The sequence below is a fragment of the Capricornis sumatraensis genome, chromosome 14, assembly GCF_032405125.1.
Source record: "Capricornis sumatraensis isolate serow.1 chromosome 14, serow.2, whole genome shotgun sequence".
NCBI lineage: Eukaryota > Metazoa > Chordata > Mammalia > Artiodactyla > Bovidae > Capricornis > Capricornis sumatraensis.
The window spans coordinates 30,177,494-30,249,582 of record NC_091082.1 but is presented as its reverse complement, the minus strand read 5'-3'; the positions used below and the strand labels follow the sequence as shown (position 1 = coordinate 30,249,582).

Here is a 72,089-nt window from a genome sequence, read left to right as displayed (position 1 = left end):
TTTGATTTTAAACCTGCCACTCTCATCTCACGGAGAGCCAGGTGTGGGAAACAGATCCTCCTGCCTAAGTCTATAAAGCAAACCTCATCACTGAGTGTGTCAGAACCCAGAGATTTATTATAAAGTGATATATTTTCAAAGAGCAGCTCAAAGAGTCTTTTAACACGGAATTTGTCAGAGACCTCGCCGACATCAAACAGATGCTTTTCGCTTGGAGCAGTTGACTCTTAAACTTCAATGTTTCATACGTTAAGTGATTGGAAACTTGGGAACCATGAAGTAATACTTTTCTCTGATTTGGAAAATTTGACTCTTTAACAATGAAACTTTAGATGCATATTAAGAAATACTTTGAGAAATGGTAGAGTGTTTTCTTTATAGACAGACTATCATTTGGTCCAGTAATATCACTTTTTCAAAGATTAAAAAAAATCTCTGAAACTGATTTCATGTTAACAAGTTTTTTTTAACCCTCTCAACCCTTTTCCCCTTGACTCACTAACATTTCTTGTGATTTCTCCTAAAAATCAAATAAGCGCTACATGCCTGAGGCTTTCATAAAAGACTTCTAACGTGGGTCATTTGATTTTTGGCCTTAAGAAATAAATCATATGCCAGGAGCTGGATTACTATGATGCCCTACTCTTGAATAAACATGGTGCCTCTCCTCAGCTGAGGCTCCTGCTAGTGTTTAAATTTTTGCATACATTTTAACCCAGATGCCGTGAGCTGGTTATATTGAGTTTTCCTGGTAACCAATCATGCTATAAACCATAGAAAGCATGCAAACTGGAAGAAGCAAAGCCTAGCTTTTGTTTATGGCCCTACTCAACTTTTGGTCCAACTGACTCTAACAACATCTTCTGAACTGGATTGTAAGGGAGAGGGCTATTGCTTTTGGATTTAAGAAGCAGGCAGTGCCTGACATTCCTAATGCACGGGAGGAACAGCTGGGCCACCCATCATGATCTTAAACCTGCACCATAAATAACAGAGCACAAATGAGAACTTTCCCTAGTAAAGAGACATACGAATTTCACTTGACAGATGTTTCTTTATAAGATTTTTACATTGCACTTTTCTATGTAAAAATAAACCAATACTTCTTTAGTTTGGAATCTATTCCTCATTCTTCAGGGGCAAAACCTGAACTAAAAGGAATTAATACTAACCACCCAGACAGAAGAAGACAGATACTGTAAGATATCACTTATAGGTAGAATCTAAGAAGTACAACAAACCAGTGAATATAACAAAAAAGAAGCAGATTCACAGATACAGAGAACAAACTAGAAGTTACCAGTGGAGAGAGGGAAGAGGGCAGAGCAATATAGGGCAGTAAGAGGCACACACAATTGTCCACTGATAAAGGAGCACAATTTGAGTTAAGTTTTACTGGGGGCAAATGATGGCAGCCTTTCAGATAGCTCTGAGAACCTACTCCCAGGAGATGGAGGGTTGGTCAATATATATGTGATTTTGGTGAAGGAGGAGTACATGAAATCTAGCACATATTTTTTTGCAGAGGTCTCTGCTAATCTCGTGAAGTGTTCTGCTAGTCATGAGGAGCAGATGTCCATGAAGGATTTTAGTGCTTTTTGAGATGTGAAGAGATACAAAAATTGGGCTCATAAAGTCTTCTCCTGAAAATATCTAATGATTTGAAAACCTGCACTGCCTGTTTTTCCCAGAATACAGGGTGCCTCATTCTTGACCTCCATCCTGAGCTTCTTTCAGGGGGTGTTGAAGGTCAGCAGCTGCAGCAGCACATGATTTAATCCTTATAGAGGTAGATGGCAAGTGGCGATATGTCACTGACACTGTTAGGTATAAAATAAGCTCCAAGGATATGTTGTACAACAGGGGGAATATAGCCACTATTTTATAGTAACTATAAAAAGAATATGGGCTGTCCGGGTGGCTCAGTAGTAAAGAATCTGCCTGTCACTGCAGGAGACCCAGGTTCAATCCCTGAGTCAGGAAGATCCCCTGGAGAAGGAAATGGCAACACACTCCAGTTTTCTTCCTGGGAAACTCATGGACAGAGGAGCCCAGCGGGCTACTGTCCCTGGGGTCACAAAGAGACAGACACAACTTAGCACCTAAAACAACATAAATGGAATATAACCTTTAAAAACTGTGAATAACTATATCTTACACCTGCTGCTGCTGCTGCTTGGTCACTTCAGTTGTGCTCGACTCTGTGTGACCCTATGGACTGCAGCCTGCCAGGCTCCTCTGTCCATGGGGTTCTCTAGGCAAGGGTACTAGAGTGGGTTGCCATGACCTCCTCCAGGAGATCTTCTCAACCCAGGGATCGAATTCAGGTCTCCTGTATTGCAGGCAGATTCTTTACCACTAGCCACCAGGGGAGTCCACATAATACAGCTATCACTTATATAATGTACAGTAACTGTATTTTAATAAAAATATTCACTATCATGTGACATATTATCTCAAAAATCTGCTTTTCCTTAACAAGCCATTACCAATATTAGCAAAAACAATTATTGAATAATCAATCTTATATCTGACATAGTTTTAGGTGTTTTTTTTAATATGTCTCATTTAATACACAGGGTAGTCCTGCCAGAGAGAAAGCAGGCTCAGAGAAAATGATTTCCTGTGCTGACATTCAGGACATGATGGACCTAGGGTTCTAAACTTAAGTTTTTGGATTTTCTATTAACCCTAAACACTAATCCTTTATTTTTATGGAAAATGAAAATTAAATATACTGATAAACTAGGCATTTGTTTGTCATAAAGGGAGGGAGTTCTAGAGTCTGGCAATCCAAGCTGCGGCAACCACACAGGATGCATTGGTGTAGAGTTCTCTGCAGGAGAATCCTTTTGTTCTTGTCACTTTAGCAAAGTTATATTCTACCTCCAGCTCACACCTGTCAAATCTTTGGATCACACAAAGCCTTGCCTAACCTACTGATTCTTTCCTTAGATTACTTGACCAAAGAAATAGAAATGGAGAATAAGTAATTAACAGTTGATCAGATCTCTCCCCAAGCTTTAGCTTCAGGAATCTTGTCAGCAAACAGTGTGAACAAGGGATCTAAAGAAAGATCCCTCCAAACTGGGGCAACAATGCAGGATGCGTGGGGAGATGTGCTGATGTTCAGGAAGCAGTAAATAATATCCTTTGCCTCCCTTTTCATGTTCAGATACATTTGAGAAATCAGACCCAGATGGAGATGAAAAGGTCAACTGTATTGTTGATAAAGACAATTGGGTAACATGACTTTAGGTCAACTGATGAAAGGGTCTTCCTTATTCATTTCAAGTCTGAACCTTGGGCCAGCCTACAGGAAAATTTGGACCTAGAGAATAGGATTCTTGCCTCTCATTCACTTCTCATTGCAGCCTTTGGATAGTTCTACTTAATTGAGAGTAGGGACCACAGGCTCTATCTGCCAATTCTCTCTCAAGGATAAGTAAGAGATGAGGCAAGCAGCCAGGCCTGCTATTGTAGTGAAAGTTTTAGAGAATGGGTTGCTGGTAATCAGTTGTGTCTAACTCTTTGCCACTCCATGAACTGAAGGAGATCAGCCCTGGGATTTCTTTGGAAGGAATGATGCTAAAGCTGAAACTCCAGTACTTTGGCCACCTCATGTGAAGAGTTGACTCATTGGAAAAGACTCTGATGCTGGGAGGGATTGGGGGCAGGAGGAGAAGGGGACGACAGAGGATGAGATGGCTGGATGGCATCACTGGCTCGATGGACGTGAGTCTGAGTGAACTCCGGGAGTTGGTGATGGACAGGGAGGCCTGGTGTGCTGCGATTCATGGGGTCGCAAAGAGTCAGACACGACTGAGCGACTGAAATGAACTGAACTGAGCTATAGCCTGTTAGGCTCCTCTGTTCATGGGATTTCCCAGGCAAGAATACTGGAGTGGGTTGCCTTTTCTTCCTCCAGGGGGTCTTCCCGACCCACGATCAAACTCAAGTCTGGCATCTCCTGCAACAGCAGGTTGATTCTTTACCACTGCACCACGTGGGGAGCCTAAAGAACAAGGATGCAGGGGGAAAAACAGTTTTCTACTAACATTCTTCAGCAACTTCACTTCTTACTCATCAAACCTAAAATAAACCAGAGGTATGGCTTGCTGCTCACCCTCACCCCCAGCTGCCTGGAACTCCGCACCGTGCACACACAGAGGAGAGTCCCTCATGGTAGTCCAGTTTCTAACCTCACCAAGCCCTAATTCCTCTTTTGTTTATCCACCTCAGCCCAGAGTGTGCAGTTTAGATTCTGTCATGATAAGGTGCTGAAATGGGTCAAACTTTATGCTAATCAAATCAACTCTAAGCCTGGTTCTATCCTAGGACACAAATTCCTTACTCTTTCCTATTTCACATTGACACAGGTAGAACAACACAGCTTACAAGAACAAACGCACAATCCAGAAACTCCAGTTATAAGTAATGATTCACTGTAGAGATACCTCCAATTTGATTAAAATCATTGTCAAATTCAGTGAAAAATTAAGGTAAAAATTCCCTTGCTCTGAGTTAAAATGTAGTAACATGCGAGTTCACAGTCATCAAAATCTGAAAACTGTCCTTCCCAAATTTATCATTCTCTACTCCATGCCTCAGCAGAGCTGATTCTTTCAGCTGTGGCTCTGAATGGCTGAAGCTCCTTTAGGACTCCAGAAGCTGAGCAGCCTAAAATATCCTGAGATGCTGATTTTCTCTACTGGATGTCTTCAAATGCTTCCAAGTTGTAACTTGATCTGTCCTTTTCACCCTGTAATTCTGCAACTGTAATGTGATATTAAAGATAAGCTCTCTTTAAACATCTGAATCTAAATGAATGAATGAATGAAATGAAGTTCTATTTTTTTAGTCTATTTCTAAAGTACAATTCACTCCTTTAATCATGTTGCTGATCTTATGGTCCAGAAAGACATATAAGATATACATCCGTGTGTAAATGTCTTCCAGGAGTGATTCTTTCACAACTGCATCATGGAAACCACACAAACATATAACTGCCAGTGTAGTATGCTACAGAATCTAGTTTTTATTTTTCCATATTTTTTTAACTAGGACCTCCATATTTCAGACTATGTTAATTGTCTTTTCCCCTTTGGAGTCATTGTTTGACAAATATCTAATAATAGTGGAAATGTTGTGGTCCTTTTTTTTTGTCCCAGTTAATGGGTCATTTTCAAATCCATTGATCAGTGTCTAATGAGTAGGGAAAATTCCAGTAGTCACTTCAAAGTGAGCAAATAAACAGACTCAATTATAAAGACTGTTTTAAATGTCTGTAGAGAAAATGCTGTAACTTAACTTCATTCCAGGCCTAAGTATGAAGAGTTAAAATATTATGATGCATTCTAGAGGCATACTTGAGGAACTGCCAAGATTTCCATTATAATCCTTCCTTGTCAGGAGTTTATATTCTGTCACATTATAGTATGGCTATAAATTGGAATATAATGCCTAAATCTCACTTTTAAGTTTAGACCTTATCATTTTAAAAGTATTATATATGCTAACACAAGTAAACACACATCCACATACACACACACACATATTGTGAATCACACATATATTTTGGGGACAAAATTCTTTCTCTGTATCCCAGGATAATGCTTTTCTTTCCTTTTTCCTTTTTTTTTTACACACCTCAGGGCATGTGGAACTTCCCTGACCATGGATCACACCCATGCCCCCTGGTGAAAAGCACAGAGTCTTCACCGTTGGACCTCCAGGGAAGCCCCAGTGCTCCTTTAATAAAGGGAATTCCACTGCCATCGTGACCAACTCCCCAAGTTAGCTTCACATTTCTGATTTCCCCAGATACTTCTGGACCTCTTTCTATTCAATCTTTTACTCACATTAATTCAGCAAACATAAACTGAGCAATTACTATGTGCCAGGAAGTAGGTTCTATGCTGGAAATAGCAGACCAAGCAGGTCACAGAGACAATACACAGTAACAACATGCGTGGTCTTCATTCCTATAGCCCATATTCAAATCTCAGTACTCCCATTTATTTTCTAATTACTTAATCTGTAAACATTTTTACCTAGTCTATTACCTGGACCTAACCTGTGCACTATCACAGTGCCTACACATAGCAAACTCTGAATGAGTGCTAGCTATTATTATCTGACAGTCTTTTTGGCTGGGCCAAGCCCAGAGAAGTTAAGACAGAAAAATAAAAAAGATCATTAAAGAAATTTCTCTTGATGTACAGATATCCTGGGACAATCCTTGTCTGTATGTCATCTACAGAGATTTGAACATCTCCAGGTCACTCTACCCAAGATAATGTCTGCCATATTCTTCTCTTCTTTCTCTTCTCTGGTTAGTTTCTGGTTGAATTCATACAGAAAATGGTCAAAACATTTACCTAAATAGTGGTAGCAAGATTAGATGTTTATTTTCATACTTGGTCTTATTTCATATTAAGCTTATTGTTTAAATGGCTAAATGAAAAATCTATAAAGACTATAAGATTTATATTGTTCTTTGTGCTGATATAGGTAAAATAAAGCCTTATTTTACTTTATGGTCTCCCATTTGATTTTCTATGATAGTCTGAACACTATATAACAGATGGTATGCACAAAGTCTGTGACAATTCAAGATTTTCTCAAAGGCTAAACAAATGCTCTGTATTTAGGTTATTACAATTTGTTCATGGAAGCAATTCTTCCTTAGCATGGCTTATGAAGTATTTTTGGGTTTTACTCAGGCAAATGAAATGGTACTCTGAGGAAATGATTATTATGAAGGGTTCATCATAGAACCGTATACACTGAGATCCATAAAGTTTTTAGAAGTCATCTCGCCCACACCTACATCTCTCATTCTGACCTTGTGGAAACTAAGACAGAGAGATGTGATTGCTTTGCACAAAACCGTACAGTAAATGGCAAGTTCAGAAGCCAGGTCTTCAAATTATTTTCATCTACTTATTCATTGATTTTTCATTCACTCATTATTTCATTTATTCAATACATATATGTTGGACAATTGTTATTTGCCAGGGACTCTCTGGTAGATGCTGGGGCACACACACATACGTAGTTGCTCAGTTGTATCTGACTCTTTGGAACCTTGTAGACTGTAGCACACCAGGCTCCTCTGTCCATGGAATTCTCCAGGCAACAGTACTAGAGTGGGTGGCCATTTCTTGCATCACAGGGAGATTCTTTACCACCGAGCCACAAGGGAAGCACAGATGCTGAGGATAAGGTGGTAAATGAGATAGCTCTGCCCTAGTAGCGCATACACTGGGAAGGGAGTGGCCAAGCAGGTGGGCAGACTATTATACAAGGAGTTATAATACAGGGAAAACCAAAGAGCCGTAATATAGGGAGTCAGGAGGAAAACCAGGGGAGGTCCAGCTCAGCCTTGATGCTCCCAGAAAGCTTCCTGCAGAAAGAGAAGTCTAAATTGAAAACTGAAGAAAAGAACAGAAGAAAACCAGACAGAAGACAGAAAACCGAGATATGAATAGTAGAAAGTATGATCAAACTGGACCCAGCAGTAAGATAACTGATATAACTCTTTATTCAAAATGAAGACATCACTGCTGCTCTGACATAATGCCACATGTTGTGATTACTAATACTGCCTCTGTCATGAGGCTTAATATCATATTACCCAATAAAATGTGTTGACAAAATCTTTGTTAACCATTGGAAATGTCTCCCTACCACTTTTATCCTCCCACACAAGAGGTTCTGAACCTTTGTTAAGGGCCATTGGTTAGTCAATGTGAAAGTGAAAAATGAAAATTTTAGTCGCTTAGTCATGTCTGACTCTGTGACCCCATGGATTGTAGCCTGCCAGGCTCCTCTGTCTGTGGAATTCTCTGGGCAAGATACTGGAGTGGATTGCCATTTCCTTCTCCCAACCCAGGGATCGAACCCTGGTCTCCTGCTTTGCAGGTGGATTCTTTACTGTCTGAGCCACCAGGGAAGCCCGGTTTGGTCAATATGATGCAGCAAATAATGTTACCTGAAAAAAAAGAGGTAATTTTCTGTTGTACTGAAAAGAAAGTAGAAAACATTTAAACAATGAAATTTGAAGAATATGGAATCCATATTTTATTCTGCTGATGACTGAGTTAGTGCAATAGTGTACTCAAAGATTTCTCAACCTCAGTATGTAGTAGGGGATTTTCAACAAGTGTGCATATTCGTTTGTGCTGATCTGACTTTTTATGTTGTTCTAGGCTTTAATTTCCTTGATTATCAAAGTACTTAGTTAACAGCTTTAGTTTCTTGTTGGCATTTTCTCTGAACCCATACAGTCTTAAGGTGTTAAAATTTAAAATTTTTTTTTCTTACATTCAACTGGCATCTAACTGACCTTAAATTTCATAAAAAGTTCGAATGGATTATTTGACTGAAATAAAGTTCATTATTTTAGTACTTTACACTTTCACAGAAGATTAGGGATGCTCTGGGCTACAGAAAAAAAGGATCTTTATTAGGATTATATGAAAGAATGGACTGTTTTAATAGAGATACATAAAGTGATACATTTTTGTTTATTAGCAGACTTTTATTGATGGGTGTTTGATAGAGGTTTTAGGTGAATGAATGAAACTATACGTGAATGTATGAAATTAACATGAAGTCTGATGCCGACAACTAAAACCATGAAGGTTTTTGTACGGTAACTTCATACATAATCGAGGCACCATTACTTTGAGATAACTGAATGCTATAATTGCTAATACTGTCTATTCCATGAATCTTAGTATGCCATTATCCAATAAAACGTGTTAAACAAAATTGTTGTCACTGCTGAAAACCTTGTCCCACCCTTTTTGTTCCCCACAGGAAACCATGTCTTCTCACTTGTAACACCCCCAGACAGTAAGAGCTGTCCCCTGCCTGAAAGGATCTTATGCTCCTAAATGGATGGAATCCAAACATGTTAGTGGATGACTTCAATCATCCCACATGGGACTCATATCATGCACATTTTCCTTTTTTTAATTTTTAATGTCCATATGTTTGTTTGGCTAGAAATCACATTTTATTACATGCTCCTATTATTCCACTGTATAACAATTTTATTTATAGGCCATTCACATGAGGACTAATTTCTTTGATAGAAAGACCGTGATTACTTAGTTAAGCTAACTATAATGAAAACAATATTGTTGGAACTCTGAACATATGTCAAATCTTGCCCTTGGTCTTTTCCCTAAAAATGGAACTTCACAATGTCAACCTATTTTCTTGGCTCCCTACACTAATGTGCCCAAGGTAGACAACAACTTTATGAAATGATGGCGATTTGTATACAATTCATATAAAACAAGCACGGTGTACTTAATCTTCATACTGGCTTTGAGAAGTCTTCCTGATGCCAAGACTATGCTAGAATTCAGAGGCTCACATACATAATGAATATGTCTTAGAAAACCATGTGGGAAGTAGCAATTTTATTTTTGAATACACTCTGTATGTGTACACATACTTCGTAGAAGGGGCAAGCTCGATTTCTGTGCTACTCTGCAAACATTTTTGGTCAAGTCATACACTTGAAGGCTGAATGTAAAAGAGATCGTCTGAAATACTAAAAGAGCATTGATGTCAAGTCAGTTTCTGGCCTATTTTCCCACCCTGATCCTTAGGTAATTAGATTATGCTCTGTAAACAAAGGCTGGGTTTGACAACCTCACTTTCTCCTGCAACATGGTCTGGTAGTAATCAAAGATGCCTCAGTATTAACCTTAGAAAGTGTATGTTCTCCGTGAAAGAAGTTTTCTGTTTCAAGAATGTCGCCTTTATGTTTCAGATGTTTACATTTTTGCTTACAGATGTGGCCGTGAGCAAGTACACCAGTTACTCTGTGATTTAAAGGTGTGGCTGTTTCAACCTCTGTAAAGTGTCTTGTCATCTTGTCAGCCATCTAAAACCATATGTTCAGCATTCAAAGCCAAATAACATACTAATTAAATTAATTTTTTTTGTTTTTTTTTGCTCAAGGCATCTTGGTCAAAGTGAATTATGATGTACACAGAGGAGAGATCTTATATGATATAAGAACTACATAGAAAGCCAGTGTGGAAAAAGTAATATTTTTAAATAGTATTGCTTGTAAATCATTTTGAGTGATTTTGATCTTTTTCACATTCTTATTTTCATCAGTTAGAAGGATAAAGAAATGAGCAATCTTTGACATTTAAAGGAAAGATATAACCCTTATCCTACTTCCAACCTAGAGGATGAATGTACATTACCCATTATTTGTTTGCAGATATAACTTGTCTTAGGGACTCCACAGTGTAGAACCAATAAATATTTCTAAGTGATAAAAATACCATATCAGCAGTAATGAAATACTATGTTTTATAAAAGAACCAAATAAAAGATATTCCAACAATTAGTGAGAATTCTACAGGAAGAGGATGACTGCTGTTCCCAGTTGTTTTACAGCAGTAGGGAGGAAAGAAAGCCCAAGGAGATATGAACATTTGCTAACATGGAAGCACCTTTTTTTTCTTGTTCAATGTGTAGATTATCATTACCATTTTTATAATTTAAAATATGCTTTAGCTTTACACTTATAACATTTCCAATTATCTTTAGTTAATTCTTTGTGCATAGCTAAATGTGAAACTCTTTACACTTTGAATTCTACAAGTCTTGTTGATTTGATTATAGAGAAAGAAACTCTTATTTAAGGAAGTTATCTAATACTTTAGACCATTTGAGACTCATTAGTGATTTATCAGTTTAATAACTTAGCCTTAAAATTCTATCTATTAAATATAAGCTCTGGCATGTTGACTATTTTCCAAAGTTCAAAATAATGTTGACTTGAAGCAAAAGCATTTCCATTTGAAGAACAGTGATAATGATAGTTAAACAACAATATATTAGTATTTTCTTTGTTCCAGACTGGAATAAACACACATATATCAACTGATCTTCAAAAAATCATATAAAGCTTGTTATATTTGTCATATACATGTAAGAGAACTCAGGACCAGAACACTTAGCGATCTTGGCCCAACATAACAATACTTAACATGGTCAAACTCTAGTTTGACTAACCTTAGGTGTGACAGTTTTTCCCCACAAATATGTCATATCTCTTCTTCAAAATGCCTAGCACAGCTTGTCCCCTTTCTATACGGCAGTGATTATAGCCAGAGGTTATCACTGGCTTGGAAAACATTTTGCACTGGTATATCTCACTGTGTTTTGTTATTCTGTGTATTTTCTTTTAAGACGATGGTAAAATAACAGAATGACTACCATCTTATCTATTTTTATAGTTCAGTTGCTGCTGCTGCTGCTAAGTCGCTTCAGTCACGTCCAACTCTGTGTGACCCCATAGACGGCAGCCCATCAGGCTCCTCTGTCTCTGGGATTTCCAGGCAAGAATACTGGAGTGGGTTGCCATTTTATAGTTCAGTAGATTTAACTATATTCATATTCTTGTGAAACATATTTCCAAAAATTTCTTCATCTTGCAAAAGTGAAAATATATATCCTTTAAACAACAACTCCTCTATCCCCTCTCTCTCATTCTTGGTTAAACCAGCATCCTATTTTCTGTTTGAGTCGGACACGACTGAGCGACTTCCCCTTCACTTTTCACTTTCATGCATTGGAGAAGGAAATGGCAACCCATTCCAGTGTTCTTGCCTGGAGAATCCCAGGGACAGGGGAGCCCGGTGGGCTGCCGTCTATGGGGTCGCACAGAGTCGGACACGACTGAAGTGACTTAGCAGCAGCAGCAGGAGTTTGACTGCCCTAGGTTCTTCACTGAAGAGGAATCCTACAGTATTTACTGCTTTGTGACTGACGTTTCCTTAGTATAATGTCTTCAAGGTTCATTCATGTTGTAGCATATGTTAGAATTTCCTTCCTTTCCAATGATGAATAATATTCCATTGTACATATACATACCATATTTTATTCATCCATCAGTGGACAACTGATTGCTTCACCTTTTTGGCTATTGTGAATAATGCTGCTATGCACATGAACACACAAATACCTCTTTGAGACTCTGCTTTTAGTTCTTTTGGCTGTATACCCAGAAGGGAAATTGCTGGATCGTAAAGTAATTCTATTTTTAATTTTCAGAGGAACTGTCATACTGTTTTCCATAGCAGCTGCACCATTTTACATTTACACCAAGAGAACACACAGCTTCCAGTTTCTTCACATCCTTCCCAATACTTGCCTCCCTTTTGTGTTTGTGTCTGTGACAGCAGCCATTCTAATGGGTGTGAGGTGATCTCTCATTATGGTTTTGATTTGCATTTTCCTAACGACTGACAATGTTGAGCATCTTTCATATGCTTGTTGGATATTTCTGTATCTTCCCTGGAGAAATGTCTACTTAAGTAAGTCCTTTACCCACTATTAAATCATTTTATTATTGTTGTTGAGTTGTTGCTCTTTATATATAATCTGAATATTAACCCCTTATCAGATATAAAATTTGCAAATATTTTCTCCCATTCTATACATTGCATTTTCAGTCTGTTGATTGTGTCCTTTAGTGTACAGAAGATTTTAATTTTGATACAGTCCAATTTTCTAAATTTACTTTTCCCCTCTGCCTTTGGTGTCATATTCAAGAAATCACTGCCACATGAAATGTCATGAAGCTTTCCTCCATGTTTCCTTCTAAGAATTTTATAGTTCAGCTCTTTGATCCATTTTGAGTTAATTTTTGTATATGACATAAGATAAAAGTTCAACTTTATGCTATACTTTTTTTTTTTTAAGTGTGTGTATATGTGTAAATGAACTGTAATCAGGTTATCTGAGCTCGGGCATTCCTATTAAGTTAGTGAAGAGCTAACTCATCTGAAGTAAAAAATACCACTCTATTCCAAATCAATGTAATAAATATTTCCTTAAAAACCTCACACAGATTTTAGGTGATATTTCTAAAAGGGAAAGTTTCATTTCTGAATAAAAAGGTATCATTACAGAAGAAATGAAGATTTAGAATTTCATGAGAAAACTTGTCTCCTGAAAGCTGACAGCCAGTTTTATGAAAATAACTGTGGTAGAGACATATAGAATTTCAATTATGTATATGGACAAATTCTACAGTGCCATGAAAAGTCTATATTAAGTATTCTCTACGCATGGGGCATCAAAAGAATCTGTATTTCTGAGACAGCTTAGTATTTAGCGAAAATAAGGCAGCTGGTATATAGCACATAGAAATAATCACATACACATATTTATTGGTGATTGTTTGACATAGCCTTTACCCTTATGAGAATATATATGCAGTTGCCCATAGATATTGATGTTCAACAAGTAAGGGAAGTGTGCCAAGCTTGTCAAGGAATGCCAGATAGTCTGCAGAGAAGTTGATGCAGACAAAACATCAGTCTGGCTGCACTTCCCCAGAGAGTGTTTTTCCCATCTGTTTTAAAAATGAAGATCCTTTTTAATTTTATATTTTCTCACTTTGGTGGTGTTGTTAAGAAAATAAGAAAATAAAGTTTGCTAATGAACATTTTCCATCAATTACCAGTGCCATACATCCTCTAAAAAACCTACATACATATGAATACATACAAGCACATATATATACATTTATATGACATATGTAATATATGTAACACATTGCATAAAATTTTATGTGTATTAACATACATGTTTATCTGAATATACTTATATATTCAAGCTTAACCTCTTCTTGAAAGAAAACACAAATATTTTTAGAGCAGGGAAAGACTGAATGAAGACGCCACAGGTTTTGATAGCTTCATATTCTTGCATTGTTTCAGACAGCATTAGGACAGTTATTTCCATTGCTTATAATCATACTGTTTGATGTTTTCAGTGTTCTCCCCTAAAATGTATTAAACAACCCTTTCTACGTTCTCGTCATCTGGATCTCATCCCCATGCATGCAAGATATTCACCCACGTGGCCCTCCATCTGTACAAAATTGTTAAGGGAACTTAAGGATGATTTACTTAAAATTCCAAGCATTTCAATATACTGGCAAGAGGGACTAATTTAAAAGTAGAATTATATTTCTTTCAAAATGCCTTTCTACAAGTTAGCTGTCATTGTTAGTAGTTTTATGAGCTATTTTCAGGGATTTATATAAGTAAATTTCGACAAGTAAATTTTTTTTAAAGGACCTCTAAAGTGACTTCTGAATCAGAATAATATCTGTTTGGGTGGGTGGCCAAGTGGGATTCTGTGACTCTGCCATGAAGATTGGACAGACTTGCCTTGGCACAGTTTGCCCACAAATTAAGCTTTTCCTCTAGAGCTGCCTGAGTGAAAACAACCTCCCACCAGCACCCTAGAAAGCTTCTTTGCACCGATTAGGGGGGATTTAAACTGGACAAATGTGGATGTCAGCTGAACATTTAGATAACACTTCAGGCATTAAAACCAACAGATGTAATAGAATAAGGTGAAAGGAGCCACAGATGGAGACAGAGTATTACATTTGGGGATTAGAGGTTGTCTGCTAAACTTTAATTATAATGGCACCTAAGATTTTTTAATGATATGAGATTAACTTCATACATGTTTCACTTGTATGTTGCTTTTAGACACTACTGAAAACATCTAGTCAGGACAATAAAATCCTATCTAACCTAATTTTCTTTTGACCAATGTATTGATGCTGCTAAACTGGGCAAATAGCAAAAATCTACTTGTGGCTGCACGTTCAGTCAAGTTTAACTGTTTGCAGCCCCATGGACTGTAGCCCACCAGGCTTCTCTGTCCATGAGATTCTATAGGCAAGAATACTGGAGTATATTGCCATGCCCTCCTTCATGGGATCTTCCTGATCCAGGGACGGAACCCATGTTTCCTGTGGCTGCCTCAATGCAGGCGGATTCTTTACTGCTGAGCCACCGGGAAAGCCCGTAAGAACCTACTTGGCAGTTATTTAGCGGTTGCTTCTTCAGCATCCATTTCCTCTCCTTCCAGCTTCTTATTTCCTAGCAGAATCCAACTGAGTTTAGATATCTGCTTTCCATACAGCGTATCATGAGAAAGTGCTCCCATCTGCAGCTCTACGGAATGGACCTTGACTTAAGCAAATCCTGACAACCCCACTTCTCTTCTCTTGCCAGCAACTGGTTTAGAAATGGGCACGTGACCCAGATCTAGTCAGTAACACATGAAAGAGAGCCTTCCGGCGTGGGGGGAGGGGAGGACCTTTAGGAAGGTTTCGCACTCAAGAAAAAAAGATAGTTTTTCTTCTTCCACTTGATGACGTTGTGTCTGAATGGAATGCCTGGCACTTCTGAGGCCGACACTCAGTCAGAGTGGAGTTGGCCTGAGGGCACAGTCAGCCCTTTTAGGGTGGTAGGGCCATGGGTTGGAATGAGCCTGAGTCCCTAACAGCTTAGCTGTGTGGTGGAGGAGCCAGTGCAACCTCTGGACTTCTTATTATGTGAGATCACACGTGTATTTATTTACTCAGTTTATAAGTCTACATGTATGGGGGCTTCCCTGGAGGTCCAGTGGTTAAGAATCCACCTTGCAATGCAGGGGACTTGTGTTCAATCCCTGGATGGGGAACTAAGATCCCACATGCTGCAGGGCAACTAAGTCAGAGCACCATAACTTTAGGGTTCTTGGGCCTTAAGGAGACTTAGCATGATGCAGCAAAGATCCCATGTGCTGCAACTAAGACTCTACACAGCCACTGAAAGAAAATTTTAAAACATCTTCTTAAAAAAGTCTATATACATCAGGCTAAATGTTTGCATTAACCCCACCCCCAGCCACAAACAAACTCCTAATGCCCTATGTGATTAGTTCATGAGGGAGGAACCTTCATGAATGGGAATGATGACCTTATAAAAGGCCCTAGAGAGCTCCCTTGACCTTTCTGTCATGTGAGGACATACTGAAAAGTCATCACAACGCAGAAGAGGACCTCCACCAAAAGGCTGGCCCCTTGATCTTGGACTTCTAGGCTTTAGAACTATGAAAAATAAATTTCTGTTCTTTATAAGCCACCCAGCCTGTGGTGTTGTTATAACAGCCCAAGTGGACGAAGACAGAGTCAGTATTTTCTATTACATGCTGTTTCAAAGCATCTAAACTGATAAAATGTCCTCTTAAAATAGACATCAAGCAGTAAGTTATTATTTAGTTAAATATACACTGTTCCTTTGTAAGAAAAGCATATCATAGAGAAAGAGTGATATAATAACATTCCCTCTTTTCTTCTCCAAGGTGTCAAAATCCAAGGATTATTTTTTAATGTACTTCTTTAACCAATTATTTTCATTGCCAAGTCCTATACAATCAAAAAACATTCCTGTGGCAATTTTCCAAAGCCATATCGTACAGCCAAAGTTTCCATTTAAAGTATAAGTTTCGTCCCCAGTGGGACATACTAAATTTAAGGAAGGGTGGCTGTTCAAACTGCAAGACTACACAATTCTCAACAACCTAAATGACCAAAAGGAAGAAAAAGATGCAAAAATAGCACTGCAAATGTTAGTACTTAAAAGTAGGAAGAAGCCCAAATTCACTTCACAAACTAAGAAATATTAGCCAGGAAAAACAATTTCGGTCAGAGTCAAATATACAAATTTAGGTCAGAGCTGACTTCTGGTTTTGAAAGAGTAAAGTTGAGTGATAGGAAGTAAGAAAAGGAAATTCTGAGAAATCTTCTGATCTACTATCATCTGGGTTCAGATTTCCTCTAATGAAGCACAGATTGGTCACTAGAATGCAAGCTCCTTCAGGGCAGGAATTTTTGTCTGCAATGTTAACCACCATATCCTAGCATTTACAATAATATACAATGAATGCTCTTTGAACTAATAAACACGTATTCTGTCATCTTGGTGGAATTGGACCCCTGCAATAGATGGAGAAACAGTGGAAACAGTGTCAGACTTCATTTTTTGGGGCTCCAAAATCACTGCAGATGGTGACTTCAGCCATGAAATTAAAAGATGCTTACTCCTTGGAAGAAAAGTTATGACCAACCTAGATAGCATATTCAAAAGCAGAGACATTACTTTGCCGACTAAGGTCTGCCTAGTCAAGGCTATGGTTTTCCCAGTAGTCATGTATGGATGTGAGAGCTGGACTGTGAAGAAGGCTGAGCGCTGAAGAATTGATGCTTTTGAACTGTGGTGTTGGAGAAGACTCTTGAGAGTCCCTTGGACTGCAAGGAGATCCAACCAGTCCATTCTGAAGGAGATCAACCCTGGGATTTCTTTGGAAGGAATGATGCTAAAGCTGAAACTCCAGTACTTTGGCCACCTCATGTGAAGAGTTGACTCACTGGAAAAGACTTTGATGCTGGGAGGGATTGGGGGCAGGAGGAGAAGGGGATAACAGAGGATGAGATGGCTGGATGGCATCACTGACTCGATGGACATGAGTCTGAGTGAACTCTGGGGGTTGGTGATGGACAGGGAGGCTTGGTGTGCTGCGATTCATGGGGTCGCAAAGAGTCAGACACGACTGAGTGACTGAACTGAACTGAACTGAACTGAACTGATAAGGCTGTCAACAAGTTTAGAAAAAACAGATGTCGTTTTCTCTACATATTTACCCAACAGAAAGAGTTGCTGTAAACTTCAAATTAAAAGTATATATATTGTTAACAAAGTCAGAGAACTTTGACTAAGTATGACTTTATTTCTAAGGGAGCTGGGGCCACGTAGCATAGTTCTGAAAACTCCTATGGAAGGAGGAGACTGTTGGGAGACTTCTGGGAGAGATTACATTGATTGTAAAAAGACAAGTGATGAAGTCTTTCTTGTGCTGTGCCTTCTCTTTCTTCTTGCACATATTGCTGTGGTGTGAGGATGAACTATCTTGTTCTCTGGCAGTCATTTTGTGACTATAGGGTGACAAGTGTCAGGAAAAAGGCCAACATTCCTAGCGGAATGACAGAGTGAACAAATAGAGAAGGCTAGATCCTTAATGACAGCATTGGACAGCTATACCAAACCAGCGAGCACTTTTCCAACTTTTCTTGGTGAGATTTATAACTAACTGTTTTAAAAGTCACAGGTGATCAGGATTTCTGCAGCTAAAGTCACTCTGTACTGATAATTCTAAACTTTAACACATTTCAGAAAAAAGTCAGAGGGTATTCCATTATCATACATTATCTCTCATTCAAGGTAACAAGTTTATGAATTCAGTTGACCATGCAAGAAAAAAGCAAAGACCCAAAATAATGCTGTGCTTATGATGACAGCGGCTAATAAAGAGGGACATAGAAGAAATGTTTCAGAGATGGACTCAACAGAATTTGAGGACTAGATTTAAGAAGGTTTAGATTAAGAAGTGAATGAAAATGATCTATTGTTTCTTGTTTATGGGGCTGGGAGAAAGCTGCCTTCTTAGCTATAAGGTGAACATCAGGAGTAGCAGCAGAATTGGGGGGAAAGGATGATTAGACTTCTAAACCTGGAGTTGATGCTCACAAGAGGAAGTCAATGAACTGATAGATATCCGGCAAGGAAATTTTGGTCTGGTGTTCAGAAGCAAATTATAAATCAGACACATAGAGGGGAGTGTTTGACAGCTTCCATGGTGTAAAGACTCCAACCATGACCAATGTCAAACTATCAGCTTGCAAAACTTCAGTAAAATTCACAGTTGGGAGATGGTAAAATTTGGCTCTAATACAACTCAGGAGTAGAATAATCACTTTTATTGGAATTAGAGGTACATGTATGAACTCATCCCATATATGCATATATGTATTTATATAATGTAAATATATGCAAATGTATGTATTAATATATTGTATAATACTTATATGTATATATAGATAATATAGAATATACATAAGTATATATACACATACTTAAATACAGTCATTAATGTGTGTATGTATATACATAAATTCATCCACAGTTCTTTTCACTAGGTCCTGGAAACAAATATCCTAAAGAATGAGTCTCCTCAGTGTCCAGATGGTTTCTGAATTTTATGTTACACTAAATTAGAACCAGGAGTCCTTGGAGAAATAATTGATTTGGTGGCTTGGGCAAGAAAAATACAGGATGTGCCTGATACATCTTTTGTGAACTGTAAAATAACACAATGTTCAAAGAAGGAAAGGAACTTGTGAAAAGAACATTGAATCCAACTCAAAAAGGCATTCACTGGCCAATTCTGGGAAAATTTTCAGTATCCGAAGGAAATGACAGCATCATATTACAACCCACTGAATAATATAGGAAGCCATGAGTTGATTTTGATATAAGCAAATAAACAAATTAAAACTTTGATGAAGAATAATACACTGCCATGGTTTCATATTACTTCTTCCACAAAATACTTATTAATTGTAAAATGTACAGAAGTAACCTTATAGTGAATAATACTTAAGTCACTCTGTTGATAAAATGATCAATGTAGACATATCTAAATATGGGCTATATTGAAACCATGAGCCATTTGATAAGATACAATGAGGAGTAAACATTGTCAATTGTATATTTCTGCATAAGAGTAATTAGCCCAAATGTAATTGTGAGGAAACATCAGAATAACTCAATTTACAAGAATAACTGGCCTATGGCAACCCAGCAGGAACTGGTAATTATGTTATCAGCCATTCATTGCTTTGCTGTTGTCTGTTCTTTTTCCTATTGCCAATCACTTTACTAGGTGTGAAAGTCACTCAGTTGTGTCTGACTCATTGTGACCCCACAGACTGCAGCCCACCAGGCTCCTCTGTCCATGGGATTTCCCAGGTGAGAATACTGGAATGGGTTGCCATTTCCTTCTCCAAGGGCTCTTCCTGACCTAGGGATTGAACTTAGGTCTACTGCACTGTAGGCAGATTCTTTACTGTCTGAGCCACCAGGGAAGTACTGAAGAGGAAAAAAAAAAAATACCCCTTGCCTTTGAGTTCAAAATTCACAGTTGGTGGGACCAACATAAAACAAATAAATACAGAAACATGGAGAACACAACACACTCTTCTGTCAAAGACAACTGGGCAAGGATTGGGTCACTCAAAATCTATGTCTTAAGTGTTAAGAGTTTGTCAGTTGAAGGAGGAGAGAGTATTCCAAGTGGAGGTAAGAATATGCTGAAGGTAAATATGTGCTAAAGGTAATAGGTAAATGTAAAGTTGAACTGTGAAGTTGGAGAAGACTCCTGAGAGTCCCTTGGACAGTAAGGAGATCCAACCAGTCCATCCTAAAGGAAATCAATCCTGAATATTCACTGGAAGGACTGATGCTGAAGCTTAAGCTCCAATACTTTGGCTACCTGATGTGAAGAACTGACTTATTTGAAAAGACCCTGATGCTGGGAAAGATTGAAGGCAGCAGGGGAAGGGGATGACAGAAGATAAGATGGTTGGATGGCATCGCCGACTCAATGGACATGAGTTTGACTAAACTCCGGGAGTCGGTGACAGACAGGGAGCCTTGGCATGCTGCAGTCCATGGGGTCACAAAGTGCCAAACACGACTGAGCGAATGAACTGAACTGAAAATTGTGAAAATGTTTGGTGTGTTTAAGGAAAATCATGTGTGTGTGTGTGTGTGTCTGTGTCTGTGTCTGTGTATTCACATGCACTGTGACTTGGGAGAAAGGAAGGGCAGGAGATAACACTGAAATAGTAGCTAGGTACTATGTTGTAAAGGGATTTACTGCTTAGATAAAAAAAAAAACTTTAATTTTTCTTTGAAGACAGTGGGAAGCCTGCCCAAACAGCAGGGTTTAGGTAGAAGAGGTGGCCATTAACTCTGATGGCATGCTGGAGAATGAATAGACAAAAGAGACCAGAGGCAGACTGATCACCAGAACTAAGGCAGAGATGATGATGAGGTTGGTTCAGAGGCCAAAACGGAAACATCTCTCATTGATATAACATCAGAAGGCTTTGTTAACTGACTTGATGAAAAGATGAGAGGGGGAAAGAGTAGAGTATGACACAAAGATATTATTATGCAGAAGGAAGGTCATGGAAAGCAGATCACAACAGAAGTAGGTTCTGGAGTGGACAACAAAGTAATAATTCTCCACTTGCTGTGCTGGGCTCTTTACATATAATCTCCTAACAAATCCATTTACAGATGAGGTAACAGAAACTTGGAGAGATTTTTTTTTTTTTTAATTCAAATCACATTTGGAAAGTGTGAAAATTTTGCAGTGTTTTGAAAATACAAGATGTATGTTGGCTGTCTGACAATCAGGTGGGAAACTCCAGCAGGAAGTGTAAAACACAGATGTGGAGTGACAGTGAGAGCCTGGGACCAGCGGTGTAGCTCTGGAGCCAGCTTTTCAAAGCCATGAAAGTAGAAGATCACCCAGAGAGAGGCTACAGTCTTCAGGCTGGAAGACTTGAGCCACCAGAATCAGGGGTTGATCAAGGTGTCACGTTCTATAAAGGTATCAAATAAGATAAAGACTGGAGTAGGTTATGGGATTCAGAAATTAGAACTCGGATAGAAATGGTTCTGATGTAAACATAGAAGTCATTACGAAGTCCTAAATCTGTGCCAGTACTTAAAAAATGAGGCTGGGTCTGCTACTACACTGAGGCAGAGACCACTGCATTCATTTGGCAAAATGGTAGAAATGGGGCCAAAAGGAGCCTGGATAGGAAATGTCTACAAAGGAAGCGAAATGACTCTGAGCCTAAAATGTGAATATTCAGCTATACCTTCTGGATATAATGTGGCATAATGAAAGTTTTGGTCCTGCTTATTCAGGACTATGCATACATCACTGTGTCTGGATCTCAGTTTCAGTACGTGTAAAACCATCATCTCTGAATTCCCTCCAGCAGTAAAAACTCTTTGATTCTATGGCAGAAGTAAGACAATGTTAACTGGCTGCCTTAAAACTCACTTGATGTTTCACAAGATAATTAAGAAATGTTTTTTTAAAAAAAGAATTCTAGCTACTATTTGAAATCAGTATACTTTTTCATTTGCCATTTAAACATTCTGGTTTGAAATTTAACTAGAGATTTACTGCTGTTGAAGTGAAATTTTTAAAGAGAACCATCTATTTGCTTCTGCCAATTGCATGCCGTGAACTTAGGTTTTAAAACTTTTTTCTTGCTATATGATAGATAAAATAGCTTAATACTTAATGCCCAAGGGAAAGACTTCCGTTGCTCAGAAACACCCCCACCCAATTTTTAAATAATTTCATTGGCAAAAGAAAGCATACCAGAAGTGGCCAAAATTAATATGTCAAGTAACTAATATGTCAAATGTTTCTATAATTTCTATTGGACAAACCATCAACTGACTAGAAAAAATTTGAGGTGGGAAGAAAGAAACAGAAAATGAAAACAGAGTGAATTTTTAGTAAAAATAATTCTATGGCCTTAAGAGTAGGTAGTGAAATGCCAAAATAAAACAAACAAATAAGCATGAGTTTTTTATAATAACAAAAACTGAAATAACAAGCTGTTTTGAAATCAGCTCTAAAGTGAATTCAAAATAGAATAAAAAAGCGTCAAACTTTCTCATCACTTCTTAAAAAAAAAAAAAGGAAAGAAAGATCCCAGAGGCTCTGAACTAAACTATTGGCAAAAACATGTCTCTTATGGGCATTTTGCCCAAAATATGATTTCTTCAAAACAGGATGTCCACTATTCATCATAGACCCATTAATTCTATTCCCAATATAAAAATCACATATGGCTTTTGCAACCAATCCAGGACCAAAAGGTCGAAATAATATCACAAAGGTAATGTATATAAGTACAAAGACAGTGCATTGTAAAATAATATTTTACATTTTAGTAAAATATCCACCCAACATTTCAAATTAAATTTCACACTCATTTTCTAGAAAGGAAAGAACAAAGCTTTGCAGAGTGGTGAGCAGAACTTGAGGGAAGTCCAAGGGAAATGGCAGCAAACACACTGAACAAATTGTATGGTCAAATGATCTTCCAGTTTAGTTGCTCTTCACAAGGAGAAATTATGTAATAGAGAGGAACAAATCTGACTCCATATTAGATCTAGTCTTCTTCCTGTGCTGAGTCATGCTGGCTCTGTACCACTGTTGCCTATACCCTGAACTATAGAGGATAGTCTATTCTCTCAGGGCTCTGACCTCCGTTTACATAGAGATAAAAAAGTTGCAGAGCAGAGAAAAACAGTTGTCTTGTTGGAGATTTATAGGAACATATTGACCTGACCTACATGGGCAGCTGCAAGAACAGAGGATTCCTACACCAAGAAGTTTGCCACAACTAACAACACCCCTCTCTCACCTTGCCTTTAAAAGTGTTTTGCTGAAACCCTTCAAGGAGTTCGGAGTTCTTTGGCGACGAGCCACCTGTCTCCTTGCATGGCTCTGCAATAAACCTTTCTCTGCTCCAGACTCTGAGTTTTTGTTTAGTTTGGCCTCACTGTGCATCGGGCATACACACTTGTGTTCAATCAGGGAGGCCGCTGTGGGCTAACGAATGGGATCCAGACAACTATCCAATTGGTACCCTGTTCATCACTAATTCTCCTCCAGTAGAAGGACGTTGGTCAATCTCAGTCGTGGGCCCACCCCTTTAGAATAACTGATACTAACATTCATTCTGGACGAGCAGAAGGATCTTTTCTCTTGCAGACAACAGTTACAGAGACAAGTACCTGCCTTGAATAGGAAAGGAGTGAAATTCACAGTTCCTTTGAGGAAATTTCAGGCAAGTCTTTGGAATGTTCTCTGGTTCATCTGGTAGATGGGGAGGATCCTGTACAGATGCTCTCTAGGGAGGAACAGAACAGCTGGGCTGGCTTATGGCTCAGACCCTCTTGCCGTCTCTTAGGCCAAACTTACATCTATTTGAAGAAAGAAGTAAAAGGCCTTGGAGCTTTGTTTTACTTTTTTGCAGTGGGCCCTGCCTGCTTTCAGGGAGCTTTGGCCCTCTGGGAAAATTTCTCTGAGACAACTTCCCATGGGAAACCACAGACAGGCCACTGACTGCTATTCAAGCTTCTATTGTCTTACACTTGGTTGACAGTGCTGATGAGGTTGATCCCCTAAAGACTGAGAAATTGACTCCAAAAATCTAAATAAATTATTGCACCCTCCCAAAACTGAAACGTGACTTCTTGGACTGCTACTGCGTGGAGTCATTCTCCCTCATCATGCCACTGTGACCCTCCTGTCTCTTTTCACTCAGCTGGTTTAAGGAGCAAGACGGTTAGGGGCTAGATAACATTGCTGTGTTCCCAAAAGGGATGAGAAGTCACAATCTATCAAATAGGTTAGGGAGTGTCGGGAAGAGAAGTGATTCAAACTTTTGTGGCTCTAGTAGATACTGGCAACTACGTTACCATCCAACTGGGTTCCACTAGTGAGTGAATAGCCAAATTCAACTGCTGGGATTTGGACAGAGTTCACAGTAACAAAGGAAAGTTAATATGACCCATAGAGTGGAGTCCTCTGTGTTGATTCAATGTATTATTCTTCTGGCTTCCACTGCTGAATGTGTAACTGATATTTATGTTTTACATGCTTTATATTGTAAATGCCGATAAGATCCAAAAGGGATTCTTCCTGTTTGGGAAGAGCTGCATGTAGGGAAGTGCTGATACTTCTAGGGCCCTACATCTTCAATGATCCCTTTGAGCTACAAGTCTCTGTGACTGATGATGCTGCTAACAGGAGCTTCCAGCAAAGGGAGGTGGCCTCCACTTGGAGGTGCCCCTTAGGGTTTAGACTCACTGCCTCCTCAACACAACTAACAGTTTTATCTCTTCTGAAAGCAACTGTCAGCTAACTATTGAGCTCTTATTGAAACTGAGTGCCTGACCCCTGGAGGAACTGTGATTCTCTGTCCTGGTATTTCCATTTTGGGATAGATCGACAGACTCGGTGACTAACAAAGGGAAAAGGATCCAGTAATGGAAATGGTACCTTCGAACATGCAGCCAGCCTGGCCCCAGAAGCATCTTGGCACTACATGAAAAAATGGCAGCTATTCCACTGCCCACCTGTAGCAAAGCTGCTGGCTCAATGGCGCCCTTGATTCACAGAGGTTCCCCATAATGTCTGGGCCTGCTTCACTGATGGTTTGGCTAAGCTGACATCTGGTGATGTCCACTGGGCAGCTGCAAACAGTCAGGCTCAGGGCCAGCTTATTCAGAATTCAAAGTGGACAGGGTCATTCTGCTCAAGAAACTCAAGGTCATTATTATAGCTCTGGTAAGTATGACACTTGATAAATCTCATTATATTTTTACTGATTCTTGGGTTGTGGCCATGGCCTGATTATTTGGACTGTCACTTGGAAAAACCACAGACTGGAAGATTCAAGACAACCCCCTTTGGCACTGCTAACCTAGGAAACAAATAGTGCCTGCTGATTGAACCGTCTGAGTCATGCATGTAAGGGGACCTATTTGCTGCTGAAACTGACTGGAATCAAGCTGCTGGTTGAGCCTGTCCTGCCAGACTGTCAGCGTTGCTTACTTGAACCGTCATTAGACTAGACAGGTGACACATCAACCATTATGCTGGACACAAAGTAAAAGAACTTATGGTTTTGATCCACAGGCTACCCTTGCATGCCAAACTTCTGAGTCCTGACTAAAGCTGACCTAGTTGTCTGACAGCAAAGGCAACCACATGGCTGGGGCATTGCCCAAATTTGGTCCTGACACATTGATTACAGCTGACCTTTGACCTCTTCTTGGGGTTATCGGTAGTGCCTCACTGCTTATTAATACTTGTTTAGCCTATGTGTTGCTGTTTCAGTGGACATGAAACTAATCTGTTTTATTTTGGCTTATATTTCTGGATGACTTTCAGTCTGGCAACGGGGTGCCTTTTGTTGCAAAACAATTCAACAATGGGCTGGTAGTCAGGTATTCGGCAGGCTTTGAACACTCCCTGCAGTTTACTGGGATTTGGTATTGTTGAGAATTCAGGGATTCTTTCTTGTCAAAAACTGACTCAAAAGATGTCTGGCTCTGCCTCCTTCACTTTCTTCTGCTCCACACACCTTGGTAAGGCAGTCTGGTCAAGGAACACAGCTGTCCTCAAAAAGGGACCACCTCCTCTCAGCTGTTTCCTGGGTAAAGAATGAAGGGCCAGAAATGTTGGGGGATCATACAAAGCTCTTTCGAGATTTTGAAGTTCTTGACCTCTGAGTGTGATGCTTCCTCTTTTCCCTATTGGCAATCGGGCAAGTCTGGTCAGTAAACCTTCTGGAGGCAGCATGTAAAAGTAGACAGGGAATTCAAATTACTCTGGTTCACAAATATGGGTTTATTTTGATGACATAATCTTACATAAATATGACTAACTGGCTGAGCAGTGTCTGCTGAGTCCCTCTGTAGTGGGGAACCAATGTGGGGGGCATGACGGGTCTCCGTAGGTTTTATAAAAATACCTTTGTCCTGCTTGTACCCAACCTGCCTGGATGAAAGGTCTGGGTTCAAGTAATGGTCGACTAGAGAAAAGATGAAGTTACAGCTGCTGGAATAGGATATATATTATGAATAAATGGAGAGAAAGCAACAGGAAAGAGCATGTTTAACTCTAGGAACTTATGGGGATAAGAGGGACATTGATTGTTGTCTTTCAGGACTACCCCTGGAGCTTTCCTCAAGCTTAAAAACACCGTGGTGAGGTTTCCCAAACTGTTATAAGCATCTTAAATTTAATTGGCTGCTGGGCCTGCCACCTGTCTACCTCCTGCCACCTTCTTGAACCTCACAGAAGATTCAAGACTTGCTTACCAGTCTTCTTTGCCAGTCAATGCTAACGGAAATCAACCCTGAATATTCACTGGAAGACTGATGTTCAAACTCCAATACTTTGGGCACCTGATGCAAAGAGCCAATTCATTAAAAAAGACCCTGATACTGGGTAAGACTGAAGGCAAAAGGAGAAAGGGGCAGCAGAGGATTAGATGGTTAGATAGCATCACTGACTCAGTGGTCATGAATCTGAGCAAACTCTGGGAGACAGTGAAGAAGAGAGGGGCCTGGCATGCTGCAGTCCATGGGGTCACAAAGAGCTGGACATGACTCAGCGACTGAACAACTTCTTAACCTTACTAAGTCTGTGGAAACAGCAAAGGATGGCCCCAAGCTCCTGAAGAAACCCTTCCCTAACAAAAAACACCTGTCAGCATACCCTACCCTTCGAGTTCTCTCTCCTACACCCCTTCTCCTAACTGTCCCTTTTTCATTCTGTGGTATGGACAAATGCCACACACCTGGTGGTGTGGATAAAGGGCACAGGCCGGGTGACTTCCCTCGGGGCATTTTCTGCAAAAACAAGGACTAAACTCAATTGTTAAACTGAACTGAGAACTCAGGCTTCTCAGCTGGCCAGAAGGTCATGCTGGAGACACTGTTATCTCTGCCCTTGGCTGATGGAGGTCCCATTTGAAGGGCCTGATAATTGTAATGTAGGTATTAACCTGTATCACTGGAAAACAGAGTGACTTTCACCTGCCATAACAGACTTTCGAGTGTGTTAGGAAATACCACAAATAGCTCATGCAGGTCTAGGATGTTTGGAGATTGCTCCCAGATGAAGCTACCCTGATTATTTGGGTGAGCTTACTAGAGAGATGATAACCAATTTGTTATTTACATACAGCCTAAGGGATGTGATCTTACAATGGAAACCATCCACTTTGAAAAACTGGTATGAAATTTGTGCCTATCTTGAGCTGAAATGATCAATGATACTATTTCTTTCCTGGAAGTGTTCAGGTCCACTTAAATTCATGGCTGTGGTTGTTGTGGAGGACACTGTCCAAGATTGTGGAGTCTGTGCAATTGCTCCTGCAATGCCTGGGTGAATGCTTCGGTCTGGGTAGGAGGGTTAATGCAGAGCCATAAGGACAGCTGGCCTCCTGAGGCACATCCTTTCTAGGTCACATGATTTGTCTGGCTGGACTGGACCACAGCCCTGGGATCCACAGCAGAAAGCAGCGCTGCAGGTTGACTTCATTCTGGTATTTGGAATCCTGTTTACAGTAGTCTGAATGCAATGCTGTATGAAACTCACTGAGCTGATCTGGCTGCAGCTAAGTGGCAGAATTTAACAAATATGACACAGATAACACATGTGGAGGTGTGCATCTTATCCTCAGTGTAGGAATATGCTGAGGCTACATCTCCCTTCAGAAGACTATACCTGTGTATACCCACAAAAACTATTTCTTAAGGGTAAATTATAAAGTAGAATCAAAATATATATTACAGTACATTTGTTCTCTGTAAATAGAATTCTAGCTTTTCTCGTGTTAAAATTATATACAAAGTTTTGTGAAGCAGCTATCTTTGTGTATTATATAAACTGAGTTTTCTTGAAATGTTTGGATGGCTATGGTAATTCTGTTCTCTTATTGTGCATCAAGAAATTCCTTTTATATGATAAAGACTTATGGTTTACGCATATTCTGCCTGATATCTGGATATTTTATTTTACATATCAAAGTACCATAAATTGTCAACAGCCAAATTGCTGGTATGCTTCATGCTTCATTTTGTTCTTAGTACATTTTGCCATATTTTAACTGAAGTAATCAACTTCCTATAAAGAAAATATTTAATTTTCTAACCACTGATGGCGAGCCTTCCTGTTCAGTCTTTAGTTGAGGAAAAATGCCATTAATAAACATTTCACTTCACTTTAAGGGTACAAAACCAATAAAGCCCATTATAAAAATTCAAACATTAGAAGTATAGAGTAAAAGGTGAATGTCTTCCTTCACTTATATACTAGCTTTCTCTCTCCTCTTTTGCAAAATTCCAATCTCTCCAACAGATAAACCCATATAATTTACTGTGATACTGACTTATGCTTTCCTCTTGTTGCCATCCTTCCTCTCCCAGGTAAGAAAGTATCAAGACTATTTCAACTCTCGTGCCTTAGGAAATGTTCATGTGGGTGAAGCAACAGAGCACGAAGAAAATGGCAGAGTGGTTTTAAGAGACCACTTGGCTTTAAGAGACCACCATATGGGTAATAGTTATCTCAAGGTGAGTGAGCACTGGATATTGGAGGGACTCCCCTGAAGATACTGCTCTGTGCAAAGGGGCCCCAGACTGGCATAATTTGGAATGAGGTAAAACAGTAAAAGGTAACTAAGGCTGAATATCCTATCAGCCTAATGGGTAGGGGACTAGAACTGGATGGAAGATTATCTATATAAAATATTTAGATATATCTTCTACGTGTAGATCAAACTGTGAAGACAGATTTATAACCATTACACGCACATATCCCTCTACCTCTGGTAAAACAAGTCCAGCAATACCTTCTTTCTGTAACTTTATTTTAAAGGTTTTTACATATGCTGTAAAACTTGATCCTCAAACACTTTTACAAAGGAGTATACTGTGGCAGAGGCTGAGATTTATTCCACAATACATAATTATTAAGGGCTTCCCAGGTGGTGCTAGAGGTAAAGAATCCGCCTGCCAATGCAGGAGATGTAAAGATACGTGGGTTCAGTACCTGAGTCAGGAAGATCCTCTGGAGGAGGGCACAGCAACCCACTCCAGTATTCTTGCCTGAAGAATCCCTTGGACAGAAGAACCTGGTGGGCTATATAGTTCACAGGGTTGCAAAGAGTCAACACAACTGAAGCCACTAAGTATACATGCACATAATTAAGTTCTAGGATAAACATTCACCAAAAAAAAATCTAGATTCCTTTCTTTCATACTGCATTTGGTATGTATATACTCAACATACATAAGCCTGACCCCCTTATCTATGACATGTACATATGTTACTCTTAGAGCAAACTGCAGCCATAAGGGCTTTCAACATGAGAACATGAGTGACACCATGTATATTCAAGGCAGAGCATTTAAAATTTCAAGAAGCTGAAGTTCATTAAAGGCTTAAGATAATTAAACCACTGCAGAGTCTCCTCTGAGGGAATTTTGGACTTCTCAGTCTCAGTCTTTCTCTCTCCTTCCGTTTCTTCCTCAATCCCTCCCTCTTCAAATTTACAGTTTACAGTTTCAAATAAAAGGAGAATAAGGGACTTCTGCTTATAATTGATAGCCAAGATGGAATAAGAGGGACCAGGTTTAGTTTTTGACCTGAAACAACTAAGAAGCTGGGCCACATTTGTATTTTCAGATTCTGGGCACTGGTACTACAGGACAGTCATCTTTTAGGGAGGATTAAGTGCCCAGCTTATTGTGTGAAGAGTTTTTCAGGCCACAGCGTGGAGAGGAGACTCAGAGGGAGCTGAGGGAGTCCAGAAGATCGAGAGGCTTAGAGTTACAGGACAGAGTATTAGAGAGTTGCAAGATTGCCAGGGCTCTGCAGAAGGCCCTCTCAAATCTTCAGCAGAGTGTTCACCATCAGATATGTGTAGGAAAAGTAAGAGCCACCTAAAAGGAACAATCACTGAGGCTCAGAGAGGGCTGGGAAAAGTCTGAGTTCCCATTAGTCAGTGTGTACAACCTCACAATCCAGTATCAGCTAGGGTCTAAAGGAAGCTAGAGGGGCTATAACAATATCACACAATAAATATTTCAGAGCCCCCTCCCCCTCAAAAATATCTACCAAGGATAAAGATTATCATTTCACAAAGAAAAAGAGGCCAATTCATCAGAGGAACAGAAACATTACATGTTTATGCATTTAATAACAGTCTCAAAATACATAAAGCAAAACCTGAAGCAACTGCCAAGTGAAACAAATTCACAGTTACAGTAGGAACTTTCAATCCTCCTCTCTCAATAATTTATAAAATAAAGAGGCAGAAAATAGGTAAGGATACAGTATATTTGAACAAAAATATCAACCAACTTGACCTGACTGATATGTATAGAACATGCCACCTAACCTGAGCAGCATGTACTGCTTTCAGGGGTACACAAAACATTTACCAAGACAGACCATATTCTTGGCTATAAAAAAAGGCACAATGAATTTAAAAGGTTTCAATTCATATAAAGAATACTTTCTTAACCATACATTAGAAATGAACAGCAAAGATCTTTAGAAAATTCCCAGTACATTGAGACAAAATAACACAATGTTAAACAGCCCAAAGGTCAAAGAAGAAATCAAAAGGGAATTTAGAAAGATTTGACCTGAATGAAAGTGAAAACACAAAATATAAAAATTGTGGGATGCTTCTAATATAAAACTTGGAAGATTTATAGCACTAAAGGAGTGTTTTAGTTGAAGAAAATAAGAGAAAATTTTAGTGACCTTAGCTTTCCTAAGATTGCTTAAATATGACTTCAAAAGCACAGAGTATAAATTTTAAAAAATGAATAAACTGGACTTCATCAAATTAAAAACTTCTGCTCTTTGAATTACACTCTAAATAAGGCAAGCCATGAATTAAGAAAATATTGGTAAAACATCTATCTAACAAAGGATTTTTATCCAGCATATATAAACAGCTCTTACAATGCAATAAGAAAAACAGCCTAATAGAACTCACATGAAAGATTTGAACAAAGATACCATCAAACAATTTACATAGATTGCAAATGAGCATATAAAAATTGCTTTAAGAAAAAGCAAATTAGAAACACAAAGTGTTATACTATATACCCACTAGAATGGACAAAATCTTTGAAAAGGACTGGCCATACTGAGTGCTGACTAGGATCTGGAGAGCGACTGGAACCCTAGGCCTGGAGCAGAGCAGCAGTCTGGGTTCACAGAAGGGGAGCTCTGCTGAGACCAGACAGCCTGGATTTTAGTCTTCACTCTTGAGGCTTTGGGAAAGTCTGTAGTCCTTCTATCACTATTATCAAGTACCAGTAACAACTGGTTCTGTTTACTTCATCAAGTTCTAGCGATGATCAGGTGAGATAATGGGAAACCACTTTGTAAACATGGGGTACAATGTTATTTGGGCTTCCCTGTCGGCTCACTGGTAAAAAATCTGCCTGCCAACGCAGGAGCTACGGGTTCGATCCCTGGGTTGGGAAGATCCCCTGGAGGAAGAAACGGCAACTCGCTTCAGTATTCTTGCCTGGAGAATCCCATAAGCATGACAAAGAGCTGGACACAACTGATCGACTGAGCACACACACTGTAATTCTTTCAAAAATAAAATTAATGTGAATACATACATAAATATATTTTTAAAAAGGCAATTTAAAGAAAATGATGAAAATAATACCATGCTAAAATCTTTTCATGATTTCGCATTACTGTTAAGCTAGTTTAATTATTGTAAAATTTCAATATTCAATTACTTACAAGGCCTCCAAATATTTACAAAGAATTTGACAAATAATACACAGATGTTTGCCTAAATTAATGTTGACCATTAATAAGATCGCACTCCTATCTATGGTGCTCAGTATGTCAAAAACAAGTAAGTAAACTGTTGATATTTCTTAATATTTTAATAATTATTCATCAAATCAGAACTAGACAGTAAAAAACACTTTTCATAAAGACATTACTTGTATATTAACACATCAATCTTGATTTAGTCCGGTAGCTTTGTAAGAATCCATGACTTTAGTTTCTCTAGCTCCTCTTTGCTTAACTCATGGTAAACACCTGGGAAGCTATGAAACTTTGTGCTCACTCCTAGAGATTTTAACATTGAATTTGTCTCTTCACCCCAAGAATGCAGAACTAACTCATCTGCAGTACCATGACACTGAAATAATTCAGGAAGAACACCGTCACTTTTCTGAAGAGCCTAGAGAAGAGGATATAAACATGGAGAAGTTTAAGAAATTCATTGAAGAACAGTATATATTCTTGGAAGTCAGGGAGGGCAGAAAAATTTCAATTTAACCAAAGCTTCAATATTTAAAGGGGAAAAAAGCAGTAGTGGCGGTGATGTCCGAGGTATATACTGATGGGCTAAGCTCAGGATCTTGGCTGGTTGGTAGCACTACAGGAACTGCAGTTGTGTGGGACCTGCATTTACGCCAAAGAGGGCTGTTTCAAAAACAGTCAAAGCATTTCCTGAAGAAACCTTGTGTCTTGGCAAGACAACCCTTTTCACATAAGAGTGGAGAGAGGGAGGAACACAAGGGAAAAATGGCATTCTTGTTCTCGTTTCTGTACCTGCTGGTTCTACTCCTGGTAATGAGGCTTATCACTATTACCTTCCATTCACAAATTAATTGGGAATAATGCTGCAAAATAGGTGTCAGCCATGTAACTTATTCTTTGGTTTGATTAAGTCATAATTAGCAAACCTAGCTAAAATCATCTATGTTTTTAATATGTATACAGGATGCATATGTATTATATACATACTTTTTATCCTTTCCCCTTTGAGACTTTGATTAACAATATTCTTTGTACAAGGCATTTCTTACACAAGAATGACCAGCTGGAATTAATCAATACAGCTAATTCGCCCATGAATTCCCAGGAATGCTCTGTGAAGCAACCGTTACTGTGTAATTATCAATGTTGTTTTAGTTTCAGTGTGTGAATGTCTCATTTTTTTTCTTCTGTTTTGCCTTTAAAATCTGAAACTTACCTGGTAAACAGCAGATGTTTTATTCAGAAAACTAGAAAGAGCAAATACTCCCGCCACATCTTGATGATTTCTATATGCTAAATGCATTGCCATGCACCCTCCCATAGAAAATCCTCCTAAAAGAAGCAAAAATTCACTTGTCAGTAAAATCAGAATAACGGTAATTTGGAACAAGATATAGCTATGCCAATCTTCCATAAATATCTGGAGACCTAAAAGGGATACAATGCAAAAGAAAAATTTAGTCTACTTTAGATCTTACGGAAAAAGACCTGCCATGAGTAAATAACACTATTCCATCTACATCATCACTAGTAAGATAATTTGTTATAAAAGGAACTAGAATTGCACAAAGAAATAAATCTTGGTCATCAAGTAAAAATATTTATCGTAATTCAAAATATATGAGACTTAATACAAGTGTTATTTACTTAAACGTCTAATGTCTACTTATATTTTGTTTATACTTATAGGAGTACTCACACTACAATTAATAACATGCACCTTTTTGTCTTAGTTGCCAAACTATAAGCTAGAGTTTTTCATATATGCTTAGTGATCTTTGAATTAGGAAGGATGATCAAAAATTTGGTGAGCTAGTTAAAATATCTTTGTATTATCATTTTATTTTGGAAACTAACTTGTGATGGTACAATTAAAACATATACGTACTTTTAAAAAAGCTTGGAAAAAATTTATTCACTTAACAAAATTATATTGTCTTTTATGAGCCAATCACTGTCACTGGAGTGACACTAGTCACTGGAGATATACAAATTAAAACACATGGATCCTTCTTTTCGAGGAGAAAAGAGACACATCACAAAATGCGGAGATGGGGACAGGACATGACACAGCAGAGAGAGTGGCCTGACTTAGAGATGTAGTGTGATATTCCCTAGCTTGACTGAGAATTAAAAGACATCTCATGATTTAAAAGAAATCCACATGTTATAGAAAGTAAGCCTGTAGGAACACAGTTTTTATTTTTGGAGAAATTCAAGAGCGTAAATAATACTTTTGCCAAATGCACCTAAGCAAAATATTGAATGTGACTAGTGTGACTGAGGAACTAAATGTTAATTTAATTTTACCTAGTTAGATTTGGAGTTTAAATACTCACATGTGGCTAGGGGCTATGCTATTGGACAATGGCATTCTAGATAACCTAAGCTGCATACCAATGATTAGGAAAAAAGCTTCAAAATTCATAAATTGAGCAAAAATGAAACTAATGTTTCATTAAGAAAATAATGTAGCTAAGATAATTAAATTTGATATTTAAATCTAAAGTGGTAAAGATCTTAAAGAAGTCATACAAAGACAAAATGTGAACAAAAATAGGTTGGTAAGCCAAAGTATATTTAAAAATTATTATAAAAGCACACCTACTGAGAAAATTTTACATCTTAAATGCAATCAGCCCATCACTTCATTTTTATTAACTAATCACTTTATGTGATTTCAGAGTTCCTTGATGGGTCCAATCTAACAGCAATAACAACAAAAACTAAAAAGAAAACACTTTCTCACATATGAAATGTCACTTTCAACAAAGGCATCCAAAGACATTTAACCTCAAGTTCAATTCTCATAATTTATAATGAAGAAAAATGTACTCACTGAAAATTTATTATTTTAAGATTCAATCTAAGTCCCTTATCCATTTATAATCTTGTGAGGCAGTCTGCAATTCCTCACCAGTGACCTCTGACAATACAGTCACCTTTAACATTGTGGACACCAGTACGAAAAGGGACTTTATACATTTTTTCCTTCTGAGAGAAAATTTAACACAAAGGACTAGTTATTTGAATTCATTTTCCATCTAAGTGTCTAAAATGCAATATAAAATATACTGTTCAATGAGTAAATACCAAATAGAAAACTCATTGTAGGTAAGACTTATAATGTATATTTATAGTTGCTGCCAAAGTATTAAAATGTCAAGAGTTAACATTTCAACATACATTTAAGATTAACAGGCCGAATAAAACATGTTAAAAAATAATAAACCTAGCTTTTATGAACTCTTTAAATGAAATAAAACAGTAACAATGTATAAAAACTACACTGGGAAAACCAAGCTAATCTATCTGAAAACAAAGTTGGGGGCAAGGGGATGGGGAACTTACAACTCACATTTATCATCAGTTGAATAGGACTTTTAAAATGCAATAAAATCCACCCTACATTCAAATTTCAACAATTTTCCCATTTGATTTATATATAATTATTCTTCAGACTGAATTGTGATAAAGTTTCAAAAATTTGGGAACATATAAATTATGCCAACCATATTTGTATATTTTCTCTTATATAAAGTTTATAGGATAAATAGAGTATTTATCATCTTCTGTGGAAAGCTATTAAAACAGCAATCCCAAGTTTTAAAAGTTGTGGTGATTGTTGTTGAAGAAATGCAAGTTATTTAAGACATATATGTTGAAAGAAGGTAGAAAGATGCTATCACTTTCCAGTTTTATCTCTAAGATCTTCAGAAGAAACATATATAATGTCAGGAAAGTGAGCCTGGAAACTGTAGAGCTAGGTTTCATCTTGGTAACTGCAACCATCCCTTCATTTTAATTTTAATTTTTTTAAAATTAATATGCTAATACATGTCTACTGAATAAAGTGTTTCCGTCTTACAAAAATAAAAAAAGTGGGTTACCCAAAATATCACTACTCATATATAACTCTGACATGTTTTAAAAATTTATTTTAGCAATTAAACTCACTCTATATGTACAATTTTATACCTTACTTTCTTGTAATACTGATTTGAATGTCTTTAAACAGAGTTATGAAATTCTATAATTATTTTCTTTTATTCATTGAGCACATACTAAATATACCAAGTGCCTTCTAAATGTGTATATACAGTATATATCAGTTACATAACATTCAGTTGTATTAACTAACCATTATTCCCTTAACCACTTTCCTCATGATCGGTATTTACAGCATCCATGTAAAGTATTTAGGTGTAATTCCAGAAGCACATGATTATCCATGCTTCAATTCTGCTAATACACTCATATTATTAAAATTTTTATAATCTGGTCATTATCATTTGTCAGATTCTATACATCCCGGATCAAAATTAGACCTAAATTATGTCAATTTTCTCTTAACAACAAATTATCACCACCTAGTGGCTAAAAAAGGAATCTCATTATGGGACAAAGTTTCTGACTAAGTCAATAGATCTGGGTTCTAGTCCCAACTCCATTTTAGCCAGTCATCTCTTTGAATTTTACTTTCTTCTTATCTGAAGGGTGAGTAATCTTTTTCTATCTTACCTATTAGAAGGATCAAGAAAGATACTATATGAAAATGTGTATAATTTAAATACTTTTTAGTGTTAAACTGTATTTTAATAATTTTCTCAGAATGCAGGATCTGAATCCAGGTTTCCTAAATCCAGGGACAGCTATGATACCAAATTCAGAAAGTAATTTAAAAGTCACTAATTACTGCTTGTGTTTCCCCTAATTTTTACCACACACTCTGAAGAATTATGTGTGGTATAAATATATAAAAATATACTTTCTTATATCTGATATTCTTAATATACAGGCTGAGGATTCATGAGTGTCTCTAAGGAGCACATTTAAAGATTTGGCCCAGATCCTCCTATCGAACCAAAGTTTATTCTTTCCATTAAGAAAGAAATATATTCCCGTTGATGAAAATAAGCAAACAAAGAATTTCTTTTCTCAGCTAAAACCTACAGTTGAGTGCAGGGTCCTTAAGTGTAACCTTACAGCCTTGTCTTTCCAAAGACCTGAAACACTGTTTATATTGGTCCCTCATTCTACTGGATCCGCTGCCTCTTCCCCTGGCCTTCAGCCTCCACAGTGTTGTCAGTGTATTCCTTTTAAAATGCTCATCCGACTGACTCATTCTCTGTATGTAATTCAATAATCCTAGCAGTTGAACTGTACACCAAACCAGTAGATCCTGAGACATTTTAGTATGTCCCTTGTTTTCTTTCAGGAATGTTTCCCTTCTTGTTTACCAGCCATATTCTCATTCATTCTTTAAAACTCAGTTGGAAATTATCTCTTCTAGAAAGCAGTTTTCAGCTGCCCACCCCCCCGCAAAATCTGTTATGTTCATTCTTCACTGTTCACACTATATACCTTGTAAATACTTTTATAATAATACTTGGAAAGTATAAAACACTTTGTTATCACCCTCATTATAATGTAAAGCTTTTGATAGTTTTTTTTTTTTTTGGGGTACTCCAGCACTTAAAAGTTCTATGAATAATTTGGAAATTAAATTTAGTATGAGAAGCATCATTTTTGACCTGACTAAGCTGTGTAACGGAGAAGGCAATGGCACGCCACTCCAGTACTCTTGCCTGGAAAATCCCATGGACGGAGGAGCCTGGTGGGCTGCAGTCCATGGGGTCGCTAAGAGTCGGACACGACTGAGCAACTTCACTTTCACTTTTCACTTTCATGCACTGGAGAAGGAAATGGCAACCTACTCCGGTGTTCTTGCCTGGAGAATCCCAGGGACGGGGGAGCCTGGTGGGCTGCCGTCTATGGGGTTGCACAGAATCGGACACGACTGAAGTGACTTAGCAGCAGCAGCAAGCTGTGTAAACTACTGGAAAAGGGGTATATCATATACCATAAAAACATTGTTTTTAAACTAAGTTTAATATAATAAAATATCACTAATTAAAATAAAACCAGAGAAAAAAGAATGGGCAGCCAATTATTCAAATATAGAGAATAGTTTTGTTTACAAAACGATACTGGTTGAAACCACAATCTCAGAGACAAGGGTTCCATGAGGACACAGTATATGATATTAAATCTGAAATTTTATCACATTCTAAACAAAATTAATAAGAGTAATAATTTTGTACTTATTATCTCATGTTTTCCTTTTTAATCCTTTAATTTTCAAGTTTTTTTCTCTTAGAATTCATTAAAAATATGTTTCCTGTATCTCAAATGCATTGTTCTTTTAATAAAAATGACTCAGCATCTCAAATGCACTTTTCTTTGACTTCTCATTGAATACCTCCTTGATTAAAATGTTAAAAATAGCATTCAAAAATCTTAAACAGTCTATGAGCAATGAAAATCAGCATGTATACCATTAGGGAAAGAAAACAGCTGGTAGGGAAGGGACACGGAGCTCCTTGAGAGTCTCCCAAGGGCAGCAGCGGCCCAGGACGGGCGTCCTGCTGTGTGGACAGACAGCGGGGCAGGTGGGATAGAGAGTGGCTAACAGCATCATCACCACACGCCAGGCATGTTTCTAAGCCCTTCACCGGAACTGATTAATTAAATTATCACAACTCTCTAAGTTCTATTATTATCGCCCAAGCCCAGAGGTTAAGGACACATACCCACTAGGATTAGAAACTTGCAGTTTGAGTGCACAGCCCAAGTTCTTAACCATGTTAAACTGCTGTCAGCTCCATTAGTGTGTTTGCAATTATGATATTTATAACTTGGGAAATGCATATACAAACATTCAAATACATAACGATATTGCTCATGTACCACATTTTGAAGTGAATTGAGAGTTTAGTCAGATCAATAAGACAAAAAGAAAAATAATAATAACTACAAGGGAAATCTGATAGGACTAGAATGCCATTTTCTAAGCATCAACAGCCAACCCATGTGAAGAATCCAGCATAGGAAAAGGAGGCAGTAACAGGTGTTTTGTTTTAATAAAGAAGGTTAAGAATCACATATATTTTGACACACATGCTTAACTTTATAGAAATGCCTCAAAGATGTATTTTCATTGAATGGTTAAATAACTTTGTACAGGTAACAAAGACAAGCAACCTTGAATCTACACTTCTGTGTCTCTTTCATATCTCAAGCTATGAAAGAGGCTTTATAGGAGTTGATAGGCTCACCTCACAAATTCTAAGAAATTTTTCTCTTTCCCAATTATTTTAGAATCATATAAGTGCATATAAATTTCCTATTACATATATATTTTGTAATAAATTTCAAATTTCATACTTTAGTCATTTATAACTCTTCTAAAATGAAATTTGTTGTTAAAAATTCAATGGAGCTATGATAAAATATCGATCACATTGCGGACTGCTTAACAAATAAGATCATCTTTTAACAAGGTTTTCTTGGAACTTCAGAAAATAACTAAAACCTTTCATGATATAGTAGAAAGAAACTAAAATAAATTCTAGATGAATCAAAGAATTACAAATTTAAAAAACATTATGGAAAAGTCAGTAGAAAATCTACTTGAATATTCTAGAAGAATATTCTACTCAAATTCTAGAAGAATAACTTCTTAATCTGAGATGTTATTTGGAAAAACCAGAAAACTAAAAACAGCTTGCTCATGTCAGAACATAACAAAAAGAATTAAAAGGAAAATGAATTAAGTGTAAATTAATTGCCACTTTTTACTTATTTTTAGCAAAGACTTTTCAAGACAGTGTCATTCAGCAAGGTATAAGATGACGGATATTCTAATAAAGGTGGGAGAAGTACCAACAGGTACAGTGTTTTTATGAAAAGAATTTGACAGCATGTATTAAGAGTTTTACAAATATTCATACAAATATTCAGTTAAACAAAAGAATCATGGGCTTTAAAATGAAGTAAACCTAGATTCAAAATTCTTATCAACTCTCTGACCCTATAACAATCCGTACATAGTCTCTTTTCAAAAATGGATAAGATGAAATAACTGATGGATATGGGGAAGGGCAGGGAATAGGGATGGGGGAAAAGACAAGCAGGTAAGTATCAACAGTTACAATTCAATGTGATATATGCTTTAACACATGTGCATTAAGAGTACTAAGTGTATTTTCTACTTATTCACACTGTCATCGCATTACTTTAGGATCCTACTATCCTATAGAATACAGGATAAAAGGGGACTCAGAAAGAATTTATTTTATTGTAAAACGAGCCAAGTATTTGACAGACATCATCTTCCAGTAAGGGACTTCCCTGGTGGCTCAGACGGTAAGGAGTCTGCCTGCAATCAATGCAGGAGACCCGGCTTTGATTCCTGGGTTGGGAAGATCTCTGGGAGAAGCAAATGGCAACCCACTCCAGTATTCTTGCCTGGAAAATCCCATGGATTGAGGAGCCTGGCAGGCTACAGTACCTAGGGTCACAAAAAGTCAGACACCACTGAGCAACTTCACTCACTCAGTCTCCCAGTAAAATAGATACTGTATCATTATTCCCACTTTACAGATGAGGCAACAGAAAATCAGTGCAGGTTATTAAGTGATGAACCAGCTAGGCAATGGTGGACTTCAGATTTGAACTATTTTTGTCACTATGCCACCATGCTCTTCTAGCTGTTAGTCGAACTATGAGATCAACAGGCATTGCTCAGTCACACAATAAACTTTCTGCTAAAATTATCTAATGTCCAGTCAGACAAGCACTACTTTTTTTACTTCTATTTACCATTCATATCACTCTCTATATCTAGATATCCATACTACAATAGTTAAAATTTTATTTGCACATCTTAAAATCTCATATATCTTTGACACTTTTTTCTTAAATTGTTCCCTAATAGCTCCAAATACTTATGACTTCTTCATCTAAATTTAAATTACTTAAATCATCAGTTTACTGATCAGATCATGCCACTGATTATAAATATTCAGTTCTGTGCTGGGCATTGCAATGGGTACTGAGAAATAAAAATAAATATACATGATCATTCCATTTGAAGAGCAGCCAGTTATATAGCTTTAGGGCGCTTGTCGAGGCTAGTTTGCAGGACAGTTATTACAAGTACCTCATGGTCTCTTCTTGGTTGTAAGCAATTGGGGCACATAGATTCTGTTGTATTTACCTGTGTCTCTTTGAGCATTCGACTTATTGCCTGACACACAGTACTCAGAAAATGTTTGCTAAATGATCGAATGACAGAATCCGTTATACACTCATGTATCTTGAGTTCTAGCATGTAACTGTTTCATGATGCCCTAAATGAGTTGGTATCCTTTACTAGGTTCTTCACAGTACTCCTATAATGTTCTATATTCATCTCTGTGACATGGTGTTAAACACAGAAACACAGTTAAACACCGATGAGGAAACAAAGGCCCCAAGGTGATGTTACTGGGCTGGTGGGCCAGTTGCTTTTAACTAACAAAGTGAATACTGAAGCCAAGACAGAAAAGAATGGATTCCATCCATTATATCACATTGCTTCTTAACTCAATGAATAGCTTAGTACTTCGATAAACACAAAGGCAGTTTATTAATGGGCTCAAATCCTGTCTGTACAGGATTTCAAAGTGCATTCTAAACTTACTTACAACACGATGGTGGTGGTTTAGTCACTAAGTCGTGCTGACTCTTGCAAGCCCGCAGACTCTAGCCCACCAGGCTCCCCTGTCCATGGCATTTCCCAGGCAAGAATACTGGAGTGGGTTGTCATTTCCTCCTTTAGGAACCTTCCCGACCCAGAAACGAAACCCACATCTCTTGCATCTCCTGCAGTGGCAGGTAGATTTTAACCACTGCGCTATCTGGGAAACTATGAATAGGTCTTATATGATATATAAAGTGCTCCCAAATGATGCTCCAAGTAAAATTCAAAGTATAGAATTAAACAAGTGAATCAAAATATTTAAATTGCCAACATCTAAAAATCTTACCTACTAATATTCTGTTCTTCTTGATGCCAGTTTTTACTTCATCATCAATCAAATGTGTAAGCACCTGGCACATTACATCAATTGATTCAAGGTGCTCTGGGCAGTCATTTGATATTTTAAGTCTGTCAAACCATACATTGGAGATTCCTCCTTTCAAAGGAGTATATGGCCTGTTTAAAACCAAAAAAGAAAAAAGAAAAAAAAATTAAGACCTTTTTAATTTCTAAAATATTAGTGCCTTGAATTAATTACAGTTTCTTTAATGTTTTAAAAGCTAAAGAATTCATACTAAAGACATTCCCATGCGTGTCTTAACTCTCCTATACTTACATCGGTTCTATTAACACTTATTAATGCCAGTTCACCATAGTTTCTCCCTCTTTTGAGTTTCATACCCTCCAGGAAGTCCCAATGAAAAAAGGATAATTATATTTGGTATATTGTGTGTGCATGGTATTTTTTTCCACTCAATTTAAATGATTAATTAATCAGCTACTATTCCTTTAAACTTCTGCCTTGATATACTTTAAAAGTGTAAGGATCAATATTTAAGCATTCATAGCTAAATAAATAATGGCTGTCCATGCAAAAAGTCAGGCCTCAAGAGCAGAAAATATGATTCACCAAAGTACTTTTAAACGATGGTTAGTTTGTAGCACAGAAGTTTGAAAGCTGAGTTAATAATTTAAAGGTTTCTTGATTACATCCAGGCAGACTGTCTTTAGAATAGGGGTCTTCAGGTTGTTTCTTTAATCAGGAGTTGGAGCTATTTTATTTTTAAATCTTCTCAGGAACCTTGAAATGAAAGAATTTAATGGGATATAAATATTCATTGGAAGTGCTCTTCATACAGATATCCCAACACTGTCTGCAACACTCAATATAGGTCTCAAATTGAGTGCTTTGTTGGACTTACAAAACATTCTATGTGATAAGATTCCCTGAGCTGGGTGTCTTGTTGAATAAGACTGATCTCATAAGATGCTTTACATTTAAATATCAGGTAGGATGGCTACAGTATTAGTCAATCTTGCTTTGGATTCTTTTGAGTATATGTGTGTGTGTGTATGTGTGTGTGCGCACACATGCATGTGTATCCCAAGGTATTAAAATACTGTCTTAATCAATTACATAGGGGTTAAGCAGTCTGGTGACAAGTCCTATGTTGGTAAAGGTAAATGAAGAGAACTGAAACACTCTTTCAGTCTCTTGTAGCAAACACAGAGAGGTTGGTTTATGGGGAGATATATATATATGACACACACATGGAGAATCAAAGGTTTCTCAAAGATGAGGAATAGGACAGTTCAACAAAAGATACAGATCTTCATTTAGCAAATCTTGCTTTCTATTTATGAGACAGTGAAAGATGGGTTTTATGTTCTAAGTAAGAAGGCCACAGAAAACTCAAATAGTGACAGAAGTATACACTATAATTTGAAAGAAATCTAAAGCAATGCTGACCACAGATGCAGGGTTTCTTCTAGATCAACACTTCTATTGCTTTCAGTTCAGTTCAGTTCAGTTGCTCAGTCATGTCCGACTCTTTGCGACCCCATGAATCGCAGCACGTCAGGCCCCCTGTCCATCACCAACTCCCGGAGTCCACCCAAATTCATGTCCATTGAGTCGGTGATGCCATCCAGCCATCTCATCCTTGGCCATCCCCTTCTCCTCCTGCCCCCAATCCTTCCCAGCATCAAGGACTTTTTCCAGTGAGTTAACTCTCCACATCAAGTGGCTGAAGTATTGGATTTTCAGCTTCAGCATCAGTCCTTCCAATGAACACCCAGGACTGATCTCCTTTAGGATGGACTGGTTGGATCTCCTTGCAGTGCAAGGGACTCTCAAGAGTCTTCTCCAACACCACAGTTCAAAAGCATCAATTCTTTAGTGCTCAGTTTTCTTCACAGTCCAACTCTCATATCCATACATGACCACTGGAAAAACCATAGCCTTGACTAAACAGACCTTTGTTGGCAAAGTAATGTCTCTGCTTTTGCATATGCTATATAGATTGGTCATAACTTTCCTTCCAAGGAGTAAGCGTCTTTTAATTTCATGGCTGCATTCACCATCTACAGTGATTTTGGAGCCCCCCAAAATAAAGTCTGACACTGTTTCCACATCTATTTCCATGAAGTGATGGAACCAGATGCCATGATCTTCGTTTTCTGAATGTTGAGCTTGAAGCAAATTTTTTCACTCTCCTCTTTCCCTTTCATCAAGAGACTTCTTAGTTCCTCTTCACTTTCTGCCATAAGGGTTAGCCCCATCTCAAATTGGCTATATATTCTCAACCTCCAGAGTTAGTGAAATAAAAGCATAAAATTTATAGCCAGAACAAAAAAATGGACGGCTAAAAGACACCAGCAGAGATCTGACTGCGCTTCCTTGCATATTCTTTAGTGAAAAGCCAAGTGGAATCCCTGCAAACCCAAAGAGCTAGAGCTATTCAATTTTCATTCTGTCATCCAAGGTAGCAAAAGAACTCTGCAGTCTACACAGATCTGACTGTGGGAAACATCCAGTTAATACTATCAAGGTGTGGTGTAGAAGGAAACAGAACTATACAACTGTTGTTCTGTTTTAGTCTTAACTCTCCAAAATAAAACGATATCCACTTGAGGAACCTAAAAGTCAAGAGAAATATTCTGGAAACTTTCTCAGAGAAAGTGAAAGTAGGCTAGAAACAAGAAAGTTGCTCTGACTCAGATTTAACAAGAACTCATCTGAAGAGATTCTTTCACTTACTAAAATATAACTGTTATAAACTTTACTCTGTAACACACTTTCTAAAATTTGAATGTATATTACCAGTATCTATATGCCAGTACATAAAACCCTAACATCCTCTCCTAGCTTATGCTGTGCTGTGCTCAATCGCTTAAGTGCTGTCCAGCTCTTTGCAGCCCCGTGGATTATAGCCCACCAGGCTCTTCTGTCCATGGGATTTTTCAGGCAAGAATACAGGAGTGGGTTGCCATTTCCTTTCCAGGGATCAAACCCGCACCTCCTGTGCCTCCGGCATGTCCAGCTCTTTGCAGCCCTGTGGACTATAGCCCACCAGGCTCTTCTGTCCATGGGATTTTTCAGGCAAGAATACAGGAGTGGGTTACCATTTCCTTTCCAGGGATCAAACCCATACCTCCTGTGTCTCCGGCACTGCGGGTGGATTCTTCACCCACTGAGCCATGGAGGCCTAATTTATGCACACATGTGAAATGCTGCAAATATGGAATACTTTGTCTGCATGTGTACTTCTTCAATGTTGACTGTCCTACTTTTTTTGGTTGTTTTTGCTTATCTCTCCATTCCTCTTCTCCTCTCCTACCCCCTCACATATCTTGCCCTTCACACTAGGTAAACGATGTCAACCTTCTTGAATATATCCTTCAGTGTTTTTCCTACACATATATTAAAAGATGTTTCTTTACATTATATTTGTTTTTTAACAGCACTATATGCTTTTCAAAAATGAAATAAGCCTATTTGGTTTTCTTATGTGCATTATACTTTTCTCCTTTAACAATACCTCATGGAAACGCTTTCATGTGATGTAGTTCTTACCCATTTTTTTAAATAGCTATATAGTATCTTGTAATTAAGATGCTCCATAATTTAATCGGCCATTTGCTTACAAATGGGCATTTATTTGGTACCTAAGTTTTAGCCACTAAGGACAGTTCTGCATTAAGCATATTTGCATACATGTTTTTATGTACTTAGACTTTTATTCTATGGAACAGAGTTTGTGAAACAGGCCTACTGGACTGCAAGGTATAATCTGATAATTTTGTCTTAATAGAGGTTTCAGAGTTGCTTCCATGAAGGCTATAAAAATTCACCTTTCTACAAGAAAAGTCAGAGAACATCTTTTGGCCCAACAGCTTTAATTACGATAGTAACATACTTTAAAACATTACCACTGAAAGGCAGTAACTACAGCTTTAAAATCAACTTTACTGAGATATAATTTACATATATAAGTGTACAGCTTTTAGATACACAGTTCAAAGACTTTTGACAAAGTATTTCCATAGTGATACAGAATATTTTCTTTACTTTAGAAAATTCCATCCTGTCCACTTGCAAGCAAACCCCATTCACTTCCAACACAGCCACTGTAGATTTTCACAACTCTACGTGCAGGAATTACTTATTCGTATCATTGGCTATTTTTTCCTATTGGAATTTTGATTTTTTCTCACTAGTTTCAAAGTGTTTCTGTATACTATTCATCTAAATATTGTTCATTTGTATTCCAAGTATTTTTTCCAAATAGATTTCTGCATATTGACATATGTATATAAAGTGTCTTTTTTTAAGCCAAATCAAAGACTTTACAGTTGATGTACTCTGAGAGGTATAATTTTAAATTAAACTAGTTTAAATTAAATTTGGGGGTATTCTGATTTATTTTATTTGCAATTCAGACATTATTACAGGTAGAATCCAAGATTATCTTCTAAGATTTTTGCTTTCATTTTTACATCTAAGTTTTGAATTTTTCTGGAATTTATTTCCTGTATGATGTGACCTAAGGGTTGAAATTCATTTTCTCCCCTATGTGCCAATTGTGCCTGCACTGCTACAAAAACAAAACACCTTTCCTCGTAACGGTGAAGTTCACCTTTACAAGAATTTACCTCTGCCGTATTATAGTTCTGAAGAATCTAGTATCTCTCGCCATAGGTTCTATAAGAGAACTAAACCATAATGCCTAATACATTTACTACATATAATGAATGGACTTCTCTCCAAAGCATCTAGAATGGTACTAGTTCTATCCTTGGCAGAAACTGAGAAAATGACTGTTTTGTGACTCACTGGAAGAATTCTGGTTGAGAAAGGCTCTATTTTGTTCCCCTGATTTACTGGGCTACTCCTGTATTAGGATCACACTGACTACATCACAATGGTTTTAGAGTAAATTCTGAGGTTGAGTCAGGTGGTCCCCTCTCCCTACCATCACCACCACATGTCTCTCAAGACCTGTCCTGCCTATTCTTAGGTATCTAATCTTCTTGCTCTAAGAAATAGTAATCCAATATTCAGTAAATTTTAAAATAATTTCAAATAATCCCCTTTAAAAGTCCTTTGTGGGATTTTAACTAATACTGCATTATTGCCTGGGAATTAACATTTTATGACATGAATCTGGGAGGAATGAAGATTTTTGCAGACTGCACTCTTTCCAGGATCTGCCACGTTCTGGGCCTCACCTAAGGCTCCTCCTGCATCGTCCCCTGGGCTCCCAGTGGGCGAGACAAAACCCTGCCTCAGCTCTGTATGGGGACTCCTTCAGAGCCTAAATTCTCCCTCATTCCTGCAGGCCTTCTGACTTCAGAAGCTGCTTGGCTCAAGACAGGGAGATAAACTGGAATCAGAAGGGGAGAAAACATTCCATCCACCCCTCCTCCCAGAACCCTCTCTCAGGATTAACTTTCTTAACAGGACTCAGAAAATGAAAGCAGGTGCTTTCCATATAGCATTAATGCCACTGTTAGACAAAATTAAATCCCAAACCAATGAAATTGCCACTAAAACCACAATGATCTTCTGAATGAAAACAGCACACAACACTCAGGCTAAAGCCTGAATTAGACTGGTACTCTTGTGACTTATTTCTACTTCCCTTTTCATTTCATTCGATTTCTCTTAAGTGTTTACTTGTCTGTCTAAGCACTTAAAAAAGGATGATATCATAGGCTAAAATATGAATCATTCTGGGAACTCAGCCATTAATAGAAAAAAATGACACTTACTTAACTTTTTGTCTTTGACAGTGCCTTATTTAATTAGAGATAGATGCTCCATAGAATGTAAGTTTTACCAATTTAGCAGCTTTTTGTTCTCTCAGTTCTCTAACAAAACTAATTCTGTCCAAAGGAAGATAATAGGGAAAATGTGATGAGACAAAGAATAATTTAGATCTTTTTGTTAAGAAAACAATCAAGAATGCATAATTCTCCTAAGATGGTAGAATAGCCTTTCAGTAAAGCATGAAAGTAAGATTGTTTTTTAAAGCAGCTAAACAAACTGGCACATATGTTATACTCATTCGCCTTCTTCCTCAAATAAATCATTTCATTAGCTGGCATAAGACAGCTCAGACATTATTACCATAAATAAGTATATTTGGCATAGAACGTCTGGGTGGCTTCTCAATCAATCGATCAATCAAACCATTACACACTGGTAAAATATTAAGCAGGAATAAATGTTCAAGGTCTATGAAAAGAAAAGATGTTGCCATTCAGCTTGTCACCAAGTTTTGTTCCCTGAAAGTCATAAAATCAAAAGGTCATTCACAACCTTTCAGACGCTGTCCCTAGGTTCCAGGCTTCCTCTCTGTCCTCATTTCACTGTTCCTCCCCCAGGATTCCCTAGGTTCCAGTCACACCTCCCTCGGTTTTCTTCAGAACCGCCTCACTACTGATCCAAGGACTTAGCACCTGACTTTTCCTCTCGCTGGAATGCCCCTTTCCACAGTGATTACCCCCAGTGCCAAGAACAAGTATTTGCTGAATGATGCATGTCAATAAGCATTTGTGATTTGGGAATAATTTTTGTCAGTTAGAAATAATAAGGATACCTAAGCAGAGACATTACTTTGCCAACATAGGTCCATCTAGTCAAGGCTATGGTTTTTCCAGTAGTCATGTACGGATGTGAGAGTTGGACTGTGAAGAAGGCTGAGTGCCGAAGAATCGATGCTTTTGAACTGTGGTGTTGGAGAAGACTCTTGAGAGTCCCTTGCACTGCAAGGAGATCCAACCAGTCCATCCTAAAGGAGATCAGCCCTGGGATTTCTCTGGAGGGAATGATGCTAAAGCTGAAGCTCCAGTACTTTGGCCACCTCATGCAAAGAGTTGACTCACTGGAAAAGACTCTGATGCTGGGAAGGATTGGGGGCAGGAGGAGAAGGGGACGACAGAGGATGAGATGGCTGGATGGCATCACCGACCCGATGGACGTGAGTTTGAGTGAACTCTGGAAGTTGGTGATGGACAGGGAGGCCTGGCGAGCTGCAATTCATGGGGTCGCAGAGAGTCGGACATGACTTGAGAGACTGAACTGAACTGAAAATTATTTAGCTTTGCTCTGAATATCTTTTGACTTTAATTCTTGTAAAAATCCATTCTGTGATTTCTAGAAAAAGATCACAGTTTTCTTTTGTTGATTTTTTAAAAGGATGTATTTCTAAGGAATAACATACTTAGAACATGTGTCTAACTCTTATGATTCCATGGACTGTAGCCTGCCAGGCTCCTCTGTCCATGGGATCTCTAGGCAAGAATACTAGAGTGGGTTGCCATTTCCTTCTCCAGGGGATCCTCCCAACCCAGGAATGGAACCCAGGTCTCCTGCATTGAAGGAAGATTCTTTATCAACTGAGCTATGAGGGAAGCCCAATAACATACTAATAGATACTTAATACTTAAAATACTTACAAAGAAGTAAACTACTTCTTCAAAATAGCATTCTTTTAGGACAGTTCCTTGCCAGTGAAGTGTACTTGCAGGACAGATCCACTGTTATGAGGAGACAGATCTCCTAACATCACGTTTCAGGTATGAATCCTAAGTGATGGAGTAAAGATGAACCTATTACTACTAAACCTCAACCAAAAGCGCCTAACCTTGTTTCAGAATATAAGTTTACTGAAAAATATAAACATGCACTTCATGTGGAAAAACAGCAGAGGCACTACCGATAAACACTAAGAAACTATATCATATAAATTATTAATAGCTTATTAAAAATTACTATTTTTAAAATGGAAATTCTACTAGTAAGCTCAAACCAACAGAACCTCTCATTACAAATACAGCTAAAGTATGTCACAGAAATAAAAATCTTTATTGAGCACTTCAATTAAATATAGTCTAAATTAACGTAACAAAACAATGAAGCATTATTTTCCATTTAAATCAACACAGCAGCTAAATGCTGACTTTTACTGAATATGCTCTAACTCAGCTGATTAAAAACATCTATTAAATAGGGCTGAGAAAAGGAATACCTTATAGCCAAAGTGGCAATTCACAGTTTAATCGAAATATACTGATTTGCTGTAATAGGCCACAACTGGGTATAAGCAAAATAGACTACTGTTCTCTTAAGTTCTTTAAAGCATGTATGACTGTTAGAAGCAAAAATTATAACCTTGTTTGATAGAGTTTTCAATGTATGTTGATAAAACACATACAATAAGCAGCATGTATAACATTAAGGAGGGGAAGATAAAGGAATCTATATGGTTATAAGGCTTCTACATTTTGTATAAAGTGGTAAAAAACTAACTCTAAGTAGGTAAAAGATGTGATTATACATGCTATATAGTCTTTAGAACAATCAGAGAAAAAAAACAATAAATAATAATAAAGTATTAATTTTCTTAAATCCAAAAAAAGATGGAAAAGGGAAAAAGAGAAATAAAAAATAAATTTAAATGCAAACAGCAATAGTTACAATAAACACAAATGGTCTAAATAAATCACTTGAAAGACAGAAACTGCTAGACTGATTAAGAAAAAAACAAAGCCCAAATTATGTTATATATAAGAAATACATCTTAAAAATGATGGCATAGATGTTAAAAGTAAAAAAATTTAAAAAAGATATGCTATACAAACAGTAAACATGGAAAAGCTGATAAATCCTGTATGATTATTAAGTACAGTTCAAGGAATTACCAGAGATTGAAAAATGAGCATTTTATACGATAAAAGTAACTTTTAATGAGGAAGACAGCAAACCTGCCTGGGAATGTACCTCATACAGCTTAAAAACCATAAGAGCAAACCTGGCAGAACTAAAGGGGGAGAGAGAGCAATTAAAGTCACAGCTGGAGGTAACAACACCCATTCTGCGGTAACTAATAAATGACTTGGAATCACTAAGAAAACGTTACAATTTAAAATAAATATTCAGTATAGTCACCTTGCACTACTGACATCTGTAGAACTCTATACACAGTAAGAGGCACCAAGAGAGCCCACACGCACAAGCATAATACAAGCCAGTGGGGAGCAGAAGAGTCAAACTGTACAGAACTCTCGCAGCAACAGAAACGACATCAGGGGTCAATAGCAATAAAACACCCAGAAAGACCCCGACGACTGGGCCACTGACAACATATTTCTAAATAGTCTATGGGTTAAAGAAGCTGATAGAACTGCTGTTTTCCATATCTGCCCAGAAAAGTATCTTTCATCCCACATGCTCTTCTTAGAATGTGACTCAGATACTCCCATCAAGAGGTAGAGGCAAAGTCTCTCTCCTTGACCCTGAGTGGTCCTCTGACTAGACAGGAAATAGCACTATGGCACCCCACTCTAGGATTCTTGCCTAGAGACTTCCATGGACAGAGGAACTTGATGGGCTACAGACCATGGGGTTGCAAAGAGTCACTCTATTGAGCAACTAACACGTTTGCTTTCAGGGGAGCTTAGAAAAGATTTCAATATATTAAAAATACAAAAGAGAAAATTAGTGGGAATTATCTGAGGCAGTGATTATTAGAGCTTTAATGGAAGGAAATAACAAATGTAAAAGCAAATATAAATAACAGAAAAAGAGCACAAAATAACCAAGCCAAAACTGTCCCTATGAAAAGATTAACAAAATTAATAACCCTTCAACAAGATAAAGCAAGAAAAAAGATATAAATTATTGATATTGGTAATGAAATAAATATCGGCACAAATTCTAAAGGCATCAAAAAAGAATATCACGAACAACTTTATATCAATGAATCTGGTAAATTAGATAAAAGATACAAACTCTATGAGAAACACAAATGATCAAAACTGATACAGAAAGAAACAGAAAATCAGAATATTCTCATTATATGAAAGAAACTGAATTTATTATCAAAACGTTCACAGGAGAAAACTTCAGGTCCAAATAATTTCACTAGTGAATTTTACTAAACACTGAAGGAAAAAAAAAATACAAACTCAGAAAATGGGAAGGTAATATTTTCTAACACATTTTAAGAGATCTAGGGAATTCCCTGGCTGTCCAGCGGTTGGGACTCAGTGCTTTCACTGTTGAGGGCCTGGGTTCAATCTCTGGATGGGAAACTTAAGATCCTGCAAGTTATATGGCATGGCCAAAAAAATAAATAAAATAAAAAGAGACAGTATAATCTAGATGACAAAACTTTATAAGAGAAAACTACAGATCAATATCCCTCATGAATGCAGATTAAAATTTCTCAACAAAATCCAAGCAAATCAAATTCAGCTATACATAAAACAAATAATACATTATGACCAAGGGGGGTTTAAGCTAGGAATGAAAGGGTGGTTTAACATTTGAATGTCTACCAATGTAACAAAATGAAAGATAAAAACCATGATTATCTCAAAAAATACAGTAAAGTGATTTAACCAATTCAGAAAAAAAAAAAACTCAGCTAATTAGGCAAAGAAATAAATTTCCTTAATAAAAGGTACACAGAAAAAAACCTGTAACATCATACTTAACAGTGAAATACTGAATTCTTCCCTTCTAAGATTAGACAAGAAGACATTCCTTGATTCTATTAAATACTTTATCAGATGTTCAAATAAGCACAATAAAGCAAGACAATAAAGTAAAAGGAAGACTGGGAAGGAAAAAGGAACACTGCCTTTATTTACAGACAATATTATCATTTACACAAAAAACATAAAGAATCTACTAGATAACTACTAGAAATAAGTGAATTTAGGAAGACAGCAAGATATAAGAGTAAGATCCAAAAATGTGTTTCTTATATAGAGTACACAGAACTGTATTCAATATCATGTGATAAACCATACTGGAAAAAATTATAGAAAAAGAATGTATTTATGTATATAACTGAGTCACCATGCTGTGCAGCAGAGACTGTTAGAACACTGTAAATCAACTATACTTTAATAAAAGAAAATTTAAAAGGTGTTTCTATGTACTTGTAACAATCAAATTAGAAGTCTAAACTTTTTAAAAATTCTATTTACGATACAATGAAAAACCATGAAATATTTGTGACTAAACTTAGCAAAAGATCTCTCTACTGAAAATTCTATAGCACTGTTGAAAGAAATGAACAAAGATCTAAAATGGTGACATACTATGTTAATTTCCTGTAAATAAACCTCCTATGGATTACATGCAATTCTAATAAAAATCCAAACAGGTGTTCCGTAAAACTGGTAAGTGGATTCTAAAATTTACATATAAAGGCAAAGAACCTAGAATGAAAGAATGCTGAAAATGAACTTATATCACTTGATTTCAACATTTGCTATAAAGCTGTATTAATCAAAACAGTTTTGTATTGGCATAAAACTAGATAAACAGACCAATGAAACAGAACATTCTAGATAAGAAGTCATTAAAATATGTTCACAAAACGTTACACAAAAGAGCTTACAGCAATGATAATCATTGTTTTTAAAAACTGGAAATAATCCAAATGTCTATCAACAGTAGAATGAATAAATAAATGTATGGTATATTCACACATAACATCTACTCAAAAATTTTTAAATGAACTACTGATAGGCACATAAACACTATGTTGAGTGAAAGAAGACAGACACAGAAGGTTAAATTATTCCATTTAGTTGAAATTCAACAACTGGGAAAACTATCCTACAGTGATGGAAATCAGAACAATGGAAACCTATGCGTGCTAGGAATGGACTGGAAGGAGGCACAGGAAAACTTTCTGGGGTGATGGAAACGTTCTCGTAATTGAAGCAATTAAACAAGAGCATATATTCATAAAAACTGATCGACCTGTATGCTTAAGGCATTTGCATTTCACTGTAAATTTTACTTGTAAAAAACATACTAGGACTTCTGGTCGTAAGATGTCATTACGAGAGTGAAAACGCAAACCAGACAGGCACAAGATGTTCGAATCTGTGTTTTTAAAAAATAAAAGCTTTAATAAATTAATAAGTAAAAGACAAATAAAAACTGGGCAAACGATATGAGTGGATGTTTCTTTGGAGGACATACAAATGCTCCATAAATATAAGAAATAATACTCAGTACCATTAGCATTAGAGAGCTACCAATGAAAAGCAGAAGCTTCTACTACAGAGCTACTAGCCTGGCTCAAGCTAAAAAGACTGACAGTGGGAATTGTTTGTGTGGATGTGAGATGAATGGAACTGTCAAGCATTGCTGGTAACAGTGTAAACTGCTCTAACCTCTGTGGAAATATGTTTGGCATTCCGAACCAGAGCCAACACAGCTAAACCTGCTTGAACATTTCATTCTTACTCATTTCCATAAATATCTAGCTTGGGTGAAGTTACATAACAGGAAGCATCATTTCAAAGGTGGGAGCCTAGATCCATTCTAGGACAAAACTGTGGTGAACAGGTCATTTAACCCTGCATACCAATTAGGTGGCATCAGTGGAAAGATTTACAAAGCCAGATCATATTTTCAGCATATTCTGGTAAGAATAACTTAGTCAACAAAATACTACAGTAGAGAAAAACTTACAGGTTTGCAGGTGATGGAAGGGAAAACAGGAGAGAAAATAAATACTACAAAATTTGGACAATGTCAGAAAGTGTGAAGGAAAATGTCAAAGCATGAAAATTTGCTGCAGTTTTAGAGTTTATTAAAATGCAGTTTTAGAGTTTATTAAAACTTTTATCAAGTACAAATTACATTAAAAAAGAGTTAAGAAAGACATGCATCTACCACTGCCTCCTGATGCTATTTAAAAGATAGTAAACAAAGGAGATGATACAAGACTTTCTATGGGCAGTGCAAGAAAAGTGTTCCAATAGATGTAAAGCAGCAGCTACTTTGTACTACCAAATGAAGCCATATTATGCTACAAAAGCAAGGTCAATAAATCTGTGCCCAAACTCCCTGCCTAAACAGAGTAGACTGTTTGGAGTATCAGTCAGAGACCTTGAAACAGCAGAGTACGCTATAAACGTCAGATTATTCTAATAACATACAGTCAAACAGCCTTCTAAGGTGTGGAATCCGAACTGAAAACTACACACTTAGTGGCACTGTAGGCTTCCTCAATTTGCGACTTGCTGGTGAAAAGTGGTCCATGAGGCTTTACAGACAGCGAGTCACTGGTCTCATGCTCACTCTAGATTAATCCTATTACCGGACAGGTCCTAGAAAGAATAACTGAAAACTCTTAGGAACTACACTTCTTACGTCATTTACTGCAACAAAACATACTTTAAAAAAAACTCACGTCAGCAGTTAAGTCATTACACAGTGAAAATATCAGTACTGATATACATATCCATAGTTACACATTCCTAGAACAGTATCCTTAACTATATCAAATTCTGTGAAGTCCTTCTAAGTGATGCTACTTCATAAACCTCGTGCCAGTGTGCTAAATTAAAAATGCCTCATATAAAACACTGCATAACCAAATCACTGTATGTACAATCTTCTTTTTAGGTTTCCTATCTCAACATCACCACCTTCCCATTCCCCCTAATTTTCAGTTTCTCCCAGCACCTGCTCTATAGATCTACACTGAATTGACTGCATGTCTTACATTTTCACAGATGTCCTGGATCAGGCTTTCATGATGGCTAGACTATCAGATCTCACTTTTGGCTCTGTACTAGAACTCATACTAGAATGAAGCTTTGAAAATATAAAAAAGTCTTTCTGTTGTGGCCACATCCAAAACTAACTGAGTCAAACCCTGGGGGTAACAAGTAGGTGGAATTGCAGATAAAATATAGGACACCAGTTACATTTTCATTTCAGATAAAGGATTTCAGAATTAAAAAACTGTTCTGGAAAAAGAGGACCTCAATTTAAAATATTATAAATATAGAATTCAGCTGAAAAACCATCCAGCTGCTGTGTGTGTGTGTTATGCCACAGAGTTATACTGAGTAATGATTTAAATGACTGCATACCTGGGAGGAGCTGTTGGATAGATAACTTTTATGTGCTGGAATGTTAAATCTTGGTTTAAAACTTGCTTGATCCACGTTCTCAATCCTTGTCCAGAATCACCTGATGAATCACAAAATCTAGATTAAGTTAAAACATTTTGCCAGCACAGTGTTTTGACAGAACAGTGTATTTAAAAGTAGTCTATAACTTTCAGGTCACATAAGCTGGAACAAGAAATAAAAAAACTCTTCATAAATAAACTGTACAGAAACCAATTTATCAATGTGGACTAACTGATCAAGCATCAATAGTTAGAAATAATTCTAATTATTTCACTCCTGATTCCACCCATTGATCACTTTAAAGCCCTCTTTAAGCTTGAGTTTTTAAGTTTCCCCATGTGTTTACAGGATATAATAGGAATAAATAGATTAAATTGATTTTTCTAAAAAACAAATCCATATCTGATTTTAAACACTGTCATTTCTTATTTTATTCTTAAAAATAGTAAATTTCTAAAGTGCTTATAAACTTTTGTAATTGGAACAGTTTAAACAATTTTCTTCGTTAAACCAATAAATTTCTTCAAAAGACGTATTCAGCATACTTTTATTTTTGAATTTGAAGAAATGAAAATTTAATTCTGATAATATGTTTACATACTCTAAAATAATGATATTACATCCCATGGCTGAAAAATAACCAAGCTTCATGCAAGAATGGACATACATGTATTTCCATAAAAAATTAAACTATAGGTTCATTTTGTGTAGTCTTAAAGAGAAAAATTTCAGTTAAAAACTCTTAGTTTGTAATCAATCAATTCATTAAGACAGCAATTTAAAAAGTATCTACCGAATACTTATTAATGTGTGAGACACTATGCTTACTGCTAGAGAGGCAGGGACAGGTGATGGGGAGAAAGTTCTTGCGCTCACGGAGTGTAGAGTTTATTGTGAGAAACAGACATCAGTCAAATAACCATATACAGAAATGTGAAAGAAAGTGGCTGCAAATGTAACCACTGCAAAAGAAAGACACTTGGTGCTTAAAGGATTTCTTATATTCAGAATTACCCCCAACAAGATTCAGAGATAACTTCACTAGAATATAAGCTCCGCAAGGAAAGGTTCATTTTGTGTTTAGCCCGTGAGTTATTTGTTCATCTGATGCCTAGAACAGGACTGACACAAACTAGGCATCCAGTAGATAGTTGTGGAATGGTTTGAACTGGCATCTATGGGATGGTGAAGAGTCAAGTGCAGAAGGAAAAGCAGCTCAGACAGCATAAGGCAGATGCTGAAACCCTGCACAGGAAGGAGCAGTATGGCATCGAAGAACTGAAAGGCAGCAATGAGAGGAAGAGCAGTGAGAACATGGAGAAGCCAAGAAGGTGATTTTATGCAGAAAGAGGGCACACTTCTAAGGATTATTCTGGAATCCTTATTCTGCAAGTTGTGTGGAGAGGCCTGAAGGAGGACAGAGATGTGGAAGGATCAGTCAGGTGGCTGCTGTTCAGATGACAGTTGCTTAGACTATGGAGTAAATAGAAATAGATACCAGACATAATAAGGAGACGAAATTAACATCTCCTGCATTGGCAGGTGGATTTTACCACTGAGTCACCAGGGAAGTCGATGAAATTAACAGAAACTGGAAACAGATTAGTTATGAGGGGTCAATTGTGACAGGTTTCGAGGGGGATAGCAAAAGTGTTTGGCCAGAGAGGAAACACAGGAAGCAGCAGGTCTGTAGACGCCGAGTATGAGGTACCAAGGGTTCAGCAAACTACAGCCAGCTGGAGGACAAAATCCAGGTCCCTAAGGGCTGAGAGCTAAGGGTTTTTAAAGAATTAAAAAAAAAAGAAAGAAAATGCAGAAAACAGAAGAGAAAAAGAAAAATATGTGAAGGAGAATTTCTGCAACCTACAAAACTTAAAATGGTTACTGTCTGACCCACACTATCTGCCGCCAGAATCCTCCTCAGGTATCTTTTCCTGCTCCTGTCACGCTAGGCATCCTAGCCTTACTGCCATTCCTTGACTGTTCTGGTCTTTCCCTTGTCTGCACAGTCTAACCCAATATTCACATAATTCACACACGTCTAGCAGCTAAAATATCATCTATATGGTGAAATCTGCTCTGATCACCTTATTTAAAACTGTAATCCCACCATACATCTCATTCTCCTAATCTTGGTTTCTTTCTTTCCGAAGAATGTACTATCGTTTACCATTAATACTTCTTCCAGTAGAATGAAAGGCCCTTGAGAGCAAGGGTTTCTGTTGTTTTGTTCATTGTTGTATGCCCAGAGTCAGGAACAGTGCTTTGCACAGTGACCACATAATAGGGATTTCTTCAGTGAATGAATTCATGCATGCATGACTATTAGGCAATTGGATAAACAGGTCTAGTGCTCAAAGGAGATCTAAAATGAAGACGCATATTTGTTTCACATGAATGGAGATAAAAATAGAATCTGTGGGCCTGCATGGAATTTAGCCTGGGGAGAAATACGTAGAGGGAATAACAGAAGAGGAGCGAGGACTGAACTTTGAGGAAGTCAACATCAATGGCCAGGGAGAGGAAAATGAACGTGCAAAATAAGCCACAAAGAGCAAACGGCAGCAGAAAGAACCAGCAGGGTTTCAAGAAGAAAGCTGAATGCTGCTGACAGTTCAAATAAAAGGATGACTTGAAAAATGCCCATTATATTTAGCAACACAGAGGTTACTGGTGACTTCAGTAAGAGCCAACTCAGTCAATTCACTAAGACTTACTATATGGGGAGAAAGCAGGTCATATAGGGTTTGGGCCTATGTGAATCTTAGAGCTCAGTGTGAAATACAGACATTAAATTAGGTGAAGCATATAACAGCGTGAATTAATCTAACCTGAGAAGTGAATAAAGCTAATTAAGTTATCACGCTTTCATCATCTTAAAAGAAAGTACTGGTATTATAGTAACTGGAAATGCTCAAATTAAGTTGGCTATATATAGCACATTTACACATGATGCTCTATGGTTGTCATATCCTATAAGAGAACCTCAAGGTTTTAAGATTAAAAAAACACAAAATCTGCCTCTAAACCCTTTTCTACCTTGAAAAGGAAAACTAAATGCTACAAAAGAGCATGGATCCATCTATTCACAAAGGCCAATCCTTAAAAAGCCAGCACCTGATTCTAAGAGTAGAGAAATTGTTAAAACTGGTTTGCCACATTTGTATCAATCAGAAGTCAAGCATATACTGTAACACAACCACATATATCATTGTCTAATGCAAAATCATATTCTCAGTAACTTGGAGCACAAAATACATAGGAATTTCATTATACTTGCATAAGCGGCAGGATTCTTTGGATAAACTCTTTGTTGAAAGTACAAAGGGAAAAAAAACAACTGCAGGTATAAGTCTGGGTTTCAGATACATACAGTCACAAATTTAAACATGTCAGTAATTTGAACCTGAAAGGAGTAAGGAAAGTAACTTTAAGCACAGTGGCCCAGGCGGAAACAAAGAAAAGTCTCAGAGTTTTTCCTAAAGATATTGTGGAATAATTTATTTATTAAAAGGGCTGTAGCACTGGGGAATTTCTGGGTGTTTACACCCTTGCAGCCCCACATAGTATTAGTATTAGTCTCTGAGGTATAAGCATTGCTGTCATCTTAGGCCTCTCATCTTCTAAGTATATTTCATCAGCCAAGAATTTCCCTTTAAATATCTTTGGCCTTTTTCTTCTCTATTTCCAAAATGATACACACTAGATTAAAATTTTTTCATTTTACCTCTCCAGAGCACTGATTTTGCACTCAGAGATTTGGGTTCAAATTCCAATTCTACCACCACTGATAGTAATAGCCAAGTAACCTTGGACAAACTATTCAATCTACCAAGACTCATTTTTAAAATGAGAGTATTTCCAGGTTTCCATCCTGTACCTTTGCAATCCCCTCCCCCATCCAATCACTGTCCTCTCTAAACCTACACAAGTCTTGGCTGAAAGACCACTCCTCTGTCAAACCTAACAAGCTCTTCATCTTCCAAAAGCTTTGATAACGCCTAACCATTTTTTTCCCCCCCTTAAAATTCACCTGGCAGTAAATCATGCCATCTTGGGCTCTCTCCACTGCTGAGTCAAACTAAATGAATTGTTTTTACCTTTCGGTGGGCCCCCTGAGGACACAGGCTGCGTTTCATTTCTTTAAAAAACATTCCCCAAGAACTTACCCCAGGCCGCACTAGGGATGCAAAAATTCAAACAAGAGTTGTTTGAAAGAAAAAGAAGGGAAGCGGGGAAGACGGGAGTAACTACAGGTGAGTGTAAGAAACGCTATACAGAACTGAGTGCCTGTATGAAAGGCAGGTAGTGGAGGGAGAGCCTGCCCCTGGGGCTCCGCTTTATTGTGCGGGCTGAATGACAAGAGGGGTAAAGAGGAGAAGGAAGGAAGGGGAAGGAGAAATGGTGGGGGTGGGGGGCACTTTAGCCCTGGCACAGTGCCTCACAGAAAGGAGTACTAATCCACTGCGGCTAAAACTCAAATCACTAATAGCTGACTCTGAAAAGTACTAGATAATGTATTTGTCTCTAGGAGAAAACGTATCTAACTTGCTCTGTTTTAAACTTGGGGGAGGGAAGGGGCGGGGGGTGGCAGGTAGGGATGTGCGTGGCCAAGGGTTGCAACGGAGAATGTGAACAGAGGGCTGGCCAACGGACGGGGCACAAAGGCCAGAAGCGAGGACCGCGGGGCAGCGGCCGCAAGACAAGAGAAAGGAAGACAAGGGGATACGGCTGTGGACAGGTTACCAGCAAGGAGGCAAGGTCATGTGTGCCTCCACGAGGGCAACACTGGGGGAACCGAAGAGGGGGGCGTTTCCCATGCTGCAGTAACCTGGACGGAAAACTGTAATCCACCTGAGCCATGCAGAAAGATCAGCGAGGCGCTGTGCCTCCCAGCCGGCGAAACCATGCAGCGTCGCAGGTGCGCGGAGCCCGGCGGGGCCGCCATGACTGCGGCCTGGACCAGAACTGCGCGGGCCCCGCCCCTACGCCGTCCTGCGGGACCGCGCACGTAGGCGCGCAAGGGGCGCGCCTGGAGACGCGCTTGCGCAGCGGGGTTGCGCAGCCCTGCCTCTGGGTGAAGTCTGAGGCCGGTTAGGCTGTACTGAGGGTTTGGATTTGCTAAGACTGGTGTCATACAGGTGACTCCTTTGGTAAGGCTAATGGATATGCTTATTTGCTGTAGGATTTTCCAACTGCAGTCCTAAAACTCAAGGTTGCTTTTTCATTTGGAGACATATAGGTGTCATGATTTAGCACTGGGCCACTTGGGAAGCCCTATGTGAGCATCTGAAATAGGCAGATTCATCAAGACGGGTAGAGTAGTGGTTACCAAGGGCTCAGGAGCAGGGAATGAGAAGATATTGTTTAATGGGTACAGAGTTTTTGTTTGGAATGATGAAAAATTTCTGGAAATAGTGGTGATGGTTATACTACATGTGAATGTATTGTATTTAATGCCACTGAAACTTATCACTTAAAAATGGTAAATATTTTGTTGTGTAGATTTTATCACAGTTTAAAAAAAAAAAAAAAGCTTAAAAGCTTTCTATACCAAGGCCTAGCAGTAGAGATCTTTTAATACTGATGGCTACAGCCCCAGAAGGGGCTTCCCAGGAGGTGCCAGGGGTAAGGAATCTGCCTGCAATGCAGGAGACTCAAGAGATGTAGGTTCAATCCCTGTGTCGGGAAGATCCCCTGAAGTAGGAAATGGCAACCCACTTCAGTATTCTTGCCTGGGAAATCCCATGGACAGAGGATCCTGGCGGGCTACGGTCCAGGACCCACACAGTCAAACATGGCTGAGCAGGTTCGTATGCAGCCCCGGCAGGAGGCTCCTGCCTCCTGTAAAATTCAACAAGAAACTGTAGAACTTTTAAGCGCTCTTAAACACTAGCCTTCCATTCATTGTAGACTGTACCATATTTAAGCAATTGCCATTTTTATTTGCTGAAGGTAATTTTGTTACTCCCAGTTGACTAAACTGCTTATCCTCATGGATCAGATGCCAAGATAAGCTCTAAGCTATCACAGTGTTATACCAATGCTGTCCATGGGAATGGCCCTAAATGCCATTAGTTAAGAAGATCAAAAAGAAGCTGAGTCATTTATCAAGTCTCTAGATCTTCAGCAGAGAATACTGAGAACAAAGTAATTAAGGAGGACAGGCTGGGATGGACAGAGCTCTGATAGCCAATTCTCAGAAATTGCTTCTGTCTCTAGAACTGCCTTCCCACTTGAATTCTGAATAACTTTCAAGAGCCAGGTGAGAAAAGGGTGGTGTTATAGGAGAGACCACTGGATATATGCCAGGTAAGGCTTTGAGTTCTACTCTTAGAACTCCATTTACTGCCTGAAAAACTTTGCTGTGCCCTACCCCCATGCTTTTGAAATGACAAGAAAAATCAGAAACATAATTATGATGATTATTGTTGCTAATAATAGTAATAAACTCCTGAAATTCATTGGGACTTACTAAGTGTGAAGCACTGTCATAAGTAAATTCCTGTAAAACTGAGACAAGCTGGAACCTGGGGCCTGGGACCCTTTGCTGCAGTGCTTACACCTGGATAGATATCTTCTCCAGCAGCAAAATATTAATACAAAGAAACTATAAGGGACTAAAAATAACTGTGCACGTGCAGTTGGGAAAAATTATGGAAAACAAGATACAGAAAGACCAACTGCCACTTATGAAGAGCTAGGAGCTAAAGCAGGGGACTGCTACTCTTGCCTGGAAAATCCCATGGATGGAGGAGCCTGGTAGGCTGCAGTCCATGGGGTCACGAAGAGTCGGACACGACTGAGCAACTTCACTTTCACTTTTCACTTTCATGCATTGGAGAAGGAAATGGCAACCCACTCCATGATTCTTGCCTAGAGAATCCCAGGGATGGGGGAGCCTGGTGGGCTGCCGTCTATGGGGTCGCACAGAGTCGGACATGACTGAAGCGACTTAGCAGCAGCAGCAGCAGCAGCATATGCTTCCTGCATGTAACACCATCAAAGCAATAGGCAAACCAGTTAAGCCACTCCTCCAGCCCAACCCATGGGCACACCCCTACCCTCTCCATATTTAAAGAGCTAGTTCACCACCACCAACCCTCACCCTACCCCCAGGTGAGCAAGGGAGTAAGGAAACCTGTTGCTTGTTCTTTCTGCTGCAGCAGGGACTCCAGTAAAGCCTTGTCTGAATTTTTTGTCCAGCCTCTTATCAGTTCCTATTGATTAAGGAGCCCATTAAAACCTGGTCGGTAACAAAATTGCGTATTATTACTATCTGTTTTGGCCAGTGAGGCTCAGAGGGCTAAAGAATTTGGCTCAAGGTCACACTGCTAGTCATTTGTAGAGCCTGGATTCATATATTGGTTCTAGATAGATAGTGAAGTCACTCAGTCGTGTCCAACTCTTTGTGACCCTGTGGACTGTAGCCCAGCAGGCTCCTCTGTCCATGGGATTCTCCAGGCAAGAATACCGGAGTGGGTTGCCATTTCCTTCTCCAGGAGATCTTCCCGACCTGACTCCAAAGTCCAGGACTTTAACTGTTACACACATTTCATACATGAGTTCACAAAAATTAGTGTATGTTCCAACTATTTTATTTTAGGAAAAAAAAAAAAGTGCTTCTGGGATTTAAACTATAGCTCTTCAGAGTCTTAATCGATTAAGAGTTCTGTGTTTCTTCAGATATCCCTAAATCTCCTGGTTTTAATTCCTGATTTGCTCATATACCTTGAATGAGCATCAGTTCACCTTGAAGGATCATTAGTTTAAGCAGGTACCTGAATGCTGGGATTCTGAGTTTCACCTAAAACTTGAGCCTTCCCAGATTTAGGATCATTATTGGAATAAGCCAGATTTTTTCAAACCTAATCAAAATACCCCTTTGTTTCCAGTGATTTCAATGCTTAGCTATTGTTGCTATTCCTTTCATCTTTATTTATAGAACAAACAGAAGGTTTTAGATTACTGTATTTAGAAATGCCATCTGGTAGGCAACTATTGAAAAAAAAAATGTTTTGTTCCTTTCATGTAACTTTGTTTTGTAACTTTCATGGTCTTTTCATCCATTGCTTTGAAATGTGATGAAGTTTCAGGATGCTTGTTTGCTTCTTTTTATGGTGGATCTTTTGCCCTTTTGAACTTGGGGGAAGAGTTATCCTTGGGAGATTTTTGTTCACCCTTTTACTCTTTGTGTATCTCTTCTTTTGGTGGTGGTTGTTACTCATTTCCTCTCAGCTAGTCTATATGCCATTTACTGATACCCTTTTGGTAACTTCATTGTTTAAACTCAGAAGAACAGGTAAATAAAAGCAAAAACCAAGTAAAAACAAAGAAACAATAACCAACCCTCCCTTTGTGCAGGGTTTTAAGCCCCATTTGGATCTAAAGATATAAATGGTAGTGTTGGAATTTAGTTTGCTGCTATAGATTTAGAAATCCTTAAGGACATATTTATTAGTTTTTTAAAAAAGATTGAAATATTAGCCATTTAGAGTGGTATATTTGGTACTTTCAAATGATCACAGTTAAATGGAATCACTTTAGTCATGAAGACAAGACAGTTTTTATATTTGCTTTCATCATTCTAGAGCATCAAATCTTACCGTCTCCATTGGTTGGTTTTTATCTGTTGCATTATTCCAAGGAACAGAGAAACACACACACACACACACACACACACACACACACACACATAACTAATACATAGTGGATAGAATGTCTCAGCATTAGGTAACTTTGTAAATTTTATAAGTTAGCAAAGTAAATGTTTTATGAAAGAAAAACTAGAAAATACCTAAAGGTCCTGAATTCTTATTAAACAATAAAACTGAACTTTTTAGAAATGAATGGCTATATGAGATTATAAACTTTAGTAAAATTATCTTCTCACTTCTAGGGACCTTAAATTTTTTCAGTTCGCTGCGTCTGGATACAGATTTGAGGAGTGCTCCTACTTTACCCCACTATTCCTACTGGATATACATGGCATGTATACGTGGGGTCTTTGCAGACCAGGAGGTCAGCAGGGGCACTGTCTGCTAGGCTGAGGCAGCATGGTGGGGATGACACATGACTTACTCAGATGTGGACTAAATACAGGCCTGGAGTATGGGCACTTATCACTCCTGCTATATTATTGACAGTCAGAGTGATTCATATCAAAGCAGTGTCCAGGCCTTGGGTGAGGACAGTGGAAGCTTCTGCCTCAAACATAGGCTGGGTATCAGTCTATGTGACTGGACACTGGAACAGTGTTCTCTGCATTGCCATATGACTCTTCTTTAGGAAAGGGATCATCTCCCTTTTGAGCACTTTTTCCGTGACGAGTTTCCACATTTCTAAGCTACTTTCTGGAAACACCTCCTAGTCAACTTCCTCTAAGTCCTTATACTCCTCTTGGGAATCCCTCTATTGATCTTCATAATGTCTGTGGACTCTCCCATCCATTCTTTACTCTTGCATGACAGATCTTGATGGCTCTTCAATTTCAGAGAAAGAGTTATTAGCAATGCCTAACCAGATCCTACTCCCTTGAGGGTGGGGAAGGCTCAGTCTTCAGACTGTCCCCATGGGCTGGGGGGAAGATGATGCAAGCCATACATGTATATTTTTGGGAAAAAAAAGGAAAGTAAAAAGAGCAATTTCCCTATTAATACAGTCTGAACATTTATATCCTGCCACATTCATTTAAGAACAGATGAAATGTAGATGTGATCATAATAGCATGCAATGAACAGAGTATTGCAGTGATATTCCACCTTCAGGAGTAACAAGCTATGTAACATTATTCAGGCCACTTAGTCTCTCTGGACCAGTTTTTCCAACTGTGAAATCAAGGAGTAGGGCTTGGTAAGCTCTCAAGTTCTGTGATTCTACGATCATGAAGGAATTTAAATTTGTGACACATGGCACTTCTATAAATATATTTGATTATGCTTTTAATGTTATGGCTCAAAACTCTGTTACACTGCACACACTTTTGTTTAGTAGTATCAGAAATACCAGCAAATATAATTTTCCTTCTTCCTTGTGTGGCTGATTTTAGAACCTTTAGTCTCTACTTTCTTCCTGATGGTTTCTAAAAACCAGGAAAAAGAGGGTTTAAAGGGTCTTTTAAAAACACAATCAGATCATACCAATCCATCTTTGTTATTTATAAAGTAAGTGCAATTTATTCTGAAGTGAACTACTTTCTAGTATCTATCTATCTCTATCAGTGATCAATGGAAAATATGTAAAAGTATGACTGGATTTTCTGTTTTCGTATCTATATTTTATTAGAATATACAGAAACTGTAAAATCCTCTTCAATTCATATTCTAAAGGCAAATACCATTCCTTTGTCTAATTATACTTGCAGAGAATTTTTTAACAAAATGCTGGCAAAATGTGAGCCTTTAAGGGAAAATTTTTCTTTGTATAGGTTAAAAATGGATACAGGTAAATATATTAAAAATAACTGAAAGCAGGGTCTTGAAGAGATAGTTGTACTCCTGTGTTTATAGTAGTACTATTCAAAATGGTCAAGAGGTGGAAGCAGCCCAAATGTCCATCAAGATATGAGCGAAGACAAAGTAATGTATATAACACAATGGAATATTATTCAGCCTTAAAAAGGAAAGAAATCCTGTTACATGCTATAACATGAGAGAACCCAACCCAGGGATCGAACCTGGGTCTCCCGTATTGCAGGCAGACGCTTTACCATCTGAGCCACCAGGGAAGTCTTGAGGACATTACGGTGAGTGAAATAAGCCAGTTACACAGAGATACATACTCTATGATTTCACATATGAAGTACCTAGAGTGGTCAAATTCATAGAAACAGAAATTAGAATGATGGTTACCAGGGGCCAAGGCAAGTGAGAAAAGAAGCATTGCTGTTTTAATGTGTATGTGCTGTGCTGTGCTAAGTCGCTTCAGTCGTGTCCGACTCTTTGTGACCCCATGGACAGTAGCCTACCAGGCTTCTCTGACCATGGAATTCTCCAGGCAAGACTACTGGTGTGGGGTGTCATTTCCTTCTCCAGGGGGTCTTCCCAACCCAGGGATGGAACTTGCAGTTCTTATGTCTCCTGCATTGGCAGGCCGGTTCTTTACCAGTAGTGCCACCTGGGAACCCTTAATGTGTATAGAATTTCACATTTAAAAGATGAGAAAGCTCTGGAGATTTATTTCACAGCAATGTGACTATACTTAGCACTTCTGAACTGTACACTTAAAAATGGTTAAGAGGGTAAATTTTATGTTATGTGCTACTGTCATTATTTAGGTAAATAGATGCAAGGGACAAAACAGGAGTTTAAGGCAGTGATTATTCAGAAAGTTAATTTGGCACTCATTACGTATTTTCATTTGTATGCATTTTGTTTCATTTGCCTTCACAGAGTTTAAGAGAATGGCATTCTATCATGTATACTATCATGTAAGAATTGAATCGCCAGTCTATGTCTGACGCAGGATACAGCATGCTTGGGGCTGGCGCATGGGGATGACCCACAGAGATGTTATGGGGAGGGAGGTGGGAGGGGGGTTCATGTTTGGGAACACATGTAAGAATTAAAGATTTAAAAAAATAATAAAATAAAATAAATTCAATGTAGAAAGGAAAAAAAAAAAGAATATGAGTATATGTGAAAAGATACCTTTTTATTAAACAGTGTTGAAAATCTACAAACCCACACACAATTTAAACTAATTTAGACCAAATTGTCAGTGTTGTGTGGTGAAAGGTCCATTTGGTTTGAGGTACAAAACCTAAATTTAAATACTTTTCCTCTCAGCCCTGTTACCTTCTAAACCATAATTTCCTTAGGTGCAAGACCTGTTTTACTTGCAAGACCTATTTTACTTATCTTCCTGAGATGCCTAGAATGGAATCCTAAATATTACTCGTTGGAATTGAATTATACTTTTAATTGAGTTATATTTTGAAGAAAAGGTATGAAAGAAGGGTAAAACTCTACAACCCAGTAGAAATATACCTGACGTTGGTCATGTTGGCAGTAGCCAGGAAGAGCCATAAATGTGGACAACCAGACAAGGCCAAAGCCATATCACAATATTAAGACCGGTTTCCAGCTTCACTTGGAAAGCAGAACTTATTGAAAAATCACAAAATGCCTTGTCAAGAAATTCAGTAGTGGGAATAAAGCAAACCTAGGATATGAACCTGAGTGAAAAGAAGAACTAGGTCATAAGGACAAGGAAAAGGCTGAGCCATAATCCAGGAAGGGTGGTTGCTTAAAATGTGGCATATGTGATTGGAGCACACAGGTCAACCAGCCTGTGAAGACAGGACGTGGTCCTGTGACAAGGCTGTTACAGGGATGGTCATATTGGAGAAGGGATGTGATTGGATTGTGATTCAGCTTAAAGTTATGGGCCACCTCAAGTAAAAGGGAGACACACACACCCCAGTGCACTTTGGGGGTTTTCTGAATCCACCAAACGACTCCCTAGAAAAGTGTGGACCTCAGGTGCTCCATGCTCTTCTGTGTTTACTTATGAGATTAATGTTGATAATATCAATCCTGTTGCCAACAAGCAGGGCTTATGAGAAGCCTCTGCTTAAATCCTCAGCTAAACCTTAGCACTGTCTGCCTTGCGCTAGCTACCATATCATCCAGCTTCATTGGTGGGAGAAACATGATTGACTTCTATAGAGATTGTCTCCAGAATTTTTTTCATTATATGTACTCTATCACTAAAACGATTTTAACATATCTCTTATATTTATGTATGTTATATAATGTATTGTTTAGTAATTCATTATATGCATATGCAACATAAATAAAAGTAGAAATCTGAAAGCTTGGGATGAAACTAAGATATAAACAAGTTTGAATATCTTCTTTCTGCAATCCAAAGGACTACCCTGTAAACTATTAAGATCAAGTTACCCTATTTAGAAAACTCTTTTTCTGGAAGATGATACTTGCATATCTGAGCATGGCAAGAACAAGGAAATGAGGTCATTTTTATGGGAATGCTTCATTTTAAGAAAGCATGATATACATCTCCAAGTCTATGTATATCAGACCAATTAAATATGGTATAATTTGTATTTCAGTGAGTATCTATTTCTTTGACCTTTTGGATGACACATTGGGTTTTTTCCATCTTTCTATTCCCAGTGCCTTGATAGTAAAAAGATTCCTCACAGTTCTTTTTTCAAAGGTACTTTTACATCTAATACAAAGTTTGCTTTTACAAAAGCAGTTTTCAAAACACTCTTCAGGAACACCCTCTTATTTATTTCCCTGTTGATTCCTGGAGATAACCAGTCTGTCCTCTTTTCATCGTGTAGAACAGCAAGAGTTCTCCCAATGTGCTGTACCCACTCTGGGCCCCTTTCCCTTTTCACCTTCTGATCTCTCAGCCAGGGATATCTCTCCCCTCCTTTACTTGCTCATTCATTCTTCAAATCTCAAATCTATCTTCTCTTCCCTTGTCTGATCGTTATGGAGCCCAGATGCCCCACCTACCTGCTCCTCTGGTAGGCACGGCCACCACAAACCCCGCATTTGCACATTTGACCATTTACTTTCCTGTCTCCCACTTCCCAGTCCCCCACAATGGCCCTAAAATACCAGGAAAAATAAAGATCTTGTCTAGCCTGGTTGCTGTGTGATCACAGGAGCCTTTGAAAGCAGACAAGGAAGGCAAAGGACCCGGTGGAGGGATGATGCAGAAGGGATGATGCAAAGCTTGAGAATGACTTGACTCCCCATTGCTGGCTTTCGAGCTGGAGGCTGGGGACTATAAGCCAGAGAAAGCAGGCAGCCTCCAGAATGTGAAAATAGCGGACGGGAAACTGGGAAACACAGTGCTACAACCACGTGGAACTGAACTCTGCCCCACAGCCTGAATGAGTTTCAAAGCAGGTTTATCCTCAGAACCTTGAGAAAACCTTGATGTCTGAATCATAGAGCAAAGAGCCAGCTGAGCCATGCTGTGCCTAGACTTCTGACTTAATAAACAGCTGTAATTTTTAAGTCAAAAAATAAAGAGCTTCCATTTAATGTTGCCACTGTGCTAAAACCTGTGCAATGATTCTCTCACTTGAAGGCAGGCTGCAGTTGTGTATTTGTGTGTGTGTGTGGGCATGTGCACACACATCCGCACATGTGGAGATAGAACTGTTGTTTAAGTGTTTCTCCTATTCTCCCCATTAGTTTCTATTTACGCAATTATTATAGAATGTGTAATAGACAAAGGATGTTCACAAATATCATTCACTACAGCTGTGTCATTAGGAAAAGCACAAGAGAGAAATAAGCAATCTACTTAATAATTTCCATTTTTAAAAACACTGAACACTAGCTTTTGGAACTTTCACTGGCAAAAATCACAACTTCTTGCTTCAATTTGCAACAGTGATGGTCTTTGAAAAACTGTTTATCCGGGTAGTTTATTTCTTTCTTCTAACAATTTGTATATTCTTCTTACTAGCATGGAAGTCTAAATGGAAAAACATTAATAATATTTTGTTTATGAACACAAGTGGGTTGACTCTAATAAAAATATTGATTCATGTCTTCCTTCTCTGTGAGAAATGCCACCCATAAAGTTAGCTGGCACTTGCTTCTAGTAATAATATAATTTCATGAAAGCCAGAAAAAGTACATACCTTCCATTTGCAAAAGTGTGAATTATTTATTTTTCTTAACAAAAATATATAAAGCACATCAGTGTTCAATGTTAGCTGAAAACAATTTAGCAGCAAATTTTAACTAGACTATGTAAGACATCAAAAAGGCTTGTCATAACATAGACTGTAAGAATGTATACCCCTTTCTATAGAGCACAAACATAAAATTTTAACTCTAAAAAAGTTTAAAAGATAAGGAATAACCAGCTTTCATTGTTAGTTTATTTCCTGTTTTTTAAAAAGAAAGATTCACATATGCTATATAGATTTAAATCTTCCTCTTCTCCATGAAAAGTATCCCATTTATGTAGGTTTTTTACATCATGCAGGTGGAGTTGATAGACAAAAAAATGTGCTTCATGGTTATGAAAATCATCACATATACTAACAATTCCCATCACTTACCTCTCTAGTCAGAGAACATTTCTGCTCAGTCACATGGTTAACATCTGGAAACCACTTGGGGTAATAGCTACCACCAATTTGTCCCTTATTCAGGGAAAACTTGGTAGAATGGGGCTAGAGAAAGTAAATTTCGTGTTTCCTTCAACACACACACACACACACACACACACACGCAGACTTAAATCTCATCATTGTCTTTAAGCCATTCGTTAGACCAGAGAAAAAACTGAACTATCAATAAATATATTCCTTGTCTTAAAACAAACTTCCAGAAAACATAAAAACATACTGCAAATGAAATGTCTTGATTATTTCAGTTCACACAGGTCATGATTTCTCATTTTGACCCATGGCCCTGGTCATAAACACAAGGTACATGCAGTTTTTCTTATAAGCTGTGCATTGTGCATAGCACCAAGTTTCCCTCATCACATCATTCAGGGGCTTGTTCATTTCTGAGTAAGGAAAAGAAGAAAACCAGGGAGTGTGGCATTAAAACATCAGCCAGACTCTTTGTACCTAATGGCAGCCATTTCTTAACTGCATCCCACTGATCTCCAGGGCGTTTTCAATAGGATCAATTCAAGAAGCCTCTCTAGGGATTTCATTTCAAAGATTCACATGATCTAAAGAAGAAAGAAAGAAAAGACACACAAGTGCTGTAAAGAAACGTAATTTTTTCCCCCTTTTCTATAGTGGTCCATGTCACAAGTTAGAAAGAAGGTTTCTCTTTATATTCAAGGGTTATGCTAATCATGCCAATAATTTGGGGATCTGAACCTTAAAATGAAGTCCTTTGAAGAGAGAACTTTAATTTTTGGCTATGGCTGTTGTTCTCTAAGGCTGTCATTGTTTATAATTATTTTCTTTCTTAACCTGTGGTTGACTAAATCCAGTCCTCAAAAGATGTCACCACGTGCCATATGGCTACAGCCCAGGCTGCTCTGCTCAGCTGTCTTGACTACCTCCTACATTGTTTGAAAAAAGTGCTTTATTTTATCCCTAAGAGGGTTTTTGCCAGGCCTG

The 72,089-nt window shown here is 38.0% G+C and overlaps 1 protein-coding gene across 1 annotated transcript; it reads right to left on the bottom strand.

Annotated features, from left to right (window-relative positions):
* Positions 1-32,374: 32,374 nt before the first annotated feature.
* Positions 32,375-60,950, bottom strand: LYPLAL1 (lysophospholipase like 1). Its single transcript, XM_068986450.1, has 5 exons — positions 60,857-60,950; positions 55,961-56,060; positions 42,048-42,217; positions 33,392-33,507; positions 32,375-32,593 (listed from the first exon to the last, which is right to left on the bottom strand). Exons 1-5 carry the CDS (start codon positions 60,948-60,950, stop codon positions 32,375-32,377), a joined length of 699 nt encoding a protein of 232 aa, XP_068842551.1.
* Between the last annotated feature and the right edge of the window lie 11,139 nt (positions 60,951-72,089).

Bases quoted from the DNA above. Each gene is read 5' to 3' on its own strand.
- LYPLAL1 (XM_068986450.1), bottom strand. From the start codon at position 60,950: ATGGCGGCCCCGCCGGGCTCCGCGCACCTGCGACGCTGCATGGTTTCG. The intron at 42,218-55,960 runs GTATGCAGTCAT...GGTTTTAAACAG, and splicing joins TATCCAACAGCTCCTCCCAG to GCCATATACTCCTTTGAAAG. The intron at 33,508-42,047 runs GTAAGATTTTTA...TGCTTCTTTTAG, and splicing joins GAAGAACAGAATATTAGTAG to GAGGATTTTCTATGGGAGGG.